Source organism: Pungitius pungitius, unplaced genomic scaffold (genome assembly GCF_949316345.1).
Source record: "Pungitius pungitius unplaced genomic scaffold, fPunPun2.1 scaffold_29, whole genome shotgun sequence".
Taxonomy (NCBI): Eukaryota; Metazoa; Chordata; class Actinopteri; order Perciformes; family Gasterosteidae; genus Pungitius; species Pungitius pungitius.
Window position 1 is genome coordinate 816,876 of NW_026909812.1, and position 71,752 is coordinate 888,627.

Here is a 71,752-nt window from a genome sequence, read left to right on the forward strand (position 1 = left end):
CGATTTATTGCCCGTGTATACCGAGGTGAAGTGAGTGACACTTTTGTGGGGGAAAGGGGACAGCGTTAGAGGTGAGGAGGGGACCCAACGTGGGGTAGCCCCCCAATGAGAGCCTTAAGAGGATAAGAGCTAGAAGGCGGGATGGGGGCGCACAAACTACAACGGATTATGTCTCACAGCCCATCCCCAGTTAAAAACAGGACCAAGATTAGGTTTAAAAGAAGAGGGGGGCGGGGGGTAAGAGAGTAGGGGGAGCAGTCGAGGGCGGGACAAAGTCCACTTGTAGACCGGAGTCTGCCAGTCGGTTAACAAGAGGCCTAAAAATTTAGGGTTAAATAAGGAGGGAGAGTTAACAGGGAGGATGGGGGCGCACAAACTACAACGGATTATGTCTCACAGCCCATCCCCATTAAAAGCAGACCCAGAGACAGGATTACATAAAGCTGGCGGACAAAACCCCAGGGTGAAGAAGAGCGTTAAGTAGCGAGGGCGGGAAATTAGGTTGGTGTAGGGGAGAGTGAGATACATCCCTCCCCCACCCGGAAGGAAGGGGGGAAGGTATGGAGCGGGACGTATGGCAAGCGAGCCAGTTGACGGGGAAGGGAAGGAGGGGGACGCCAAGAGTGCTAACTCCCCAAAGGTTTGGCGACTGCCGTTCAAAACTCAAGCCAAGAATGTCCATTGAGTAAAGCTGGGCCCCCACAAGGGTTGAGATTGGACTGCGGCTGAGTGGGAGCGCTACGTTGGGGTGAGGATAGAATGCAATACCCTATCGCCAGGTGTACAGTCCCAATGTCCATTAGAATTGGCGAGTGCCCTTGAATGAAGCTGGAGATCCGGTGAGGTCCAGGTGGGGGCATAGGCCCAGGAAGGGTTACGTTTAGGCCCAGGGAGGGTTAAGTTTAGGCGTAGGGCCCCAAATGGTTAAGTTTAGGTTAAGGGTCATGGATGGGGCTAGCAAGTAACAATGTAAAAACTGTTATTTGTAGTTGTCAAACTGCCACAGACCTACAGTAAAGCGCTGAATGTTGAACAAGCATCAAAGTACTCACATCTGTAGTTACAAAAGTGCCATAGTCCCAGAGTCCGCATCGGTCCGTGATAACAACACGTCGTGAGAGTAAAGGGCCAGAAGTCAAACCGTAGTGCGACGTGAGAGCGTTACAAACATCGGAGGATTGCAGTTATTAGAGGTAAGTACCGTCTAAATGTGCTTAATTGAGCCTTAGTTTGCATTCTATTAACCAAATTTCGGCGACACATCATCAGTAGTGGTCCACAGGATCATCGAGCGTTTCGGCCAGTTAACACTATACACTCTCACCTGAGGTGGCCCGTCGGGGGTGATCACTCCCCCAACGTGTGTCTAGTTGCGATCAAATCCAGCTAAAGTAAGAAAATCCTAGATTGACAGGTCCTAGTTTAGTAATAAGCGCGGGCGTTAGCACATTAGTTGCAGCCAAGTTGGAGCTGATGTTGAGTTTTTAGCAAACGCAAATCCTAGCTAGTCAAAGGGAACTCCTAGCGTGACCAAAGGAGCTAAAGCCTGTGTCGGAGATAATATGAAGGCTAGTTTGTGGCCCAAAAAGCCTAGAGGGTGCGTAGGAGTTCCCAAGATCAGAGTTAGCAAGGTCTAAGTTGAGCGTGAAGTCACATGAGTCAGGTAGCCATTGTCCGTTTTCCAGTAACCAAGCATAGCATAGCATCATAAACCAAACACTGCAAGGGCATAGCATCATAAACCAAACACTGCAAGATCGTAGCAAGGCATGTCACATTTCACAGCCAGACATCACAGTTCAGATTGAGCTAGCGTGAATGCTACTTGGTCAAAAGATCGTAAGTAGGGCTGAAACTGTCCTTAGAGCATGTTTGGGTGAATTCTGAGTAAAATTAAGCAATGTTAGCAAAATATGCTAATTTAGCTAAAAATGCTAAGCTAGGCTAAATGGTCTAAACGGCCAGCCGAGGCTAGGAAAAGCTGACCGGGAGCTATTTTGTCTAAATAGGCTAATGCTAATTATGCTAAGCTAAGTTAGGCCATGCTAGATAGGCTAGTCGGCTTAGCCGAGGCTAGGAAAAGCCAGCCGGGGGCTATTATAGCCAAAATGGCTAATGCTAAAATGCTAAGCTAAGTTAGGCTAGGCTAATGCTAACGCTAAGGAAGTAGAACATTCCCTGTGCCACATACACCGCAAGACCCCAGGGAGATGTTATCCTAAGTAAGTTTGACATTAACAAGTACTCACCAGTGGGAGATCAAGTAGATGTCCTGTTTTGAATGCAAAAACCCATTGGAAGTCACTAATGGAACTAACACCTTCAGTCATGGTGCAGACTTGTTTTCGCGAGAATTCTGGGTAATGCAGTTCAAAAGCCGTATTAGAAGGAGGCAATTGCCATCACTGGAGGCATGTGGTGATTTTCAAGCATCAGAAGAGGATTTTAATGTAGTTTTAAAGCCAAAAGAAGATAAAACGATCTTTTAGTGAGGATTCTGGGTAAATAGAATCCTAGATAGCAGTAAAAAGTGGAAATGAGACTGTAAATAAGAGTTTAAAAGTGGGAATAAAAGTTAAAAAATAAGGCTAAAAACAAAGGGAAAATTCAAGGAGTCGAGATGATAGATGGATTACCATTAACGTTAAATAAAAGGAAAAGAGGTGAAGGTGGAGCGGTCAGGTCAGCAGTATGGGGAGGGGGGATGTGTCTACATCAGGTCCCTCCCCCGCTTGTCTAAGCATCACTGCGTCCCTTCCCGGCCCCCCACTGAAGAGAGGAGGGGACGGGAGGGAGGGGGTGGCAAGTGAGCCAGGAGGGAAGAGAAAAATAGAAGAGGAGTGGTCAGGTCAGCAGTATGGGGAGGGGGGATGTGTCTACATCAGGTCCCTCCCCCGCTTGTCTAAGCATCACTGCGTCCCTTCCCGGCCCCCCACTGAAGAGAGAGGAGGGGACGGGAGGGAGGGGGTGGCAAGTGAGCCAGAAGAGAAGAGAAAAAGAGAAGAGGAGTGGTCAGGTCAGCAGTATGGGGAGGGGGGATGTGTCTACATCAGGTCCCTCCCCCGCTTGTCTAAGCATCACTGCGTCCCTTCCCAGACCCCTCCCCTGGGGGGCGGAGGAGGGGGTGGGAGGGAGGGGGGGGCAAGTGAGCCCAAAGGTCAGAGGTAAGCGGGAGAAGTAAGTTCAAAGTAAGAGCCAGTTAATCTATTTTTCTGGTTTTAGTATTATAATGAGAATCCATCTTTAAGTAGTCTTCGTCGTTCAAAGATCCGAGTGTAGAGGTCCAAAGAGATATGTTCAAGGTGTCACACAAGAGTGAAATGACAGTTCAAAGGGTCAAGTTGCCGTTGGAAACATGCAATGGCAGTGAATCTTCTTAAAACATGAACTAGGCTAAGAGGTAAGGGCCAGGTCAAAGGCCAATAGGGTTCCAATGCACATCGACTCACATGCTGAAAGCGTTAGCCTAACCCATGTTCGCCCATGTGCACCGAAGGGAAGTGTTAGTCCGAGGCACAGGCAGGTTAGGTGGTAGGAATGTCACATGAATCTCCCTGCGTCGCCCAACGGCTTCGCAGTTTATATAGAGACCCACGGCAAGGCACGGGCCGCACGCATATCATTCCAGAGAATCCCTGGACCCGCTGACCAATGACCCGGTGGAAAGAATGAGTGAGCAAATCCTGGAGCTGAGGGACTGATACCTTGTAGGCAGGTCGTGTACAGGAAAGCTTGCGGGGTACAGGACCGATTTATTGCCCGTGTATACCGAGGTGAAGTGAGTGACACTTTTGTGGGGGAAAGGGGACAGCGTTAGAGGTGAGGAGGGGACCCAACGTGGGGTAGCCCCCCAATGAGAGCCTTAAGAGGATAAGAGCTAGAAGGCGGGATGGGGGCGCACAAACTACAACGGATTATGTCTCACAGCCCATCCCCAGTTAAAAACAGGACCAAGATTAGGTTTAAAAGAAGAGGGGGGCGGGGGGTAAGAGAGTAGGGGGAGCAGTCGAGGGCGGGACAAAGTCCACTTGTAGACCGGAGTCTGCCAGTCGGTTAACAAGAGGCCTAAAAATTTAGGGTTAAATAAGGAGGGAGAGTTAACAGGGAGGATGGGGGCGCACAAACTACAACGGATTATGTCTCACAGCCCATCCCCATTAAAAGCAGACCCAGAGACAGGATTACATAAAGCTGGCGGACAAAACCCCAGGGTGAAGAAGAGCGTTAAGTAGCGAGGGCGGGAAATTAGGTTGGTGTAGGGGAGAGTGAGATACATCCCTCCCCCACCCGGAAGGAAGGGGGGAAGGTATGGAGCGGGACGTATGGCAAGCGAGCCAGTTGACGGGGAAGGGAAGGAGGGGGACGCCAAGAGTGCTAACTCCCCAAAGGTTTGGCGACTGCCGTTCAAAACTCAAGCCAAGAATGTCCATTGAGTAAAGCTGGGCCCCCACAAGGGTTGAGATTGGACTGCGGCTGAGTGGGAGCGCTACGTTGGGGTGAGGATAGAATGCAATACCCTATCGCCAGGTGTACAGTCCCAATGTCCATTAGAATTGGCGAGTGCCCTTGAATGAAGCTGGAGATCCGGTGAGGTCCAGGTGGGGGCATAGGCCCAGGAAGGGTTACGTTTAGGCCCAGGGAGGGTTAAGTTTAGGCGTAGGGCCCCAAATGGTTAAGTTTAGGTTAAGGGTCATGGATGGGGCTAGCAAGTAACAATGTAAAAACTGTTATTTGTAGTTGTCAAACTGCCACAGACCTACAGTAAAGCGCTGAATGTTGAACAAGCATCAAAGTACTCACATCTGTAGTTACAAAAGTGCCATAGTCCCAGAGTCCGCATCGGTCCGTGATAACAACACGTCGTGAGAGTAAAGGGCCAGAAGTCAAACCGTAGTGCGACGTGAGAGCGTTACAAACATCGGAGGATTGCAGTTATTAGAGGTAAGTACCGTCTAAATGTGCTTAATTGAGCCTTAGTTTGCATTCTATTAACCAAATTTCGGCGACACATCATCAGTAGTGGTCCACAGGATCATCGAGCGTTTCGGCCAGTTAACACTATACACTCTCACCTGAGGTGGCCCGTCGGGGGTGATCACTCCCCCAACGTGTGTCTAGTTGCGATCAAATCCAGCTAAAGTAAGAAAATCCTAGATTGACAGGTCCTAGTTTAGTAATAAGCGCGGGCGTTAGCACATTAGTTGCAGCCAAGTTGGAGCTGATGTTGAGTTTTTAGCAAACGCAAATCCTAGCTAGTCAAAGGGAACTCCTAGCGTGACCAAAGGAGCTAAAGCCTGTGTCGGAGATAATATGAAGGCTAGTTTGTGGCCCAAAAAGCCTAGAGGGTGCGTAGGAGTTCCCAAGATCAGAGTTAGCAAGGTCTAAGTTGAGCGTGAAGTCACATGAGTCAGGTAGCCATTGTCCGTTTTCCAGTAACCAAGCATAGCATAGCATCATAAACCAAACACTGCAAGGGCATAGCATCATAAACCAAACACTGCAAGATCGTAGCAAGGCATGTCACATTTCACAGCCAGACATCACAGTTCAGATTGAGCTAGCGTGAATGCTACTTGGTCAAAAGATCGTAAGTAGGGCTGAAACTGTCCTTAGAGCATGTTTGGGTGAATTCTGAGTAAAATTAAGCAATGTTAGCAAAATATGCTAATTTAGCTAAAAATGCTAAGCTAGGCTAAATGGTCTAAACGGCCAGCCGAGGCTAGGAAAAGCTGACCGGGAGCTATTTTGTCTAAATAGGCTAATGCTAATTATGCTAAGCTAAGTTAGGCCATGCTAGATAGGCTAGTCGGCTTAGCCGAGGCTAGGAAAAGCCAGCCGGGGGCTATTATAGCCAAAATGGCTAATGCTAAAATGCTAAGCTAAGTTAGGCTAGGCTAATGCTAACGCTAAGGAAGTAGAACATTCCCTGTGCCACATACACCGCAAGACCCCAGGGAGATGTTATCCTAAGTAAGTTTGACATTAACAAGTACTCACCAGTGGGAGATCAAGTAGATGTCCTGTTTTGAATGCAAAAACCCATTGGAAGTCACTAATGGAACTAACACCTTCAGTCATGGTGCAGACTTGTTTTCGCGAGAATTCTGGGTAATGCAGTTCAAAAGCCGTATTAGAAGGAGGCAATTGCCATCACTGGAGGCATGTGGTGATTTTCAAGCATCAGAAGAGGATTTTAATGTAGTTTTAAAGCCAAAAGAAGATAAAACGATCTTTTAGTGAGGATTCTGGGTAAATAGAATCCTAGATAGCAGTAAAAAGTGGAAATGAGACTGTAAATAAGAGTTTAAAAGTGGGAATAAAAGTTAAAAAATAAGGCTAAAAACAAAGGGAAAATTCAAGGAGTCGAGATGATAGATGGATTACCATTAACGTTAAATAAAAGGAAAAGAGGTGAAGGTGGAGCGGTCAGGTCAGCAGTATGGGGAGGGGGGATGTGTCTACATCAGGTCCCTCCCCCGCTTGTCTAAGCATCACTGCGTCCCTTCCCGGCCCCCCACTGAAGAGAGGAGGGGACGGGAGGGAGGGGGTGGCAAGTGAGCCAGGAGGGAAGAGAAAAATAGAAGAGGAGTGGTCAGGTCAGCAGTATGGGGAGGGGGGATGTGTCTACATCAGGTCCCTCCCCCGCTTGTCTAAGCATCACTGCGTCCCTTCCCGGCCCCCCACTGAAGAGAGAGGAGGGGACGGGAGGGAGGGGGTGGCAAGTGAGCCAGAAGAGAAGAGAAAAAGAGAAGAGGAGTGGTCAGGTCAGCAGTATGGGGAGGGGGGATGTGTCTACATCAGGTCCCTCCCCCGCTTGTCTAAGCATCACTGCGTCCCTTCCCAGACCCCTCCCCTGGGGGGCAGAGGAGGGGGTGGGAGGGAGGGGGGGGCAAGTGAGCCCAAAGGTCAGAGGTAAGCGGGAGAAGTAAGTTCAAAGTAAGAGCCAGTTAATCTATTTTTCTGGTTTTAGTATTATAATGAGAATCCATCTTTAAGTAGTCTTCGTCGTTCAAAGATCCGAGTGTAGAGGTCCAAAGAGATATGTTCAAGGTGTCACACAAGAGTGAAATGACAGTTCAAAGGGTCAAGTTGCCGTTGGAAACATGCAATGGCAGTGAATCTTCTTAAAACATGAACTAGGCTAAGAGGTAAGGGCCAGGTCAAAGGCCAATAGGGTTCCAATGCACATCGACTCACATGCTGAAAGCGTTAGCCTAACCCATGTTCGCCCATGTGCACCGAAGGGAAGTGTTAGTCCGAGGCACAGGCAGGTTAGGTGGTAGGAATGTCACATGAATCTCCCTGCGTCGCCCAACGGCTTCGCAGTTTATATAGAGACCCACGGCAAGGCACGGGCCGCACGCATATCATTCCAGAGAATCCCTGGACCCGCTGACCAATGACCCGGTGGAAAGAATGAGTGAGCAAATCCTGGAGCTGAGGGACTGATACCTTGTAGGCAGGTCGTGTACAGGAAAGCTTGCGGGGTACAGGACCGATTTATTGCCCGTGTATACCGAGGTGAAGTGAGTGACACTTTTGTGGGGGAAAGGGGACAGCGTTAGAGGTGAGGAGGGGACCCAACGTGGGGTAGCCCCCCAATGAGAGCCTTAAGAGGATAAGAGCTAGAAGGCGGGATGGGGGCGCACAAACTACAACGGATTATGTCTCACAGCCCATCCCCAGTTAAAAACAGGACCAAGATTAGGTTTAAAAGAAGAGGGGGGCGGGGGGTAAGAGAGTAGGGGGAGCAGTCGAGGGCGGGACAAAGTCCACTTGTAGACCGGAGTCTGCCAGTCGGTTAACAAGAGGCCTAAAAATTTAGGGTTAAATAAGGAGGGAGAGTTAACAGGGAGGATGGGGGCGCACAAACTACAACGGATTATGTCTCACAGCCCATCCCCATTAAAAGCAGACCCAGAGACAGGATTACATAAAGCTGGCGGACAAAACCCCAGGGTGAAGAAGAGCGTTAAGTAGCGAGGGCGGGAAATTAGGTTGGTGTAGGGGAGAGTGAGATACATCCCTCCCCCACCCGGAAGGAAGGGGGGAAGGTATGGAGCGGGACGTATGGCAAGCGAGCCAGTTGACGGGGAAGGGAAGGAGGGGGACGCCAAGAGTGCTAACTCCCCAAAGGTTTGGCGACTGCCGTTCAAAACTCAAGCCAAGAATGTCCATTGAGTAAAGCTGGGCCCCCACAAGGGTTGAGATTGGACTGCGGCTGAGTGGGAGCGCTACGTTGGGGTGAGGATAGAATGCAATACCCTATCGCCAGGTGTACAGTCCCAATGTCCATTAGAATTGGCGAGTGCCCTTGAATGAAGCTGGAGATCCGGTGAGGTCCAGGTGGGGGCATAGGCCCAGGAAGGGTTACGTTTAGGCCCAGGGAGGGTTAAGTTTAGGCGTAGGGCCCCAAATGGTTAAGTTTAGGTTAAGGGTCATGGATGGGGCTAGCAAGTAACAATGTAAAAACTGTTATTTGTAGTTGTCAAACTGCCACAGACCTACAGTAAAGCGCTGAATGTTGAACAAGCATCAAAGTACTCACATCTGTAGTTACAAAAGTGCCATAGTCCCAGAGTCCGCATCGGTCCGTGATAACAACACGTCGTGAGAGTAAAGGGCCAGAAGTCAAACCGTAGTGCGACGTGAGAGCGTTACAAACATCGGAGGATTGCAGTTATTAGAGGTAAGTACCGTCTAAATGTGCTTAATTGAGCCTTAGTTTGCATTCTATTAACCAAATTTCGGCGACACATCATCAGTAGTGGTCCACAGGATCATCGAGCGTTTCGGCCAGTTAACACTATACACTCTCACCTGAGGTGGCCCGTCGGGGGTGATCACTCCCCCAACGTGTGTCTAGTTGCGATCAAATCCAGCTAAAGTAAGAAAATCCTAGATTGACAGGTCCTAGTTTAGTAATAAGCGCGGGCGTTAGCACATTAGTTGCAGCCAAGTTGGAGCTGATGTTGAGTTTTTAGCAAACGCAAATCCTAGCTAGTCAAAGGGAACTCCTAGCGTGACCAAAGGAGCTAAAGCCTGTGTCGGAGATAATATGAAGGCTAGTTTGTGGCCCAAAAAGCCTAGAGGGTGCGTAGGAGTTCCCAAGATCAGAGTTAGCAAGGTCTAAGTTGAGCGTGAAGTCACATGAGTCAGGTAGCCATTGTCCGTTTTCCAGTAACCAAGCATAGCATAGCATCATAAACCAAACACTGCAAGGGCATAGCATCATAAACCAAACACTGCAAGATCGTAGCAAGGCATGTCACATTTCACAGCCAGACATCACAGTTCAGATTGAGCTAGCGTGAATGCTACTTGGTCAAAAGATCGTAAGTAGGGCTGAAACTGTCCTTAGAGCATGTTTGGGTGAATTCTGAGTAAAATTAAGCAATGTTAGCAAAATATGCTAATTTAGCTAAAAATGCTAAGCTAGGCTAAATGGTCTAAACGGCCAGCCGAGGCTAGGAAAAGCTGACCGGGAGCTATTTTGTCTAAATAGGCTAATGCTAATTATGCTAAGCTAAGTTAGGCCATGCTAGATAGGCTAGTCGGCTTAGCCGAGGCTAGGAAAAGCCAGCCGGGGGCTATTATAGCCAAAATGGCTAATGCTAAAATGCTAAGCTAAGTTAGGCTAGGCTAATGCTAACGCTAAGGAAGTAGAACATTCCCTGTGCCACATACACCGCAAGACCCCAGGGAGATGTTATCCTAAGTAAGTTTGACATTAACAAGTACTCACCAGTGGGAGATCAAGTAGATGTCCTGTTTTGAATGCAAAAACCCATTGGAAGTCACTAATGGAACTAACACCTTCAGTCATGGTGCAGACTTGTTTTCGCGAGAATTCTGGGTAATGCAGTTCAAAAGCCGTATTAGAAGGAGGCAATTGCCATCACTGGAGGCATGTGGTGATTTTCAAGCATCAGAAGAGGATTTTAATGTAGTTTTAAAGCCAAAAGAAGATAAAACGATCTTTTAGTGAGGATTCTGGGTAAATAGAATCCTAGATAGCAGTAAAAAGTGGAAATGAGACTGTAAATAAGAGTTTAAAAGTGGGAATAAAAGTTAAAAAATAAGGCTAAAAACAAAGGGAAAATTCAAGGAGTCGAGATGATAGATGGATTACCATTAACGTTAAATAAAAGGAAAAGAGGTGAAGGTGGAGCGGTCAGGTCAGCAGTATGGGGAGGGGGGATGTGTCTACATCAGGTCCCTCCCCCGCTTGTCTAAGCATCACTGCGTCCCTTCCCGGCCCCCCACTGAAGAGAGGAGGGGACGGGAGGGAGGGGGTGGCAAGTGAGCCAGGAGGGAAGAGAAAAATAGAAGAGGAGTGGTCAGGTCAGCAGTATGGGGAGGGGGGATGTGTCTACATCAGGTCCCTCCCCCGCTTGTCTAAGCATCACTGCGTCCCTTCCCGGCCCCCCACTGAAGAGAGAGGAGGGGACGGGAGGGAGGGGGTGGCAAGTGAGCCAGAAGAGAAGAGAAAAAGAGAAGAGGAGTGGTCAGGTCAGCAGTATGGGGAGGGGGGATGTGTCTACATCAGGTCCCTCCCCCGCTTGTCTAAGCATCACTGCGTCCCTTCCCAGACCCCTCCCCTGGGGGGCGGAGGAGGGGGTGGGAGGGAGGGGGGGGCAAGTGAGCCCAAAGGTCAGAGGTAAGCGGGAGAAGTAAGTTCAAAGTAAGAGCCAGTTAATCTATTTTTCTGGTTTTAGTATTATAATGAGAATCCATCTTTAAGTAGTCTTCGTCGTTCAAAGATCCGAGTGTAGAGGTCCAAAGAGATATGTTCAAGGTGTCACACAAGAGTGAAATGACAGTTCAAAGGGTCAAGTTGCCGTTGGAAACATGCAATGGCAGTGAATCTTCTTAAAACATGAACTAGGCTAAGAGGTAAGGGCCAGGTCAAAGGCCAATAGGGTTCCAATGCACATCGACTCACATGCTGAAAGCGTTAGCCTAACCCATGTTCGCCCATGTGCACCGAAGGGAAGTGTTAGTCCGAGGCACAGGCAGGTTAGGTGGTAGGAATGTCACATGAATCTCCCTGCGTCGCCCAACGGCTTCGCAGTTTATATAGAGACCCACGGCAAGGCACGGGCCGCACGCATATCATTCCAGAGAATCCCTGGACCCGCTGACCAATGACCCGGTGGAAAGAATGAGTGAGCAAATCCTGGAGCTGAGGGACTGATACCTTGTAGGCAGGTCGTGTACAGGAAAGCTTGCGGGGTACAGGACCGATTTATTGCCCGTGTATACCGAGGTGAAGTGAGTGACACTTTTGTGGGGGAAAGGGGACAGCGTTAGAGGTGAGGAGGGGACCCAACGTGGGGTAGCCCCCCAATGAGAGCCTTAAGAGGATAAGAGCTAGAAGGCGGGATGGGGGCGCACAAACTACAACGGATTATGTCTCACAGCCCATCCCCAGTTAAAAACAGGACCAAGATTAGGTTTAAAAGAAGAGGGGGGCGGGGGGTAAGAGAGTAGGGGGAGCAGTCGAGGGCGGGACAAAGTCCACTTGTAGACCGGAGTCTGCCAGTCGGTTAACAAGAGGCCTAAAAATTTAGGGTTAAATAAGGAGGGAGAGTTAACAGGGAGGATGGGGGCGCACAAACTACAACGGATTATGTCTCACAGCCCATCCCCATTAAAAGCAGACCCAGAGACAGGATTACATAAAGCTGGCGGACAAAACCCCAGGGTGAAGAAGAGCGTTAAGTAGCGAGGGCGGGAAATTAGGTTGGTGTAGGGGAGAGTGAGATACATCCCTCCCCCACCCGGAAGGAAGGGGGGAAGGTATGGAGCGGGACGTATGGCAAGCGAGCCAGTTGACGGGGAAGGGAAGGAGGGGGACGCCAAGAGTGCTAACTCCCCAAAGGTTTGGCGACTGCCGTTCAAAACTCAAGCCAAGAATGTCCATTGAGTAAAGCTGGGCCCCCACAAGGGTTGAGATTGGACTGCGGCTGAGTGGGAGCGCTACGTTGGGGTGAGGATAGAATGCAATACCCTATCGCCAGGTGTACAGTCCCAATGTCCATTAGAATTGGCGAGTGCCCTTGAATGAAGCTGGAGATCCGGTGAGGTCCAGGTGGGGGCATAGGCCCAGGAAGGGTTACGTTTAGGCCCAGGGAGGGTTAAGTTTAGGCGTAGGGCCCCAAATGGTTAAGTTTAGGTTAAGGGTCATGGATGGGGCTAGCAAGTAACAATGTAAAAACTGTTATTTGTAGTTGTCAAACTGCCACAGACCTACAGTAAAGCGCTGAATGTTGAACAAGCATCAAAGTACTCACATCTGTAGTTACAAAAGTGCCATAGTCCCAGAGTCCGCATCGGTCCGTGATAACAACACGTCGTGAGAGTAAAGGGCCAGAAGTCAAACCGTAGTGCGACGTGAGAGCGTTACAAACATCGGAGGATTGCAGTTATTAGAGGTAAGTACCGTCTAAATGTGCTTAATTGAGCCTTAGTTTGCATTCTATTAACCAAATTTCGGCGACACATCATCAGTAGTGGTCCACAGGATCATCGAGCGTTTCGGCCAGTTAACACTATACACTCTCACCTGAGGTGGCCCGTCGGGGGTGATCACTCCCCCAACGTGTGTCTAGTTGCGATCAAATCCAGCTAAAGTAAGAAAATCCTAGATTGACAGGTCCTAGTTTAGTAATAAGCGCGGGCGTTAGCACATTAGTTGCAGCCAAGTTGGAGCTGATGTTGAGTTTTTAGCAAACGCAAATCCTAGCTAGTCAAAGGGAACTCCTAGCGTGACCAAAGGAGCTAAAGCCTGTGTCGGAGATAATATGAAGGCTAGTTTGTGGCCCAAAAAGCCTAGAGGGTGCGTAGGAGTTCCCAAGATCAGAGTTAGCAAGGTCTAAGTTGAGCGTGAAGTCACATGAGTCAGGTAGCCATTGTCCGTTTTCCAGTAACCAAGCATAGCATAGCATCATAAACCAAACACTGCAAGGGCATAGCATCATAAACCAAACACTGCAAGATCGTAGCAAGGCATGTCACATTTCACAGCCAGACATCACAGTTCAGATTGAGCTAGCGTGAATGCTACTTGGTCAAAAGATCGTAAGTAGGGCTGAAACTGTCCTTAGAGCATGTTTGGGTGAATTCTGAGTAAAATTAAGCAATGTTAGCAAAATATGCTAATTTAGCTAAAAATGCTAAGCTAGGCTAAATGGTCTAAACGGCCAGCCGAGGCTAGGAAAAGCTGACCGGGAGCTATTTTGTCTAAATAGGCTAATGCTAATTATGCTAAGCTAAGTTAGGCCATGCTAGATAGGCTAGTCGGCTTAGCCGAGGCTAGGAAAAGCCAGCCGGGGGCTATTATAGCCAAAATGGCTAATGCTAAAATGCTAAGCTAAGTTAGGCTAGGCTAATGCTAACGCTAAGGAAGTAGAACATTCCCTGTGCCACATACACCGCAAGACCCCAGGGAGATGTTATCCTAAGTAAGTTTGACATTAACAAGTACTCACCAGTGGGAGATCAAGTAGATGTCCTGTTTTGAATGCAAAAACCCATTGGAAGTCACTAATGGAACTAACACCTTCAGTCATGGTGCAGACTTGTTTTCGCGAGAATTCTGGGTAATGCAGTTCAAAAGCCGTATTAGAAGGAGGCAATTGCCATCACTGGAGGCATGTGGTGATTTTCAAGCATCAGAAGAGGATTTTAATGTAGTTTTAAAGCCAAAAGAAGATAAAACGATCTTTTAGTGAGGATTCTGGGTAAATAGAATCCTAGATAGCAGTAAAAAGTGGAAATGAGACTGTAAATAAGAGTTTAAAAGTGGGAATAAAAGTTAAAAAATAAGGCTAAAAACAAAGGGAAAATTCAAGGAGTCGAGATGATAGATGGATTACCATTAACGTTAAATAAAAGGAAAAGAGGTGAAGGTGGAGCGGTCAGGTCAGCAGTATGGGGAGGGGGGATGTGTCTACATCAGGTCCCTCCCCCGCTTGTCTAAGCATCACTGCGTCCCTTCCCGGCCCCCCACTGAAGAGAGGAGGGGACGGGAGGGAGGGGGTGGCAAGTGAGCCAGGAGGGAAGAGAAAAATAGAAGAGGAGTGGTCAGGTCAGCAGTATGGGGAGGGGGGATGTGTCTACATCAGGTCCCTCCCCCGCTTGTCTAAGCATCACTGCGTCCCTTCCCGGCCCCCCACTGAAGAGAGAGGAGGGGACGGGAGGGAGGGGGTGGCAAGTGAGCCAGAAGAGAAGAGAAAAAGAGAAGAGGAGTGGTCAGGTCAGCAGTATGGGGAGGGGGGATGTGTCTACATCAGGTCCCTCCCCCGCTTGTCTAAGCATCACTGCGTCCCTTCCCAGACCCCTCCCCTGGGGGGCAGAGGAGGGGGTGGGAGGGAGGGGGGGGCAAGTGAGCCCAAAGGTCAGAGGTAAGCGGGAGAAGTAAGTTCAAAGTAAGAGCCAGTTAATCTATTTTTCTGGTTTTAGTATTATAATGAGAATCCATCTTTAAGTAGTCTTCGTCGTTCAAAGATCCGAGTGTAGAGGTCCAAAGAGATATGTTCAAGGTGTCACACAAGAGTGAAATGACAGTTCAAAGGGTCAAGTTGCCGTTGGAAACATGCAATGGCAGTGAATCTTCTTAAAACATGAACTAGGCTAAGAGGTAAGGGCCAGGTCAAAGGCCAATAGGGTTCCAATGCACATCGACTCACATGCTGAAAGCGTTAGCCTAACCCATGTTCGCCCATGTGCACCGAAGGGAAGTGTTAGTCCGAGGCACAGGCAGGTTAGGTGGTAGGAATGTCACATGAATCTCCCTGCGTCGCCCAACGGCTTCGCAGTTTATATAGAGACCCACGGCAAGGCACGGGCCGCACGCATATCATTCCAGAGAATCCCTGGACCCGCTGACCAATGACCCGGTGGAAAGAATGAGTGAGCAAATCCTGGAGCTGAGGGACTGATACCTTGTAGGCAGGTCGTGTACAGGAAAGCTTGCGGGGTACAGGACCGATTTATTGCCCGTGTATACCGAGGTGAAGTGAGTGACACTTTTGTGGGGGAAAGGGGACAGCGTTAGAGGTGAGGAGGGGACCCAACGTGGGGTAGCCCCCCAATGAGAGCCTTAAGAGGATAAGAGCTAGAAGGCGGGATGGGGGCGCACAAACTACAACGGATTATGTCTCACAGCCCATCCCCAGTTAAAAACAGGACCAAGATTAGGTTTAAAAGAAGAGGGGGGCGGGGGGTAAGAGAGTAGGGGGAGCAGTCGAGGGCGGGACAAAGTCCACTTGTAGACCGGAGTCTGCCAGTCGGTTAACAAGAGGCCTAAAAATTTAGGGTTAAATAAGGAGGGAGAGTTAACAGGGAGGATGGGGGCGCACAAACTACAACGGATTATGTCTCACAGCCCATCCCCATTAAAAGCAGACCCAGAGACAGGATTACATAAAGCTGGCGGACAAAACCCCAGGGTGAAGAAGAGCGTTAAGTAGCGAGGGCGGGAAATTAGGTTGGTGTAGGGGAGAGTGAGATACATCCCTCCCCCACCCGGAAGGAAGGGGGGAAGGTATGGAGCGGGACGTATGGCAAGCGAGCCAGTTGACGGGGAAGGGAAGGAGGGGGACGCCAAGAGTGCTAACTCCCCAAAGGTTTGGCGACTGCCGTTCAAAACTCAAGCCAAGAATGTCCATTGAGTAAAGCTGGGCCCCCACAAGGGTTGAGATTGGACTGCGGCTGAGTGGGAGCGCTACGTTGGGGTGAGGATAGAATGCAATACCCTATCGCCAGGTGTACAGTCCCAATGTCCATTAGAATTGGCGAGTGCCCTTGAATGAAGCTGGAGATCCGGTGAGGTCCAGGTGGGGGCATAGGCCCAGGAAGGGTTACGTTTAGGCCCAGGGAGGGTTAAGTTTAGGCGTAGGGCCCCAAATGGTTAAGTTTAGGTTAAGGGTCATGGATGGGGCTAGCAAGTAACAATGTAAAAACTGTTATTTGTAGTTGTCAAACTGCCACAGACCTACAGTAAAGCGCTGAATGTTGAACAAGCATCAAAGTACTCACATCTGTAGTTACAAAAGTGCCATAGTCCCAGAGTCCGCATCGGTCCGTGATAACAACACGTCGTGAGAGTAAAGGGCCAGAAGTCAAACCGTAGTGCGACGTGAGAGCGTTACAAACATCGGAGGATTGCAGTTATTAGAGGTAAGTACCGTCTAAATGTGCTTAATTGAGCCTTAGTTTGCATTCTATTAACCAAATTTCGGCGACACATCATCAGTAGTGGTCCACAGGATCATCGAGCGTTTCGGCCAGTTAACACTATACACTCTCACCTGAGGTGGCCCGTCGGGGGTGATCACTCCCCCAACGTGTGTCTAGTTGCGATCAAATCCAGCTAAAGTAAGAAAATCCTAGATTGACAGGTCCTAGTTTAGTAATAAGCGCGGGCGTTAGCACATTAGTTGCAGCCAAGTTGGAGCTGATGTTGAGTTTTTAGCAAACGCAAATCCTAGCTAGTCAAAGGGAACTCCTAACGTGACCAAAGGAGCTAAAGCCTGTGTCGGAGATAATATGAAGGCTAGTTTGTGGCCCAAAAAGCCTAGAGGGTGCGTAGGAGTTCCCAAGATCAGAGTTAGCAAGGTCTAAGTTGAGCGTGAAGTCACATGAGTCAGGTAGCCATTGTCCGTTTTCCAGTAACCAAGCATAGCATAGCATCATAAACCAAACACTGCAAGGGCATAGCATCATAAACCAAACACTGCAAGATCGTAGCAAGGCATGTCACATTTCACAGCCAGACATCACAGTTCAGATTGAGCTAGCGTGAATGCTACTTGGTCAAAAGATCGTAAGTAGGGCTGAAACTGTCCTTAGAGCATGTTTGGGTGAATTCTGAGTAAAATTAAGCAATGTTAGCAAAATATGCTAATTTAGCTAAAAATGCTAAGCTAGGCTAAATGGTCTAAACGGCCAGCCGAGGCTAGGAAAAGCTGACCGGGAGCTATTTTGTCTAAATAGGCTAATGCTAATTATGCTAAGCTAAGTTAGGCCATGCTAGATAGGCTAGTCGGCTTAGCCGAGGCTAGGAAAAGCCAGCCGGGGGCTATTATAGCCAAAATGGCTAATGCTAAAATGCTAAGCTAAGTTAGGCTAGGCTAATGCTAACGCTAAGGAAGTAGAACATTCCCTGTGCCACATACACCGCAAGACCCCAGGGAGATGTTATCCTAAGTAAGTTTGACATTAACAAGTACTCACCAGTGGGAGATCAAGTAGATGTCCTGTTTTGAATGCAAAAACCCATTGGAAGTCACTAATGGAACTAACACCTTCAGTCATGGTGCAGACTTGTTTTCGCGAGAATTCTGGGTAATGCAGTTCAAAAGCCGTATTAGAAGGAGGCAATTGCCATCACTGGAGGCATGTGGTGATTTTCAAGCATCAGAAGAGGATTTTAATGTAGTTTTAAAGCCAAAAGAAGATAAAACGATCTTTTAGTGAGGATTCTGGGTAAATAGAATCCTAGATAGCAGTAAAAAGTGGAAATGAGACTGTAAATAAGAGTTTAAAAGTGGGAATAAAAGTTAAAAAATAAGGCTAAAAACAAAGGGAAAATTCAAGGAGTCGAGATGATAGATGGATTACCATTAACGTTAAATAAAAGGAAAAGAGGTGAAGGTGGAGCGGTCAGGTCAGCAGTATGGGGAGGGGGGATGTGTCTACATCAGGTCCCTCCCCCGCTTGTCTAAGCATCACTGCGTCCCTTCCCGGCCCCCCACTGAAGAGAGGAGGGGACGGGAGGGAGGGGGTGGCAAGTGAGCCAGGAGGGAAGAGAAAAATAGAAGAGGAGTGGTCAGGTCAGCAGTATGGGGAGGGGGGATGTGTCTACATCAGGTCCCTCCCCCGCTTGTCTAAGCATCACTGCGTCCCTTCCCGGCCCCCCACTGAAGAGAGAGGAGGGGACGGGAGGGAGGGGGTGGCAAGTGAGCCAGAAGAGAAGAGAAAAAGAGAAGAGGAGTGGTCAGGTCAGCAGTATGGGGAGGGGGGATGTGTCTACATCAGGTCCCTCCCCCGCTTGTCTAAGCATCACTGCGTCCCTTCCCAGACCCCTCCCCTGGGGGGCAGAGGAGGGGGTGGGAGGGAGGGGGGGGCAAGTGAGCCCAAAGGTCAGAGGTAAGCGGGAGAAGTAAGTTCAAAGTAAGAGCCAGTTAATCTATTTTTCTGGTTTTAGTATTATAATGAGAATCCATCTTTAAGTAGTCTTCGTCGTTCAAAGATCCGAGTGTAGAGGTCCAAAGAGATATGTTCAAGGTGTCACACAAGAGTGAAATGACAGTTCAAAGGGTCAAGTTGCCGTTGGAAACATGCAATGGCAGTGAATCTTCTTAAAACATGAACTAGGCTAAGAGGTAAGGGCCAGGTCAAAGGCCAATAGGGTTCCAATGCACATCGACTCACATGCTGAAAGCGTTAGCCTAACCCATGTTCGCCCATGTGCACCGAAGGGAAGTGTTAGTCCGAGGCACAGGCAGGTTAGGTGGTAGGAATGTCACATGAATCTCCCTGCGTCGCCCAACGGCTTCGCAGTTTATATAGAGACCCACGGCAAGGCACGGGCCGCACGCATATCATTCCAGAGAATCCCTGGACCCGCTGACCAATGACCCGGTGGAAAGAATGAGTGAGCAAATCCTGGAGCTGAGGGACTGATACCTTGTAGGCAGGTCGTGTACAGGAAAGCTTGCGGGGTACAGGACCGATTTATTGCCCGTGTATACCGAGGTGAAGTGAGTGACACTTTTGTGGGGGAAAGGGGACAGCGTTAGAGGTGAGGAGGGGACCCAACGTGGGGTAGCCCCCCAATGAGAGCCTTAAGAGGATAAGAGCTAGAAGGCGGGATGGGGGCGCACAAACTACAACGGATTATGTCTCACAGCCCATCCCCAGTTAAAAACAGGACCAAGATTAGGTTTAAAAGAAGAGGGGGGCGGGGGGTAAGAGAGTAGGGGGAGCAGTCGAGGGCGGGACAAAGTCCACTTGTAGACCGGAGTCTGCCAGTCGGTTAACAAGAGGCCTAAAAATTTAGGGTTAAATAAGGAGGGAGAGTTAACAGGGAGGATGGGGGCGCACAAACTACAACGGATTATGTCTCACAGCCCATCCCCATTAAAAGCAGACCCAGAGACAGGATTACATAAAGCTGGCGGACAAAACCCCAGGGTGAAGAAGAGCGTTAAGTAGCGAGGGCGGGAAATTAGGTTGGTGTAGGGGAGAGTGAGATACATCCCTCCCCCACCCGGAAGGAAGGGGGGAAGGTATGGAGCGGGACGTATGGCAAGCGAGCCAGTTGACGGGGAAGGGAAGGAGGGGGACGCCAAGAGTGCTAACTCCCCAAAGGTTTGGCGACTGCCGTTCAAAACTCAAGCCAAGAATGTCCATTGAGTAAAGCTGGGCCCCCACAAGGGTTGAGATTGGACTGCGGCTGAGTGGGAGCGCTACGTTGGGGTGAGGATAGAATGCAATACCCTATCGCCAGGTGTACAGTCCCAATGTCCATTAGAATTGGCGAGTGCCCTTGAATGAAGCTGGAGATCCGGTGAGGTCCAGGTGGGGGCATAGGCCCAGGAAGGGTTACGTTTAGGCCCAGGGAGGGTTAAGTTTAGGCGTAGGGCCCCAAATGGTTAAGTTTAGGTTAAGGGTCATGGATGGGGCTAGCAAGTAACAATGTAAAAACTGTTATTTGTAGTTGTCAAACTGCCACAGACCTACAGTAAAGCGCTGAATGTTGAACAAGCATCAAAGTACTCACATCTGTAGTTACAAAAGTGCCATAGTCCCAGAGTCCGCATCGGTCCGTGATAACAACACGTCGTGAGAGTAAAGGGCCAGAAGTCAAACCGTAGTGCGACGTGAGAGCGTTACAAACATCGGAGGATTGCAGTTATTAGAGGTAAGTACCGTCTAAATGTGCTTAATTGAGCCTTAGTTTGCATTCTATTAACCAAATTTCGGCGACACATCATCAGTAGTGGTCCACAGGATCATCGAGCGTTTCGGCCAGTTAACACTATACACTCTCACCTGAGGTGGCCCGTCGGGGGTGATCACTCCCCCAACGTGTGTCTAGTTGCGATCAAATCCAGCTAAAGTAAGAAAATCCTAGATTGACAGGTCCTAGTTTAGTAATAAGCGCGGGCGTTAGCACATTAGTTGCAGCCAAGTTGGAGCTGATGTTGAGTTTTTAGCAAACGCAAATCCTAGCTAGTCAAAGGGAACTCCTAGCGTGACCAAAGGAGCTAAAGCCTGTGTCGGAGATAATATGAAGGCTAGTTTGTGGCCCAAAAAGCCTAGAGGGTGCGTAGGAGTTCCCAAGATCAGAGTTAGCAAGGTCTAAGTTGAGCGTGAAGTCACATGAGTCAGGTAGCCATTGTCCGTTTTCCAGTAACCAAGCATAGCATAGCATCATAAACCAAACACTGCAAGGGCATAGCATCATAAACCAAACACTGCAAGATCGTAGCAAGGCATGTCACATTTCACAGCCAGACATCACAGTTCAGATTGAGCTAGCGTGAATGCTACTTGGTCAAAAGATCGTAAGTAGGGCTGAAACTGTCCTTAGAGCATGTTTGGGTGAATTCTGAGTAAAATTAAGCAATGTTAGCAAAATATGCTAATTTAGCTAAAAATGCTAAGCTAGGCTAAATGGTCTAAACGGCCAGCCGAGGCTAGGAAAAGCTGACCGGGAGCTATTTTGTCTAAATAGGCTAATGCTAATTATGCTAAGCTAAGTTAGGCCATGCTAGATAGGCTAGTCGGCTTAGCCGAGGCTAGGAAAAGCCAGCCGGGGGCTATTATAGCCAAAATGGCTAATGCTAAAATGCTAAGCTAAGTTAGGCTAGGCTAATGCTAACGCTAAGGAAGTAGAACATTCCCTGTGCCACATACACCGCAAGACCCCAGGGAGATGTTATCCTAAGTAAGTTTGACATTAACAAGTACTCACCAGTGGGAGATCAAGTAGATGTCCTGTTTTGAATGCAAAAACCCATTGGAAGTCACTAATGGAACTAACACCTTCAGTCATGGTGCAGACTTGTTTTCGCGAGAATTCTGGGTAATGCAGTTCAAAAGCCGTATTAGAAGGAGGCAATTGCCATCACTGGAGGCATGTGGTGATTTTCAAGCATCAGAAGAGGATTTTAATGTAGTTTTAAAGCCAAAAGAAGATAAAACGATCTTTTAGTGAGGATTCTGGGTAAATAGAATCCTAGATAGCAGTAAAAAGTGGAAATGAGACTGTAAATAAGAGTTTAAAAGTGGGAATAAAAGTTAAAAAATAAGGCTAAAAACAAAGGGAAAATTCAAGGAGTCGAGATGATAGATGGATTACCATTAACGTTAAATAAAAGGAAAAGAGGTGAAGGTGGAGCGGTCAGGTCAGCAGTATGGGGAGGGGGGATGTGTCTACATCAGGTCCCTCCCCCGCTTGTCTAAGCATCACTGCGTCCCTTCCCGGCCCCCCACTGAAGAGAGGAGGGGACGGGAGGGAGGGGGTGGCAAGTGAGCCAGGAGGGAAGAGAAAAATAGAAGAGGAGTGGTCAGGTCAGCAGTATGGGGAGGGGGGATGTGTCTACATCAGGTCCCTCCCCCGCTTGTCTAAGCATCACTGCGTCCCTTCCCGGCCCCCCACTGAAGAGAGAGGAGGGGACGGGAGGGAGGGGGTGGCAAGTGAGCCAGAAGAGAAGAGAAAAAGAGAAGAGGAGTGGTCAGGTCAGCAGTATGGGGAGGGGGGATGTGTCTACATCAGGTCCCTCCCCCGCTTGTCTAAGCATCACTGCGTCCCTTCCCAGACCCCTCCCCTGGGGGGCAGAGGAGGGGGTGGGAGGGAGGGGGGGGCAAGTGAGCCCAAAGGTCAGAGGTAAGCGGGAGAAGTAAGTTCAAAGTAAGAGCCAGTTAATCTATTTTTCTGGTTTTAGTATTATAATGAGAATCCATCTTTAAGTAGTCTTCGTCGTTCAAAGATCCGAGTGTAGAGGTCCAAAGAGATATGTTCAAGGTGTCACACAAGAGTGAAATGACAGTTCAAAGGGTCAAGTTGCCGTTGGAAACATGCAATGGCAGTGAATCTTCTTAAAACATGAACTAGGCTAAGAGGTAAGGGCCAGGTCAAAGGCCAATAGGGTTCCAATGCACATCGACTCACATGCTGAAAGCGTTAGCCTAACCCATGTTCGCCCATGTGCACCGAAGGGAAGTGTTAGTCCGAGGCACAGGCAGGTTAGGTGGTAGGAATGTCACATGAATCTCCCTGCGTCGCCCAACGGCTTCGCAGTTTATATAGAGACCCACGGCAAGGCACGGGCCGCACGCATATCATTCCAGAGAATCCCTGGACCCGCTGACCAATGACCCGGTGGAAAGAATGAGTGAGCAAATCCTGGAGCTGAGGGACTGATACCTTGTAGGCAGGTCGTGTACAGGAAAGCTTGCGGGGTACAGGACCGATTTATTGCCCGTGTATACCGAGGTGAAGTGAGTGACACTTTTGTGGGGGAAAGGGGACAGCGTTAGAGGTGAGGAGGGGACCCAACGTGGGGTAGCCCCCCAATGAGAGCCTTAAGAGGATAAGAGCTAGAAGGCGGGATGGGGGCGCACAAACTACAACGGATTATGTCTCACAGCCCATCCCCAGTTAAAAACAGGACCAAGATTAGGTTTAAAAGAAGAGGGGGGCGGGGGGTAAGAGAGTAGGGGGAGCAGTCGAGGGCGGGACAAAGTCCACTTGTAGACCGGAGTCTGCCAGTCGGTTAACAAGAGGCCTAAAAATTTAGGGTTAAATAAGGAGGGAGAGTTAACAGGGAGGATGGGGGCGCACAAACTACAACGGATTATGTCTCACAGCCCATCCCCATTAAAAGCAGACCCAGAGACAGGATTACATAAAGCTGGCGGACAAAACCCCAGGGTGAAGAAGAGCGTTAAGTAGCGAGGGCGGGAAATTAGGTTGGTGTAGGGGAGAGTGAGATACATCCCTCCCCCACCCGGAAGGAAGGGGGGAAGGTATGGAGCGGGACGTATGGCAAGCGAGCCAGTTGACGGGGAAGGGAAGGAGGGGGACGCCAAGAGTGCTAACTCCCCAAAGGTTTGGCGACTGCCGTTCAAAACTCAAGCCAAGAATGTCCATTGAGTAAAGCTGGGCCCCCACAAGGGTTGAGATTGGACTGCGGCTGAGTGGGAGCGCTACGTTGGGGTGAGGATAGAATGCAATACCCTATCGCCAGGTGTACAGTCCCAATGTCCATTAGAATTGGCGAGTGCCCTTGAATGAAGCTGGAGATCCGGTGAGGTCCAGGTGGGGGCATAGGCCCAGGAAGGGTTACGTTTAGGCCCAGGGAGGGTTAAGTTTAGGCGTAGGGCCCCAAATGGTTAAGTTTAGGTTAAGGGTCATGGATGGGGCTAGCAAGTAACAATGTAAAAACTGTTATTTGTAGTTGTCAAACTGCCACAGACCTACAGTAAAGCGCTGAATGTTGAACAAGCATCAAAGTACTCACATCTGTAGTTACAAAAGTGCCATAGTCCCAGAGTCCGCATCGGTCCGTGATAACAACACGTCGTGAGAGTAAAGGGCCAGAAGTCAAACCGTAGTGCGACGTGAGAGCGTTACAAACATCGGAGGATTGCAGTTATTAGAGGTAAGTACCGTCTAAATGTGCTTAATTGAGCCTTAGTTTGCATTCTATTAACCAAATTTCGGCGACACATCATCAGTAGTGGTCCACAGGATCATCGAGCGTTTCGGCCAGTTAACACTATACACTCTCACCTGAGGTGGCCCGTCGGGGGTGATCACTCCCCCAACGTGTGTCTAGTTGCGATCAAATCCAGCTAAAGTAAGAAAATCCTAGATTGACAGGTCCTAGTTTAGTAATAAGCGCGGGCGTTAGCACATTAGTTGCAGCCAAGTTGGAGCTGATGTTGAGTTTTTAGCAAACGCAAATCCTAGCTAGTCAAAGGGAACTCCTAGCGTGACCAAAGGAGCTAAAGCCTGTGTCGGAGATAATATGAAGGCTAGTTTGTGGCCCAAAAAGCCTAGAGGGTGCGTAGGAGTTCCCAAGATCAGAGTTAGCAAGGTCTAAGTTGAGCGTGAAGTCACATGAGTCAGGTAGCCATTGTCCGTTTTCCAGTAACCAAGCATAGCATAGCATCATAAACCAAACACTGCAAGGGCATAGCATCATAAACCAAACACTGCAAGATCGTAGCAAGGCATGTCACATTTCACAGCCAGACATCACAGTTCAGATTGAGCTAGCGTGAATGCTACTTGGTCAAAAGATCGTAAGTAGGGCTGAAACTGTCCTTAGAGCATGTTTGGGTGAATTCTGAGTAAAATTAAGCAATGTTAGCAAAATATGCTAATTTAGCTAAAAATGCTAAGCTAGGCTAAATGGTCTAAACGGCCAGCCGAGGCTAGGAAAAGCTGACCGGGAGCTATTTTGTCTAAATAGGCTAATGCTAATTATGCTAAGCTAAGTTAGGCCATGCTAGATAGGCTAGTCGGCTTAGCCGAGGCTAGGAAAAGCCAGCCGGGGGCTATTATAGCCAAAATGGCTAATGCTAAAATGCTAAGCTAAGTTAGGCTAGGCTAATGCTAACGCTAAGGAAGTAGAACATTCCCTGTGCCACATACACCGCAAGACCCCAGGGAGATGTTATCCTAAGTAAGTTTGACATTAACAAGTACTCACCAGTGGGAGATCAAGTAGATGTCCTGTTTTGAATGCAAAAACCCATTGGAAGTCACTAATGGAACTAACACCTTCAGTCATGGTGCAGACTTGTTTTCGCGAGAATTCTGGGTAATGCAGTTCAAAAGCCGTATTAGAAGGAGGCAATTGCCATCACTGGAGGCATGTGGTGATTTTCAAGCATCAGAAGAGGATTTTAATGTAGTTTTAAAGCCAAAAGAAGATAAAACGATCTTTTAGTGAGGATTCTGGGTAAATAGAATCCTAGATAGCAGTAAAAAGTGGAAATGAGACTGTAAATAAGAGTTTAAAAGTGGGAATAAAAGTTAAAAAATAAGGCTAAAAACAAAGGGAAAATTCAAGGAGTCGAGATGATAGATGGATTACCATTAACGTTAAATAAAAGGAAAAGAGGTGAAGGTGGAGCGGTCAGGTCAGCAGTATGGGGAGGGGGGATGTGTCTACATCAGGTCCCTCCCCCGCTTGTCTAAGCATCACTGCGTCCCTTCCCGGCCCCCCACTGAAGAGAGGAGGGGACGGGAGGGAGGGGGTGGCAAGTGAGCCAGGAGGGAAGAGAAAAATAGAAGAGGAGTGGTCAGGTCAGCAGTATGGGGAGGGGGGATGTGTCTACATCAGGTCCCTCCCCCGCTTGTCTAAGCATCACTGCGTCCCTTCCCGGCCCCCCACTGAAGAGAGAGGAGGGGACGGGAGGGAGGGGGTGGCAAGTGAGCCAGAAGAGAAGAGAAAAAGAGAAGAGGAGTGGTCAGGTCAGCAGTATGGGGAGGGGGGATGTGTCTACATCAGGTCCCTCCCCCGCTTGTCTAAGCATCACTGCGTCCCTTCCCAGACCCCTCCCCTGGGGGGCAGAGGAGGGGGTGGGAGGGAGGGGGGGGCAAGTGAGCCCAAAGGTCAGAGGTAAGCGGGAGAAGTAAGTTCAAAGTAAGAGCCAGTTAATCTATTTTTCTGGTTTTAGTATTATAATGAGAATCCATCTTTAAGTAGTCTTCGTCGTTCAAAGATCCGAGTGTAGAGGTCCAAAGAGATATGTTCAAGGTGTCACACAAGAGTGAAATGACAGTTCAAAGGGTCAAGTTGCCGTTGGAAACATGCAATGGCAGTGAATCTTCTTAAAACATGAACTAGGCTAAGAGGTAAGGGCCAGGTCAAAGGCCAATAGGGTTCCAATGCACATCGACTCACATGCTGAAAGCGTTAGCCTAACCCATGTTCGCCCATGTGCACCGAAGGGAAGTGTTAGTCCGAGGCACAGGCAGGTTAGGTGGTAGGAATGTCACATGAATCTCCCTGCGTCGCCCAACGGCTTCGCAGTTTATATAGAGACCCACGGCAAGGCACGGGCCGCACGCATATCATTCCAGAGAATCCCTGGACCCGCTGACCAATGACCCGGTGGAAAGAATGAGTGAGCAAATCCTGGAGCTGAGGGACTGATACCTTGTAGGCAGGTCGTGTACAGGAAAGCTTGCGGGGTACAGGACCGATTTATTGCCCGTGTATACCGAGGTGAAGTGAGTGACACTTTTGTGGGGGAAAGGGGACAGCGTTAGAGGTGAGGAGGGGACCCAACGTGGGGTAGCCCCCCAATGAGAGCCTTAAGAGGATAAGAGCTAGAAGGCGGGATGGGGGCGCACAAACTACAACGGATTATGTCTCACAGCCCATCCCCAGTTAAAAACAGGACCAAGATTAGGTTTAAAAGAAGAGGGGGGCGGGGGGTAAGAGAGTAGGGGGAGCAGTCGAGGGCGGGACAAAGTCCACTTGTAGACCGGAGTCTGCCAGTCGGTTAACAAGAGGCCTAAAAATTTAGGGTTAAATAAGGAGGGAGAGTTAACAGGGAGGATGGGGGCGCACAAACTACAACGGATTATGTCTCACAGCCCATCCCCATTAAAAGCAGACCCAGAGACAGGATTACATAAAGCTGGCGGACAAAACCCCAGGGTGAAGAAGAGCGTTAAGTAGCGAGGGCGGGAAATTAGGTTGGTGTAGGGGAGAGTGAGATACATCCCTCCCCCACCCGGAAGGAAGGGGGGAAGGTATGGAGCGGGACGTATGGCAAGCGAGCCAGTTGACGGGGAAGGGAAGGAGGGGGACGCCAAGAGTGCTAACTCCCCAAAGGTTTGGCGACTGCCGTTCAAAACTCAAGCCAAGAATGTCCATTGAGTAAAGCTGGGCCCCCACAAGGGTTGAGATTGGACTGCGGCTGAGTGGGAGCGCTACGTTGGGGTGAGGATAGAATGCAATACCCTATCGCCAGGTGTACAGTCCCAATGTCCATTAGAATTGGCGAGTGCCCTTGAATGAAGCTGGAGATCCGGTGAGGTCCAGGTGGGGGCATAGGCCCAGGAAGGGTTACGTTTAGGCCCAGGGAGGGTTAAGTTTAGGCGTAGGGCCCCAAATGGTTAAGTTTAGGTTAAGGGTCATGGATGGGGCTAGCAAGTAACAATGTAAAAACTGTTATTTGTAGTTGTCAAACTGCCACAGACCTACAGTAAAGCGCTGAATGTTGAACAAGCATCAAAGTACTCACATCTGTAGTTACAAAAGTGCCATAGTCCCAGAGTCCGCATCGGTCCGTGATAACAACACGTCGTGAGAGTAAAGGGCCAGAAGTCAAACCGTAGTGCGACGTGAGAGCGTTACAAACATCGGAGGATTGCAGTTATTAGAGGTAAGTACCGTCTAAATGTGCTTAATTGAGCCTTAGTTTGCATTCTATTAACCAAATTTCGGCGACACATCATCAGTAGTGGTCCACAGGATCATCGAGCGTTTCGGCCAGTTAACACTATACACTCTCACCTGAGGTGGCCCGTCGGGGGTGATCACTCCCCCAACGTGTGTCTAGTTGCGATCAAATCCAGCTAAAGTAAGAAAATCCTAGATTGACAGGTCCTAGTTTAGTAATAAGCGCGGGCGTTAGCACATTAGTTGCAGCCAAGTTGGAGCTGATGTTGAGTTTTTAGCAAACGCAAATCCTAGCTAGTCAAAGGGAACTCCTAGCGTGACCAAAGGAGCTAAAGCCTGTGTCGGAGATAATATGAAGGCTAGTTTGTGGCCCAAAAAGCCTAGAGGGTGCGTAGGAGTTCCCAAGATCAGAGTTAGCAAGGTCTAAGTTGAGCGTGAAGTCACATGAGTCAGGTAGCCATTGTCCGTTTTCCAGTAACCAAGCATAGCATAGCATCATAAACCAAACACTGCAAGGGCATAGCATCATAAACCAAACACTGCAAGATCGTAGCAAGGCATGTCACATTTCACAGCCAGACATCACAGTTCAGATTGAGCTAGCGTGAATGCTACTTGGTCAAAAGATCGTAAGTAGGGCTGAAACTGTCCTTAGAGCATGTTTGGGTGAATTCTGAGTAAAATTAAGCAATGTTAGCAAAATATGCTAATTTAGCTAAAAATGCTAAGCTAGGCTAAATGGTCTAAACGGCCAGCCGAGGCTAGGAAAAGCTGACCGGGAGCTATTTTGTCTAAATAGGCTAATGCTAATTATGCTAAGCTAAGTTAGGCCATGCTAGATAGGCTAGTCGGCTTAGCCGAGGCTAGGAAAAGCCAGCCGGGGGCTATTATAGCCAAAATGGCTAATGCTAAAATGCTAAGCTAAGTTAGGCTAGGCTAATGCTAACGCTAAGGAAGTAGAACATTCCCTGTGCCACATACACCGCAAGACCCCAGGGAGATGTTATCCTAAGTAAGTTTGACATTAACAAGTACTCACCAGTGGGAGATCAAGTAGATGTCCTGTTTTGAATGCAAAAACCCATTGGAAGTCACTAATGGAACTAACACCTTCAGTCATGGTGCAGACTTGTTTTCGCGAGAATTCTGGGTAATGCAGTTCAAAAGCCGTATTAGAAGGAGGCAATTGCCATCACTGGAGGCATGTGGTGATTTTCAAGCATCAGAAGAGGATTTTAATGTAGTTTTAAAGCCAAAAGAAGATAAAACGATCTTTTAGTGAGGATTCTGGGTAAATAGAATCCTAGATAGCAGTAAAAAGTGGAAATGAGACTGTAAATAAGAGTTTAAAAGTGGGAATAAAAGTTAAAAAATAAGGCTAAAAACAAAGGGAAAATTCAAGGAGTCGAGATGATAGATGGATTACCATTAACGTTAAATAAAAGGAAAAGAGGTGAAGGTGGAGCGGTCAGGTCAGCAGTATGGGGAGGGGGGATGTGTCTACATCAGGTCCCTCCCCCGCTTGTCTAAGCATCACTGCGTCCCTTCCCGGCCCCCCACTGAAGAGAGGAGGGGACGGGAGGGAGGGGGTGGCAAGTGAGCCAGGAGGGAAGAGAAAAATAGAAGAGGAGTGGTCAGGTCAGCAGTATGGGGAGGGGGGATGTGTCTACATCAGGTCCCTCCCCCGCTTGTCTAAGCATCACTGCGTCCCTTCCCGGCCCCCCACTGAAGAGAGAGGAGGGGACGGGAGGGAGGGGGTGGCAAGTGAGCCAGAAGAGAAGAGAAAAAGAGAAGAGGAGTGGTCAGGTCAGCAGTATGGGGAGGGGGGATGTGTCTACATCAGGTCCCTCCCCCGCTTGTCTAAGCATCACTGCGTCCCTTCCCAGACCCCTCCCCTGGGGGGCAGAGGAGGGGGTGGGAGGGAGGGGGGGGCAAGTGAGCCCAAAGGTCAGAGGTAAGCGGGAGAAGTAAGTTCAAAGTAAGAGCCAGTTAATCTATTTTTCTGGTTTTAGTATTATAATGAGAATCCATCTTTAAGTAGTCTTCGTCGTTCAAAGATCCGAGTGTAGAGGTCCAAAGAGATATGTTCAAGGTGTCACACAAGAGTGAAATGACAGTTCAAAGGGTCAAGTTGCCGTTGGAAACATGCAATGGCAGTGAATCTTCTTAAAACATGAACTAGGCTAAGAGGTAAGGGCCAGGTCAAAGGCCAATAGGGTTCCAATGCACATCGACTCACATGCTGAAAGCGTTAGCCTAACCCATGTTCGCCCATGTGCACCGAAGGGAAGTGTTAGTCCGAGGCACAGGCAGGTTAGGTGGTAGGAATGTCACATGAATCTCCCTGCGTCGCCCAACGGCTTCGCAGTTTATATAGAGACCCACGGCAAGGCACGGGCCGCACGCATATCATTCCAGAGAATCCCTGGACCCGCTGACCAATGACCCGGTGGAAAGAATGAGTGAGCAAATCCTGGAGCTGAGGGACTGATACCTTGTAGGCAGGTCGTGTACAGGAAAGCTTGCGGGGTACAGGACCGATTTATTGCCCGTGTATACCGAGGTGAAGTGAGTGACACTTTTGTGGGGGAAAGGGGACAGCGTTAGAGGTGAGGAGGGGACCCAACGTGGGGTAGCCCCCCAATGAGAGCCTTAAGAGGATAAGAGCTAGAAGGCGGGATGGGGGCGCACAAACTACAACGGATTATGTCTCACAGCCCATCCCCAGTTAAAAACAGGACCAAGATTAGGTTTAAAAGAAGAGGGGGGCGGGGGGTAAGAGAGTAGGGGGAGCAGTCGAGGGCGGGACAAAGTCCACTTGTAGACCGGAGTCTGCCAGTCGGTTAACAAGAGGCCTAAAAATTTAGGGTTAAATAAGGAGGGAGAGTTAACAGGGAGGATGGGGGCGCACAAACTACAACGGATTATGTCTCACAGCCCATCCCCATTAAAAGCAGACCCAGAGACAGGATTACATAAAGCTGGCGGACAAAACCCCAGGGTGAAGAAGAGCGTTAAGTAGCGAGGGCGGGAAATTAGGTTGGTGTAGGGGAGAGTGAGATACATCCCTCCCCCACCCGGAAGGAAGGGGGGAAGGTATGGAGCGGGACGTATGGCAAGCGAGCCAGTTGACGGGGAAGGGAAGGAGGGGGACGCCAAGAGTGCTAACTCCCCAAAGGTTTGGCGACTGCCGTTCAAAACTCAAGCCAAGAATGTCCATTGAGTAAAGCTGGGCCCCCACAAGGGTTGAGATTGGACTGCGGCTGAGTGGGAGCGCTACGTTGGGGTGAGGATAGAATGCAATACCCTATCGCCAGGTGTACAGTCCCAATGTCCATTAGAATTGGCGAGTGCCCTTGAATGAAGCTGGAGATCCGGTGAGGTCCAGGTGGGGGCATAGGCCCAGGAAGGGTTACGTTTAGGCCCAGGGAGGGTTAAGTTTAGGCGTAGGGCCCCAAATGGTTAAGTTTAGGTTAAGGGTCATGGATGGGGCTAGCAAGTAACAATGTAAAAACTGTTATTTGTAGTTGTCAAACTGCCACAGGGTTAGGGTTAGGGTTAGGGTTAGGGGGTTAGGTGAGGGGGAAATGGAATGCCTAGGCCTAGGCATTCCGGCATGGGTCCCGAGGGAATCCCGGAGGCACGGGCACATCCAAAAGCTTACGGTCTCCTTTGTCGTCCATGAGCTTGGATATCATTCATAAAATCGGAATAAAACGATGGGAGGTCCCTTCTGCAGATAAAAAGAGTGGTTTTAAAAGTTTTACATTAAAAAAGGTTCTCGATCGAGTCTCACCTTAATTAAAAACTTTACTAAAAAACCATAAAAACACCCATTTGTAGGCCCCATCTTCCCGTCTCATCGTGAGTTGCCCATACCCTGGACCCTTTTCTTTCTTTTGCAGGTAAGTCTCTTTTTTTCCTTCCTTTTGCAGGGTTTTTTTCTCAGGTAAGTGTGGGATTTTTTATAGGACAACTCGTATCAGGTAAGTGGGGGTATGTGGGAGCTCATCCTGACCTGTTCACGGTGGAACCCTTTCCTCTTTTCTACCGTTAAAAGGCCTAGAGGTTGTGTTTAGGGTTCCACCTAGGTCAGGTGAGTATGGTTTTTATTGTGGGGGGTGTTTTCAGGGATAAGAAAAGTTATTTAAAAAAAGGTCCTGCTGCGAGGTTTGCCTTAATTAAAAACTTTACTAAAATCCCATAAAAACCCATGATAAAAATGGTTTTCTTCCAGTTTTTCTTCCCTCCGGTGGTGAACCTCTCCCAGCCCCTCTTCTACCTTTTATAGGTTGGGGGTTAAGTTTAGGGTTAACACCACCGGAGAGGTAAGTATATTTTTGAGGGTATTTTATGGTTAAAAATAGTTCCGCTCTTCATTTAGGCAGGTAAGTATCTCCGCCCTGTTCTTCCATTCCTCTTGATATAGGGTCTCCGCCGAGAACACCTTTGACCCCTGGCTCCCCCCCAGCCGGGGTGGAGCATGGAGAAGGGGTCACTGAGGATGATGGCAAGTAAAAATGGAAGATTTAAAAGCTGGAGATAAAATACCCGTAGGCCAAGACAAACAAGGGGAAGGGGGGATAAATTGTTTTCTAAAAACCGACAGCCTCGCTGTAATTTCTGATCGGCTGACTCTAGCCGGCAAGGTGGTTTAAAAAGAGTCAGCCGAATAAATTAAAAAGATATGGGCTTCAAGCCACAAATCTAAATGGGAGTGATTAAAATCAACTTCTCTTAAAAACCAAAGGGATTCGGATGTATAAAATCCCTTTGTCTATGCGGAGGGCCCTAGATACTATAGTGTATAAAAGTACACTGATAAAAACACCATATATTAGGACGAGGTGTAGATAAAAGCACTGGCCAGTTTCAATGTTTTTTGTATTTTTCTTGTGTTTTTCTATAAATTTTTGTATTTTTTGTTTTTTATTAAAACCACACAAAAACATGCACACTCGTAAAATTCATAAAAAACACGCTGGATAAAAGAGCCACCCCACACTCCCAAGGTGGCTCAGTGCTTAAAACCCCAGTTTCCTATTAAAAATATGATGTAAAATCTGTACTAAAACACAGATGTTTAGAATAGTAATAAAATCGGGCTCTCAGAGAAATTGATTAAAATAAAAAGACCATAAGTTAAAAACCATATGTTAAAAGCAGCGAGGCTGTAGGTTCTTTAAAACAAAATAAAAACTCCTAACGTTTCGGCCAACTCGACCTTCTTCAGAGGAGACATGGAGTGGAAGTGACAGACAGACAGGTAAGTAGAGGAAGTGCTCAGGGGGAGGGGCTTAAAAGCAGCGTCCTGATTGGGTAATCTTTAATGGTCCCACCTGAGCAGGTACACACATGTGTCTTCAATTATCTCCTAACGACCGTAACAAGTCTCGGAGTTCGTTCCCTACAAAAATCTTACAAAAGAGACCTCTCCAGTAAAACCAATAAAATGAATAAATATCTTTAAAATCACATAAAAAGGCCCTTTGAGAAGGGTATTCCTAAAAAATGTGATAAGCTCATGGAACAGGAGACCTGGCTTTGATGGCGCTGGCAGGTTAGGTGAGGGGGAAATGGAATGCCTAGGCCTAGGCATTCCGGCATGGGTCCCGAGGGAATCCCGGAGGCACGGGCACATCCAAAAGCTTACGGTCTCCTTTGTCGTCCATGAGCTTGGATATCATTCATAAAATCGGAATAAAACGATGGGAGGTCCCTTCTGCAGATAAAAAGAGTGGTTTTAAAAGTTTTACATTAAAAAAGGTTCTCGATCGAGTCTCACCTTAATTAAAAACTTTACTAAAAAACCATAAAAACACCCATTTGTAGGCCCCATCTTCCCGTCTCATCGTGAGTTGCCCATACCCTGGACCCTTTTCTTTCTTTTGCAGGTAAGTCTCTTTTTTTCCTTCCTTTTGCAGGGTTTTTTTCTCAGGTAAGTGTGGGATTTTTTATAGGACAACTCGTATCAGGTAAGTGGGGGTATGTGGGAGCTCATCCTGACCTGTTCACGGTGGAACCCTTTCCTCTTTTCTACCGTTAAAAGGCCTAGAGGTTGTGTTTAGGGTTCCACCTAGGTCAGGTGAGTATGGTTTTTATTGTGGGGGGTGTTTTCAGGGATAAGAAAAGTTATTTAAAAAAAGGTCCTGCTGCGAGGTTTGCCTTAATTAAAAACTTTACTAAAATCCCATAAAAACCCATGATAAAAATGGTTTTCTTCCAGTTTTTCTTCCCTCCGGTGGTGAACCTCTCCCAGCCCCTCTTCTACCTTTTATAGGTTGGGGGTTAAGTTTAGGGTTAACACCACCGGAGAGGTAAGTATATTTTTGAGGGTATTTTATGGTTAAAAATAGTTCCGCTCTTCATTTAGGCAGGTAAGTATCTCCGCCCTGTTCTTCCATTCCTCTTGATATAGGGTCTCCGCCGAGAACACCTTTGACCCCTGGCTCCCCCCCAGCCGGGGTGGAGCATGGAGAAGGGGTCACTGAGGATGATGGCAAGTAAAAATGGAAGATTTAAAAGCTGGAGATAAAATACCCGTAGGCCAAGACAAACAAGGGGAAGGGGGGATAAATTGTTTTCTAAAAACCGACAGCCTCGCTGTAATTTCTGATCGGCTGACTCTAGCCGGCAAGGTGGTTTAAAAAGAGTCAGCCGAATAAATTAAAAAGATATGGGCTTCAAGCCACAAATCTAAATGGGAGTGATTAAAATCAACTTCTCTTAAAAACCAAAGGGATTCGGATGTATAAAATCCCTTTGTCTATGCGGAGGGCCCTAGATACTATAGTGTATAAAAGTACACTGATAAAAACACCATATATTAGGACGAGGTGTAGATAAAAGCACTGGCCAGTTTCAATGTTTTTTGTATTTTTCTTGTGTTTTTCTATAAATTTTTGTATTTTTTGTTTTTTATTAAAACCACACAAAAACATGCACACTCGTAAAATTCATAAAAAACACGCTGGATAAAAGAGCCACCCCACACTCCCAAGGTGGCTCAGTGCTTAAAACCCCAGTTTCCTATTAAAAATATGATGTAAAATCTGTACTAAAACACAGATGTTTAGAATAGTAATAAAATCGGGCTCTCAGAGAAATTGATTAAAATAAAAAGACCATAAGTTAAAAACCATATGTTAAAAGCAGCGAGGCTGTAGGTTCTTTAAAACAAAATAAAAACTCCTAACGTTTCGGCCAACTCGACCTTCTTCAGAGGAGACATGGAGTGGAAGTGACAGACAGACAGGTAAGTAGAGGAAGTGCTCAGGGGGAGGGGCTTAAAAGCAGCGTCCTGATTGGGTAATCTTTAATGGTCCCACCTGAGCAGGTACACACATGTGTCTTCAATTATCTCCTAACGACCGTAACAAGTCTCGGAGTTCGTTCCCTACAAAAATCTTACAAAAGAGACCTCTCCAGTAAAACCAATAAAATGAATAAATATCTTTAAAATCACATAAAAAGGCCCTTTGAGAAGGGTATTCCTAAAAAATGTGATAAGCTCATGGAACAGGAGACCTGGCTTTGATGGCGCTGGCAGGTTAGGTGAGGGGGAAATGGAATGCCTAGGCCTAGGCATTCCGGCATGGGTCCCGAGGGAATCCCGGAGGCACGGGCACATCCAAAAGCTTACGGTCTCCTTTGTCGTCCATGAGCTTGGATATCATTCATAAAATCGGAATAAAACGATGGGAGGTCCCTTCTGCAGATAAAAAGAGTGGTTTTAAAAGTTTTACATTAAAAAAGGTTCTCGATCGAGTCTCACCTTAATTAAAAACTTTACTAAAAAACCATAAAAACACCCATTTGTAGGCCCCATCTTCCCGTCTCATCGTGAGTTGCCCATACCCTGGACCCTTTTCTTTCTTTTGCAGGTAAGTCTCTTTTTTTCCTTCCTTTTGCAGGGTTTTTTTCTCAGGTAAGTGTGGGATTTTTTATAGGACAACTCGTATCAGGTAAGTGGGGGTATGTGGGAGCTCATCCTGACCTGTTCACGGTGGAACCCTTTCCTCTTTTCTACCGTTAAAAGGCCTAGAGGTTGTGTTTAGGGTTCCACCTAGGTCAGGTGAGTATGGTTTTTATTGTGGGGGGTGTTTTCAGGGATAAGAAAAGTTATTTAAAAAAAGGTCCTGCTGCGAGGTTTGCCTTAATTAAAAACTTTACTAAAATCCCATAAAAACCCATGATAAAAATGGTTTTCTTCCAGTTTTTCTTCCCTCCGGTGGTGAACCTCTCCCAGCCCCTCTTCTACCTTTTATAGGTTGGGGGTTAAGTTTAGGGTTAACACCACCGGAGAGGTAAGTATATTTTTGAGGGTATTTTATGGTTAAAAATAGTTCCGCTCTTCATTTAGGCAGGTAAGTATCTCCGCCCTGTTCTTCCATTCCTCTTGATATAGGGTCTCCGCCGAGAACACCTTTGACCCCTGGCTCCCCCCCAGCCGGGGTGGAGCATGGAGAAGGGGTCACTGAGGATGATGGCAAGTAAAAATGGAAGATTTAAAAGCTGGAGATAAAATACCCGTAGGCCAAGACAAACAAGGGGAAGGGGGGATAAATTGTTTTCTAAAAACCGACAGCCTCGCTGTAATTTCTGATCGGCTGACTCTAGCCGGCAAGGTGGTTTAAAAAGAGTCAGCCGAATAAATTAAAAAGATATGGGCTTCAAGCCACAAATCTAAATGGGAGTGATTAAAATCAACTTCTCTTAAAAACCAAAGGGATTCGGATGTATAAAATCCCTTTGTCTATGCGGAGGGCCCTAGATACTATAGTGTATAAAAGTACACTGATAAAAACACCATATATTAGGACGAGGTGTAGATAAAAGCACTGGCCAGTTTCAATGTTTTTTGTATTTTTCTTGTGTTTTTCTATAAATTTTTGTATTTTTTGTTTTTTATTAAAACCACACAAAAACATGCACACTCGTAAAATTCATAAAAAACACGCTGGATAAAAGAGCCACCCCACACTCCCAAGGTGGCTCAGTGCTTAAAACCCCAGTTTCCTATTAAAAATATGATGTAAAATCTGTACTAAAACACAGATGTTTAGAATAGTAATAAAATCGGGCTCTCAGAGAAATTGATTAAAATAAAAAGACCATAAGTTAAAAACCATATGTTAAAAGCAGCGAGGCTGTAGGTTCTTTAAAACAAAATAAAAACTCCTAACGTTTCGGCCAACTCGACCTTCTTCAGAGGAGACATGGAGTGGAAGTGACAGACAGACAGGTAAGTAGAGGAAGTGCTCAGGGGGAGGGGCTTAAAAGCAGCGTCCTGATTGGGTAATCTTTAATGGTCCCACCTGAGCAGGTACACACATGTGTCTTCAATTATCTCCTAACGACCGTAACAAGTCTCGGAGTTCGTTCCCTACAAAAATCTTACAAAAGAGACCTCTCCAGTAAAACCAATAAAATGAATAAATATCTTTAAAATCACATAAAAAGGCCCTTTGAGAAGGGTATTCCTAAAAAATGTGATAAGCTCATGGAACAGGAGACCTGGCTTTGATGGCGCTGGCAGGTTAGGTGAGGGGGAAATGGAATGCCTAGGCCTAGGCATTCCGGCATGGGTCCCGAGGGAATCCCGGAGGCACGGGCACATCCAAAAGCTTACGGTCTCCTTTGTCGTCCATGAGCTTGGATATCATTCATAAAATCGGAATAAAACGATGGGAGGTCCCTTCTGCAGATAAAAAGAGTGGTTTTAAAAGTTTTACATTAAAAAAGGTTCTCGATCGAGTCTCACCTTAATTAAAAACTTTACTAAAAAACCATAAAAACACCCATTTGTAGGCCCCATCTTCCCGTCTCATCGTGAGTTGCCCATACCCTGGACCCTTTTCTTTCTTTTGCAGGTAAGTCTCTTTTTTTCCTTCCTTTTGCAGGGTTTTTTTCTCAGGTAAGTGTGGGATTTTTTATAGGACAACTCGTATCAGGTAAGTGGGGGTATGTGGGAGCTCATCCTGACCTGTTCACGGTGGAACCCTTTCCTCTTTTCTACCGTTAAAAGGCCTAGAGGTTGTGTTTAGGGTTCCACCTAGGTCAGGTGAGTATGGTTTTTATTGTGGGGGGTGTTTTCAGGGATAAGAAAAGTTATTTAAAAAAAGGTCCTGCTGCGAGGTTTGCCTTAATTAAAAACTTTACTAAAATCCCATAAAAACCCATGATAAAAATGGTTTTCTTCCAGTTTTTCTTCCCTCCGGTGGTGAACCTCTCCCAGCCCCTCTTCTACCTTTTATAGGTTGGGGGTTAAGTTTAGGGTTAACACCACCGGAGAGGTAAGTATATTTTTGAGGGTATTTTATGGTTAAAAATAGTTCCGCTCTTCATTTAGGCAGGTAAGTATCTCCGCCCTGTTCTTCCATTCCTCTTGATATAGGGTCTCCGCCGAGAACACCTTTGACCCCTGGCTCCCCCCCAGCCGGGGTGGAGCATGGAGAAGGGGTCACTGAGGATGATGGCAAGTAAAAATGGAAGATTTAAAAGCTGGAGATAAAATACCCGTAGGCCAAGACAAACAAGGGGAAGGGGGGATAAATTGTTTTCTAAAAACCGACAGCCTCGCTGTAATTTCTGATCGGCTGACTCTAGCCGGCAAGGTGGTTTAAAAAGAGTCAGCCGAATAAATTAAAAAGATATGGGCTTCAAGCCACAAATCTAAATGGGAGTGATTAAAATCAACTTCTCTTAAAAACCAAAGGGATTCGGATGTATAAAATCCCTTTGTCTATGCGGAGGGCCCTAGATACTATAGTGTATAAAAGTACACTGATAAAAACACCATATATTAGGACGAGGTGTAGATAAAAGCACTGGCCAGTTTCAATGTTTTTTGTATTTTTCTTGTGTTTTTCTATAAATTTTTGTATTTTTTGTTTTTTATTAAAACCACACAAAAACATGCACACTCGTAAAATTCATAAAAAACACGCTGGATAAAAGAGCCACCCCACACTCCCAAGGTGGCTCAGTGCTTAAAACCCCAGTTTCCTATTAAAAATATGATGTAAAATCTGTACTAAAACACAGATGTTTAGAATAGTAATAAAATCGGGCTCTCAGAGAAATTGATTAAAATAAAAAGACCATAAGTTAAAAACCATATGTTAAAAGCAGCGAGGCTGTAGGTTCTTTAAAACAAAATAAAAACTCCTAACGTTTCGGCCAACTCGACCTTCTTCAGAGGAGACATGGAGTGGAAGTGACAGACAGACAGGTAAGTAGAGGAAGTGCTCAGGGGGAGGGGCTTAAAAGCAGCGTCCTGATTGGGTAATCTTTAATGGTCCCACCTGAGCAGGTACACACATGTGTCTTCAATTATCTCCTAACGACCGTAACAAGTCTCGGAGTTCGTTCCCTACAAAAATCTTACAAAAGAGACCTCTCCAGTAAAACCAATAAAATGAATAAATATCTTTAAAATCACATAAAAAGGCCCTTTGAGAAGGGTATTCCTAAAAAATGTGATAAGCTCATGGAACAGGAGACCTGGCTTTGATGGCGCTGGCAGGTTAGGTGAGGGGGAAATGGAATGCCTAGGCCTAGGCATTCCGGCATGGGTCCCGAGGGAATCCCGGAGGCACGGGCACATCCAAAAGCTTACGGTCTCCTTTGTCGTCCATGAGCTTGGATATCATTCATAAAATCGGAATAAAACGATGGGAGGTCCCTTCTGCAGATAAAAAGAGTGGTTTTAAAAGTTTTACATTAAAAAAGGTTCTCGATCGAGTCTCACCTTAATTAAAAACTTTACTAAAAAACCATAAAAACACCCATTTGTAGGCCCCATCTTCCCGTCTCATCGTGAGTTGCCCATACCCTGGACCCTTTTCTTTCTTTTGCAGGTAAGTCTCTTTTTTTCCTTCCTTTTGCAGGGTTTTTTTCTCAGGTAAGTGTGGGATTTTTTATAGGACAACTCGTATCAGGTAAGTGGGGGTATGTGGGAGCTCATCCTGACCTGTTCACGGTGGAACCCTTTCCTCTTTTCTACCGTTAAAAGGCCTAGAGGTTGTGTTTAGGGTTCCACCTAGGTCAGGTGAGTATGGTTTTTATTGTGGGGGGTGTTTTCAGGGATAAGAAAAGTTATTTAAAAAAAGGTCCTGCTGCGAGGTTTGCCTTAATTAAAAACTTTACTAAAATCCCATAAAAACCCATGATAAAAATGGTTTTCTTCCAGTTTTTCTTCCCTCCGGTGGTGAACCTCTCCCAGCCCCTCTTCTACCTTTTATAGGTTGGGGGTTAAGTTTAGGGTTAACACCACCGGAGAGGTAAGTATATTTTTGAGGGTATTTTATGGTTAAAAATAGTTCCGCTCTTCATTTAGGCAGGTAAGTATCTCCGCCCTGTTCTTCCATTCCTCTTGATATAGGGTCTCCGCCGAGAACACCTTTGACCCCTGGCTCCCCCCCAGCCGGGGTGGAGCATGGAGAAGGGGTCACTGAGGATGATGGCAAGTAAAAATGGAAGATTTAAAAGCTGGAGATAAAATACCCGTAGGCCAAGACAAACAAGGGGAAGGGGGGATAAATTGTTTTCTAAAAACCGACAGCCTCGCTGTAATTTCTGATCGGCTGACTCTAGCCGGCAAGGTGGTTTAAAAAGAGTCAGCCGAATAAATTAAAAAGATATGGGCTTCAAGCCACAAATCTAAATGGGAGTGATTAAAATCAACTTCTCTTAAAAACCAAAGGGATTCGGATGTATAAAATCCCTTTGTCTATGCGGAGGGCCCTAGATACTATAGTGTATAAAAGTACACTGATAAAAACACCATATATTAGGACGAGGTGTAGATAAAAGCACTGGCCAGTTTCAATGTTTTTTGTATTTTTCTTGTGTTTTTCTATAAATTTTTGTATTTTTTGTTTTTTATTAAAACCACACAAAAACATGCACACTCGTAAAATTCATAAAAAACACGCTGGATAAAAGAGCCACCCCACACTCCCAAGGTGGCTCAGTGCTTAAAACCCCAGTTTCCTATTAAAAATATGATGTAAAATCTGTACTAAAACACAGATGTTTAGAATAGTAATAAAATCGGGCTCTCAGAGAAATTGATTAAAATAAAAAGACCATAAGTTAAAAACCATATGTTAAAAGCAGCGAGGCTGTAGGTTCTTTAAAACAAAATAAAAACTCCTAACGTTTCGGCCAACTCGACCTTCTTCAGAGGAGACATGGAGTGGAAGTGACAGACAGACAGGTAAGTAGAGGAAGTGCTCAGGGGGAGGGGCTTAAAAGCAGCGTCCTGATTGGGTAATCTTTAATGGTCCCACCTGAGCAGGTACACACATGTGTCTTCAATTATCTCCTAACGACCGTAACAAGTCTCGGAGTTCGTTCCCTACAAAAATCTTACAAAAGAGACCTCTCCAGTAAAACCAATAAAATGAATAAATATCTTTAAAATCACATAAAAAGGCCCTTTGAGAAGGGTATTCCTAAAAAATGTGATAAGCTCATGGAACAGGAGACCTGGCTTTGATGGCGCTGGCAGGTTAGGTGAGGGGGAAATGGAATGCCTAGGCCTAGGCATTCCGGCATGGGTCCCGAGGGAATCCCGGAGGCACGGGCACATCCAAAAGCTTACGGTCTCCTTTGTCGTCCATGAGCTTGGATATCATTCATAAAATCGGAATAAAACGATGGGAGGTCCCTTCTGCAGATAAAAAGAGTGGTTTTAAAAGTTTTACATTAAAAAAGGTTCTCGATCGAGTCTCACCTTAATTAAAAACTTTACTAAAAAACCATAAAAACACCCATTTGTAGGCCCCATCTTCCCGTCTCATCGTGAGTTGCCCATACCCTGGACCCTTTTCTTTCTTTTGCAGGTAAGTCTCTTTTTTTCCTTCCTTTTGCAGGGTTTTTTTCTCAGGTAAGTGTGGGATTTTTTATAGGACAACTCGTATCAGGTAAGTGGGGGTATGTGGGAGCTCATCCTGACCTGTTCACGGTGGAACCCTTTCCTCTTTTCTACCGTTAAAAGGCCTAGAGGTTGTGTTTAGGGTTCCACCTAGGTCAGGTGAGTATGGTTTTTATTGTGGGGGGTGTTTTCAGGGATAAGAAAAGTTATTTAAAAAAAGGTCCTGCTGCGAGGTTTGCCTTAATTAAAAACTTTACTAAAATCCCATAAAAACCCATGATAAAAATGGTTTTCTTCCAGTTTTTCTTCCCTCCGGTGGTGAACCTCTCCCAGCCCCTCTTCTACCTTTTATAGGTTGGGGGTTAAGTTTAGGGTTAACACCACCGGAGAGGTAAGTATATTTTTGAGGGTATTTTATGGTTAAAAATAGTTCCGCTCTTCATTTAGGCAGGTAAGTATCTCCGCCCTGTTCTTCCATTCCTCTTGATATAGGGTCTCCGCCGAGAACACCTTTGACCCCTGGCTCCCCCCCAGCCGGGGTGGAGCATGGAGAAGGGGTCACTGAGGATGATGGCAAGTAAAAATGGAAGATTTAAAAGCTGGAGATAAAATACCCGTAGGCCAAGACAAACAAGGGGAAGGGGGGATAAATTGTTTTCTAAAAACCGACAGCCTCGCTGTAATTTCTGATCGGCTGACTCTAGCCGGCAAGGTGGTTTAAAAAGAGTCAGCCGAATAAATTAAAAAGATATGGGCTTCAAGCCACAAATCTAAATGGGAGTGATTAAAATCAACTTCTCTTAAAAACCAAAGGGATTCGGATGTATAAAATCCCTTTGTCTATGCGGAGGGCCCTAGATACTATAGTGTATAAAAGTACACTGATAAAAACACCATATATTAGGACGAGGTGTAGATAAAAGCACTGGCCAGTTTCAATGTTTTTTGTATTTTTCTTGTGTTTTTCTATAAATTTTTGTATTTTTTGTTTTTTATTAAAACCACACAAAAACATGCACACTCGTAAAATTCATAAAAAACACGCTGGATAAAAGAGCCACCCCACACTCCCAAGGTGGCTCAGTGCTTAAAACCCCAGTTTCCTATTAAAAATATGATGTAAAATCTGTACTAAAACACAGATGTTTAGAATAGTAATAAAATCGGGCTCTCAGAGAAATTGATTAAAATAAAAAGACCATAAGTTAAAAACCATATGTTAAAAGCAGCGAGGCTGTAGGTTCTTTAAAACAAAATAAAAACTCCTAACGTTTCGGCCAACTCGACCTTCTTCAGAGGAGACATGGAGTGGAAGTGACAGACAGACAGGTAAGTAGAGGAAGTGCTCAGGGGGAGGGGCTTAAAAGCAGCGTCCTGATTGGGTAATCTTTAATGGTCCCACCTGAGCAGGTACACACATGTGTCTTCAATTATCTCCTAACGACCGTAACAAGTCTCGGAGTTCGTTCCCTACAAAAATCTTACAAAAGAGACCTCTCCAGTAAAACCAATAAAATGAATAAATATCTTTAAAATCACATAAAAAGGCCCTTTGAGAAGGGTATTCCTAAAAAATGTGATAAGCTCATGGAACAGGAGACCTGGCTTTGATGGCGCTGGCAGGTTAGGTGAGGGGGAAATGGAATGCCTAGGCCTAGGCATTCCGGCATGGGTCCCGAGGGAATCCCGGAGGCACGGGCACATCCAAAAGCTTACGGTCTCCTTTGTCGTCCATGAGCTTGGATATCATTCATAAAATCGGAATAAAACGATGGGAGGTCCCTTCTGCAGATAAAAAGAGTGGTTTTAAAAGTTTTACATTAAAAAAGGTTCTCGATCGAGTCTCACCTTAATTAAAAACTTTACTAAAAAACCATAAAAACACCCATTTGTAGGCCCCATCTTCCCGTCTCATCGTGAGTTGCCCATACCCTGGACCCTTTTCTTTCTTTTGCAGGTAAGTCTCTTTTTTTCCTTCCTTTTGCAGGGTTTTTTTCTCAGGTAAGTGTGGGATTTTTTATAGGACAACTCGTATCAGGTAAGTGGGGGTATGTGGGAGCTCATCCTGACCTGTTCACGGTGGAACCCTTTCCTCTTTTCTACCGTTAAAAGGCCTAGAGGTTGTGTTTAGGGTTCCACCTAGGTCAGGTGAGTATGGTTTTTATTGTGGGGGGTGTTTTCAGGGATAAGAAAAGTTATTTAAAAAAAGGTCCTGCTGCGAGGTTTGCCTTAATTAAAAACTTTACTAAAATCCCATAAAAACCCATGATAAAAATGGTTTTCTTCCAGTTTTTCTTCCCTCCGGTGGTGAACCTCTCCCAGCCCCTCTTCTACCTTTTATAGGTTGGGGGTTAAGTTTAGGGTTAACACCACCGGAGAGGTAAGTATATTTTTGAGGGTATTTTATGGTTAAAAATAGTTCCGCTCTTCATTTAGGCAGGTAAGTATCTCCGCCCTGTTCTTCCATTCCTCTTGATATAGGGTCTCCGCCGAGAACACCTTTGACCCCTGGCTCCCCCCCAGCCGGGGTGGAGCATGGAGAAGGGGTCACTGAGGATGATGGCAAGTAAAAATGGAAGATTTAAAAGCTGGAGATAAAATACCCGTAGGCCAAGACAAACAAGGGGAAGGGGGGATAAATTGTTTTCTAAAAACCGACAGCCTCGCTGTAATTTCTGATCGGCTGACTCTAGCCGGCAAGGTGGTTTAAAAAGAGTCAGCCGAATAAATTAAAAAGATATGGGCTTCAAGCCACAAATCTAAATGGGAGTGATTAAAATCAACTTCTCTTAAAAACCAAAGGGATTCGGATGTATAAAATCCCTTTGTCTATGCGGAGGGCCCTAGATACTATAGTGTATAAAAGTACACTGATAAAAACACCATATATTAGGACGAGGTGTAGATAAAAGCACTGGCCAGTTTCAATGTTTTTTGTATTTTTCTTGTGTTTTTCTATAAATTTTTGTATTTTTTGTTTTTTATTAAAACCACACAAAAACATGCACACTCGTAAAATTCATAAAAAACACGCTGGATAAAAGAGCCACCCCACACTCCCAAGGTGGCTCAGTGCTTAAAACCCCAGTTTCCTATTAAAAATATGATGTAAAATCTGTACTAAAACACAGATGTTTAGAATAGTAATAAAATCGGGCTCTCAGAGAAATTGATTAAAATAAAAAGACCATAAGTTAAAAACCATATGTTAAAAGCAGCGAGGCTGTAGGTTCTTTAAAACAAAATAAAAACTCCTAACGTTTCGGCCAACTCGACCTTCTTCAGAGGAGACATGGAGTGGAAGTGACAGACAGACAGGTAAGTAGAGGAAGTGCTCAGGGGGAGGGGCTTAAAAGCAGCGTCCTGATTGGGTAATCTTTAATGGTCCCACCTGAGCAGGTACACACATGTGTCTTCAATTATCTCCTAACGACCGTAACAAGTCTCGGAGTTCGTTCCCTACAAAAATCTTACAAAAGAGACCTCTCCAGTAAAACCAATAAAATGAATAAATATCTTTAAAATCACATAAAAAGGCCCTTTGAGAAGGGTATTCCTAAAAAATGTGATAAGCTCATGGAACAGGAGACCTGGCTTTGATGGCGCTGGCAGGTTAGGTGAGGGGGAAATGGAATGCCTAGGCCTAGGCATTCCGGCATGGGTCCCGAGGGAATCCCGGAGGCACGGGCACATCCAAAAGCTTACGGTCTCCTTTGTCGTCCATGAGCTTGGATATCATTCATAAAATCGGAATAAAACGATGGGAGGTCCCTTCTGCAGATAAAAAGAGTGGTTTTAAAAGTTTTACATTAAAAAAGGTTCTCGATCGAGTCTCACCTTAATTAAAAACTTTACTAAAAAACCATAAAAACACCCATTTGTAGGCCCCATCTTCCCGTCTCATCGTGAGTTGCCCATACCCTGGACCCTTTTCTTTCTTTTGCAGGTAAGTCTCTTTTTTTCCTTCCTTTTGCAGGGTTTTTTTCTCAGGTAAGTGTGGGATTTTTTATAGGACAACTCGTATCAGGTAAGTGGGGGTATGTGGGAGCTCATCCTGACCTGTTCACGGTGGAACCCTTTCCTCTTTTCTACCGTTAAAAGGCCTAGAGGTTGTGTTTAGGGTTCCACCTAGGTCAGGTGAGTATGGTTTTTATTGTGGGGGGTGTTTTCAGGGATAAGAAAAGTTATTTAAAAAAAGGTCCTGCTGCGAGGTTTGCCTTAATTAAAAACTTTACTAAAATCCCATAAAAACCCATGATAAAAATGGTTTTCTTCCAGTTTTTCTTCCCTCCGGTGGTGAACCTCTCCCAGCCCCTCTTCTACCTTTTATAGGTTGGGGGTTAAGTTTAGGGTTAACACCACCGGAGAGGTAAGTATATTTTTGAGGGTATTTTATGGTTAAAAATAGTTCCGCTCTTCATTTAGGCAGGTAAGTATCTCCGCCCTGTTCTTCCATTCCTCTTGATATAGGGTCTCCGCCGAGAACACCTTTGACCCCTGGCTCCCCCCCAGCCGGGGTGGAGCATGGAGAAGGGGTCACTGAGGATGATGGCAAGTAAAAATGGAAGATTTAAAAGCTGGAGATAAAATACCCGTAGGCCAAGACAAACAAGGGGAAGGGGGGATAAATTGTTTTCTAAAAACCGACAGCCTCGCTGTAATTTCTGATCGGCTGACTCTAGCCGGCAAGGTGGTTTAAAAAGAGTCAGCCGAATAAATTAAAAAGATATGGGCTTCAAGCCACAAATCTAAATGGGAGTGATTAAAATCAACTTCTCTTAAAAACCAAAGGGATTCGGATGTATAAAATCCCTTTGTCTATGCGGAGGGCCCTAGATACTATAGTGTATAAAAGTACACTGATAAAAACACCATATATTAGGACGAGGTGTAGATAAAAGCACTGGCCAGTTTCAATGTTTTTTGTATTTTTCTTGTGTTTTTCTATAAATTTTTGTATTTTTTGTTTTTTATTAAAACCACACAAAAACATGCACACTCGTAAAATTCATAAAAAACACGCTGGATAAAAGAGCCACCCCACACTCCCAAGGTGGCTCAGTGCTTAAAACCCCAGTTTCCTATTAAAAATATGATGTAAAATCTGTACTAAAACACAGATGTTTAGAATAGTAATAAAATCGGGCTCTCAGAGAAATTGATTAAAATAAAAAGACCATAAGTTAAAAACCATATGTTAAAAGCAGCGAGGCTGTAGGTTCTTTAAAACAAAATAAAAACTCCTAACGTTTCGGCCAACTCGACCTTCTTCAGAGGAGACATGGAGTGGAAGTGACAGACAGACAGGTAAGTAGAGGAAGTGCTCAGGGGGAGGGGCTTAAAAGCAGCGTCCTGATTGGGTAATCTTTAATGGTCCCACCTGAGCAGGTACACACATGTGTCTTCAATTATCTCCTAACGACCGTAACAAGTCTCGGAGTTCGTTCCCTACAAAAATCTTACAAAAGAGACCTCTCCAGTAAAACCAATAAAATGAATAAATATCTTTAAAATCACATAAAAAGGCCCTTTGAGAAGGGTATTCCTAAAAAATGTGATAAGCTCATGGAACAGGAGACCTGGCTTTGATGGCGCTGGCAGGTTAGGTGAGGGGGAAATGGAATGCCTAGGCCTAGGCATTCCGGCATGGGTCCCGAGGGAATCCCGGAGGCACGGGCACATCCAAAAGCTTACGGTCTCCTTTGTCGTCCATGAGCTTGGATATCATTCATAAAATCGGAATAAAACGATGGGAGGTCCCTTCTGCAGATAAAAAGAGTGGTTTTAAAAGTTTTACATTAAAAAAGGTTCTCGATCGAGTCTCACCTTAATTAAAAACTTTACTAAAAAACCATAAAAACACCCATTTGTAGGCCCCATCTTCCCGTCTCATCGTGAGTTGCCCATACCCTGGACCCTTTTCTTTCTTTTGCAGGTAAGTCTCTTTTTTTCCTTCCTTTTGCAGGGTTTTTTTCTCAGGTAAGTGTGGGATTTTTTATAGGACAACTCGTATCAGGTAAGTGGGGGTATGTGGGAGCTCATCCTGACCTGTTCACGGTGGAACCCTTTCCTCTTTTCTACCGTTAAAAGGCCTAGAGGTTGTGTTTAGGGTTCCACCTAGGTCAGGTGAGTATGGTTTTTATTGTGGGGGGTGTTTTCAGGGATAAGAAAAGTTATTTAAAAAAAGGTCCTGCTGCGAGGTTTGCCTTAATTAAAAACTTTACTAAAATCCCATAAAAACCCATGATAAAAATGGTTTTCTTCCAGTTTTTCTTCCCTCCGGTGGTGAACCTCTCCCAGCCCCTCTTCTACCTTTTATAGGTTGGGGGTTAAGTTTAGGGTTAACACCACCGGAGAGGTAAGTATATTTTTGAGGGTATTTTATGGTTAAAAATAGTTCCGCTCTTCATTTAGGCAGGTAAGTATCTCCGCCCTGTTCTTCCATTCCTCTTGATATAGGGTCTCCGCCGAGAACACCTTTGACCCCTGGCTCCCCCCCAGCCGGGGTGGAGCATGGAGAAGGGGTCACTGAGGATGATGGCAAGTAAAAATGGAAGATTTAAAAGCTGGAGATAAAATACCCGTAGGCCAAGACAAACAAGGGGAAGGGGGGATAAATTGTTTTCTAAAAACCGACAGCCTCGCTGTAATTTCTGATCGGCTGACTCTAGCCGGCAAGGTGGTTTAAAAAGAGTCAGCCGAATAAATTAAAAAGATATGGGCTTCAAGCCACAAATCTAAATGGGAGTGATTAAAATCAACTTCTCTTAAAAACCAAAGGGATTCGGATGTATAAAATCCCTTTGTCTATGCGGAGGGCCCTAGATACTATAGTGTATAAAAGTACACTGATAAAAACACCATATATTAGGACGAGGTGTAGATAAAAGCACTGGCCAGTTTCAATGTTTTTTGTATTTTTCTTGTGTTTTTCTATAAATTTTTGTATTTTTTGTTTTTTATTAAAACCACACAAAAACATGCACACTCGTAAAATTCATAAAAAACACGCTGGATAAAAGAGCCACCCCACACTCCCAAGGTGGCTCAGTGCTTAAAACCCCAGTTTCCTATTAAAAATATGATGTAAAATCTGTACTAAAACACAGATGTTTAGAATAGTAATAAAATCGGGCTCTCAGAGAAATTGATTAAAATAAAAAGACCATAAGTTAAAAACCATATGTTAAAAGCAGCGAGGCTGTAGGTTCTTTAAAACAAAATAAAAACTCCTAACGTTTCGGCCAACTCGACCTTCTTCAGAGGAGACATGGAGTGGAAGTGACAGACAGACAGGTAAGTAGAGGAAGTGCTCAGGGGGAGGGGCTTAAAAGCAGCGTCCTGATTGGGTAATCTTTAATGGTCCCACCTGAGCAGGTACACACATGTGTCTTCAATTATCTCCTAACGACCGTAACAAGTCTCGGAGTTCGTTCCCTACAAAAATCTTACAAAAGAGACCTCTCCAGTAAAACCAATAAAATGAATAAATATCTTTAAAATCACATAAAAAGGCCCTTTGAGAAGGGTATTCCTAAAAAATGTGATAAGCTCATGGAACAGGAGACCTGGCTTTGATGGCGCTGGCAGGTTAGGTGAGGGGGAAATGGAATGCCTAGGCCTAGGCATTCCGGCATGGGTCCCGAGGGAATCCCGGAGGCACGGGCACATCCAAAAGCTTACGGTCTCCTTTGTCGTCCATGAGCTTGGATATCATTCATAAAATCGGAATAAAACGATGGGAGGTCCCTTCTGCAGATAAAAAGAGTGGTTTTAAAAGTTTTACATTAAAAAAGGTTCTCGATCGAGTCTCACCTTAATTAAAAACTTTACTAAAAAACCATAAAAACACCCATTTGTAGGCCCCATCTTCCCGTCTCATCGTGAGTTGCCCATACCCTGGACCCTTTTCTTTCTTTTGCAGGTAAGTCTCTTTTTTTCCTTCCTTTTGCAGGGTTTTTTTCTCAGGTAAGTGTGGGATTTTTTATAGGACAACTCGTATCAGGTAAGTGGGGGTATGTGGGAGCTCATCCTGACCTGTTCACGGTGGAACCCTTTCCTCTTTTCTACCGTTAAAAGGCCTAGAGGTTGTGTTTAGGGTTCCACCTAGGTCAGGTGAGTATGGTTTTTATTGTGGGGGGTGTTTTCAGGGATAAGAAAAGTTATTTAAAAAAAGGTCCTGCTGCGAGGTTTGCCTTAATTAAAAACTTTACTAAAATCCCATAAAAACCCATGATAAAAATGGTTTTCTTCCAGTTTTTCTTCCCTCCGGTGGTGAACCTCTCCCAGCCCCTCTTCTACCTTTTATAGGTTGGGGGTTAAGTTTAGGGTTAACACCACCGGAGAGGTAAGTATATTTTTGAGGGTATTTTATGGTTAAAAATAGTTCCGCTCTTCATTTAGGCAGGTAAGTATCTCCGCCCTGTTCTTCCATTCCTCTTGATATAGGGTCTCCGCCGAGAACACCTTTGACCCCTGGCTCCCCCCCAGCCGGGGTGGAGCATGGAGAAGGGGTCACTGAGGATGATGGCAAGTAAAAATGGAAGATTTAAAAGCTGGAGATAAAATACCCGTAGGCCAAGACAAACAAGGGGAAGGGGGGATAAATTGTTTTCTAAAAACCGACAGCCTCGCTGTAATTTCTGATCGGCTGACTCTAGCCGGCAAGGTGGTTTAAAAAGAGTCAGCCGAATAAATTAAAAAGATATGGGCTTCAAGCCACAAATCTAAATGGGAGTGATTAAAATCAACTTCTCTTAAAAACCAAAGGGATTCGGATGTATAAAATCCCTTTGTCTATGCGGAGGGCCCTAGATACTATAGTGTATAAAAGTACACTGATAAAAACACCATATATTAGGACGAGGTGTAGATAAAAGCACTGGCCAGTTTCAATGTTTTTTGTATTTTTCTTGTGTTTTTCTATAAATTTTTGTATTTTTTGTTTTTTATTAAAACCACACAAAAACATGCACACTCGTAAAATTCATAAAAAACACGCTGGATAAAAGAGCCACCCCACACTCCCAAGGTGGCTCAGTGCTTAAAACCCCAGTTTCCTATTAAAAATATGATGTAAAATCTGTACTAAAACACAGATGTTTAGAATAGTAATAAAATCGGGCTCTCAGAGAAATTGATTAAAATAAAAAGACCATAAGTTAAAAACCATATGTTAAAAGCAGCGAGGCTGTAGGTTCTTTAAAACAAAATAAAAACTCCTAACGTTTCGGCCAACTCGACCTTCTTCAGAGGAGACATGGAGTGGAAGTGACAGACAGACAGGTAAGTAGAGGAAGTGCTCAGGGGGAGGGGCTTAAAAGCAGCGTCCTGATTGGGTAATCTTTAATGGTCCCACCTGAGCAGGTACACACATGTGTCTTCAATTATCTCCTAACGACCGTAACAAGTCTCGGAGTTCGTTCCCTACAAAAATCTTACAAAAGAGACCTCTCCAGTAAAACCAATAAAATGAATAAATATCTTTAAAATCACATAAAAAGGCCCTTTGAGAAGGGTATTCCTAAAAAATGTGATAAGCTCATGGAACAGGAGACCTGGCTTTGATGGCGCTGGCAGGTTAGGTGAGGGGGAAATGGAATGCCTAGGCCTAGGCATTCCGGCATGGGTCCCGAGGGAATCCCGGAGGCACGGGCACATCCAAAAGCTTACGGTCTCCTTTGTCGTCCATGAGCTTGGATATCATTCATAAAATCGGAATAAAACGATGGGAGGTCCCTTCTGCAGATAAAAAGAGTGGTTTTAAAAGTTTTACATTAAAAAAGGTTCTCGATCGAGTCTCACCTTAATTAAAAACTTTACTAAAAAACCATAAAAACACCCATTTGTAGGCCCCATCTTCCCGTCTCATCGTGAGTTGCCCATACCCTGGACCCTTTTCTTTCTTTTGCAGGTAAGTCTCTTTTTTTCCTTCCTTTTGCAGGGTTTTTTTCTCAGGTAAGTGTGGGATTTTTTATAGGACAACTCGTATCAGGTAAGTGGGGGTATGTGGGAGCTCATCCTGACCTGTTCACGGTGGAACCCTTTCCTCTTTTCTACCGTTAAAAGGCCTAGAGGTTGTGTTTAGGGTTCCACCTAGGTCAGGTGAGTATGGTTTTTATTGTGGGGGGTGTTTTCAGGGATAAGAAAAGTTATTTAAAAAAAGGTCCTGCTGCGAGGTTTGCCTTAATTAAAAACTTTACTAAAATCCCATAAAAACCCATGATAAAAATGGTTTTCTTCCAGTTTTTCTTCCCTCCGGTGGTGAACCTCTCCCAGCCCCTCTTCTACCTTTTATAGGTTGGGGGTTAAGTTTAGGGTTAACACCACCGGAGAGGTAAGTATATTTTTGAGGGTATTTTATGGTTAAAAATAGTTCCGCTCTTCATTTAGGCAGGTAAGTATCTCCGCCCTGTTCTTCCATTCCTCTTGATATAGGGTCTCCGCCGAGAACACCTTTGACCCCTGGCTCCCCCCCAGCCGGGGTGGAGCATGGAGAAGGGGTCACTGAGGATGATGGCAAGTAAAAATGGAAGATTTAAAAGCTGGAGATAAAATACCCGTAGGCCAAGACAAACAAGGGGAAGGGGGGATAAATTGTTTTCTAAAAACCGACAGCCTCGCTGTAATTTCTGATCGGCTGACTCTAGCCGGCAAGGTGGTTTAAAAAGAGTCAGCCGAATAAATTAAAAAGATATGGGCTTCAAGCCACAAATCTAAATGGGAGTGATTAAAATCAACTTCTCTTAAAAACCAAAGGGATTCGGATGTATAAAATCCCTTTGTCTATGCGGAGGGCCCTAGATACTATAGTGTATAAAAGTACACTGATAAAAACACCATATATTAGGACGAGGTGTAGATAAAAGCACTGGCCAGTTTCAATGTTTTTTGTATTTTTCTTGTGTTTTTCTATAAATTTTTGTATTTTTTGTTTTTTATTAAAACCACACAAAAACATGCACACTCGTAAAATTCATAAAAAACACGCTGGATAAAAGAGCCACCCCACACTCCCAAGGTGGCTCAGTGCTTAAAACCCCAGTTTCCTATTAAAAATATGATGTAAAATCTGTACTAAAACACAGATGTTTAGAATAGTAATAAAATCGGGCTCTCAGAGAAATTGATTAAAATAAAAAGACCATAAGTTAAAAACCATATGTTAAAAGCAGCGAGGCTGTAGGTTCTTTAAAACAAAATAAAAACTCCTAACGTTTCGGCCAACTCGACCTTCTTCAGAGGAGACATGGAGTGGAAGTGACAGACAGACAGGTAAGTAGAGGAAGTGCTCAGGGGGAGGGGCTTAAAAGCAGCGTCCTGATTGGGTAATCTTTAATGGTCCCACCTGAGCAGGTACACACATGTGTCTTCAATTATCTCCTAACGACCGTAACAAGTCTCGGAGTTCGTTCCCTACAAAAATCTTACAAAAGAGACCTCTCCAGTAAAACCAATAAAATGAATAAATATCTTTAAAATCACATAAAAAGGCCCTTTGAGAAGGGTATTCCTAAAAAATGTGATAAGCTCATGGAACAGGAGACCTGGCTTTGATGGCGCTGGCAGGTTAGGTGAGGGGGAAATGGAATGCCTAGGCCTAGGCATTCCGGCATGGGTCCCGAGGGAATCCCGGAGGCACGGGCACATCCAAAAGCTTACGGTCTCCTTTGTCGTCCATGAGCTTGGATATCATTCATAAAATCGGAATAAAACGATGGGAGGTCCCTTCTGCAGATAAAAAGAGTGGTTTTAAAAGTTTTACATTAAAAAAGGTTCTCGATCGAGTCTCACCTTAATTAAAAACTTTACTAAAAAACCATAAAAACACCCATTTGTAGGCCCCATCTTCCCGTCTCATCGTGAGTTGCCCATACCCTGGACCCTTTTCTTTCTTTTGCAGGTAAGTCTCTTTTTTTCCTTCCTTTTGCAGGGTTTTTTTCTCAGGTAAGTGTGGGATTTTTTATAGGACAACTCGTATCAGGTAAGTGGGGGTATGTGGGAGCTCATCCTGACCTGTTCACGGTGGAACCCTTTCCTCTTTTCTACCGTTAAAAGGCCTAGAGGTTGTGTTTAGGGTTCCACCTAGGTCAGGTGAGTATGGTTTTTATTGTGGGGGGTGTTTTCAGGGATAAGAAAAGTTATTTAAAAAAAGGTCCTGCTGCGAGGTTTGCCTTAATTAAAAACTTTACTAAAATCCCATAAAAACCCATGATAAAAATGGTTTTCTTCCAGTTTTTCTTCCCTCCGGTGGTGAACCTCTCCCAGCCCCTCTTCTACCTTTTATAGGTTGGGGGTTAAGTTTAGGGTTAACACCACCGGAGAGGTAAGTATATTTTTGAGGGTATTTTATGGTTAAAAATAGTTCCGCTCTTCATTTAGGCAGGTAAGTATCTCCGCCCTGTTCTTCCATTCCTCTTGATATAGGGTCTCCGCCGAGAACACCTTTGACCCCTGGCTCCCCCCCAGCCGGGGTGGAGCATGGAGAAGGGGTCACTGAGGATGATGGCAAGTAAAAATGGAAGATTTAAAAGCTGGAGATAAAATACCCGTAGGCCAAGACAAACAAGGGGAAGGGGGGATAAATTGTTTTCTAAAAACCGACAGCCTCGCTGTAATTTCTGATCGGCTGACTCTAGCCGGCAAGGTGGTTTAAAAAGAGTCAGCCGAATAAATTAAAAAGATATGGGCTTCAAGCCACAAATCTAAATGGGAGTGATTAAAATCAACTTCTCTTAAAAACCAAAGGGATTCGGATGTATAAAATCCCTTTGTCTATGCGGAGGGCCCTAGATACTATAGTGTATAAAAGTACACTGATAAAAACACCATATATTAGGACGAGGTGTAGATAAAAGCACTGGCCAGTTTCAATGTTTTTTGTATTTTTCTTGTGTTTTTCTATAAATTTTTGTATTTTTTGTTTTTTATTAAAACCACACAAAAACATGCACACTCGTAAAATTCATAAAAAACACGCTGGATAAAAGAGCCACCCCACACTCCCAAGGTGGCTCAGTGCTTAAAACCCCAGTTTCCTATTAAAAATATGATGTAAAATCTGTACTAAAACACAGATGTTTAGAATAGTAATAAAATCGGGCTCTCAGAGAAATTGATTAAAATAAAAAGACCATAAGTTAAAAACCATATGTTAAAAGCAGCGAGGCTGTAGGTTCTTTAAAACAAAATAAAAACTCCTAACGTTTCGGCCAACTCGACCTTCTTCAGAGGAGACATGGAGTGGAAGTGACAGACAGACAGGTAAGTAGAGGAAGTGCTCAGGGGGAGGGGCTTAAAAGCAGCGTCCTGATTGGGTAATCTTTAATGGTCCCACCTGAGCAGGTACACACATGTGTCTTCAATTATCTCCTAACGACCGTAACAAGTCTCGGAGTTCGTTCCCTACAAAAATCTTACAAAAGAGACCTCTCCAGTAAAACCAATAAAATGAATAAATATCTTTAAAATCACATAAAAAGGCCCTTTGAGAAGGGTATTCCTAAAAAATGTGATAAGCTCATGGAACAGGAGACCTGGCTTTGATGGCGCTGGCAGGTTAGGTGAGGGGGAAATGGAATGCCTAGGCCTAGGCATTCCGGCATGGGTCCCGAGGGAATCCCGGAGGCACGGGCACATCCAAAAGCTTACGGTCTCCTTTGTCGTCCATGAGCTTGGATATCATTCATAAAATCGGAATAAAACGATGGGAGGTCCCTTCTGCAGATAAAAAGAGTGGTTTTAAAAGTTTTACATTAAAAAAGGTTCTCGATCGAGTCTCACCTTAATTAAAAACTTTACTAAAAAACCATAAAAACACCCATTTGTAGGCCCCATCTTCCCGTCTCATCGTGAGTTGCCCATACCCTGGACCCTTTTCTTTCTTTTGCAGGTAAGTCTCTTTTTTTCCTTCCTTTTGCAGGGTTTTTTTCTCAGGTAAGTGTGGGATTTTTTATAGGACAACTCGTATCAGGTAAGTGGGGGTATGTGGGAGCTCATCCTGACCTGTTCACGGTGGAACCCTTTCCTCTTTTCTACCGTTAAAAGGCCTAGAGGTTGTGTTTAGGGTTCCACCTAGGTCAGGTGAGTATGGTTTTTATTGTGGGGGGTGTTTTCAGGGATAAGAAAAGTTATTTAAAAAAAGGTCCTGCTGCGAGGTTTGCCTTAATTAAAAACTTTACTAAAATCCCATAAAAACCCATGATAAAAATGGTTTTCTTCCAGTTTTTCTTCCCTCCGGTGGTGAACCTCTCCCAGCCCCTCTTCTACCTTTTATAGGTTGGGGGTTAAGTTTAGGGTTAACACCACCGGAGAGGTAAGTATATTTTTGAGGGTATTTTATGGTTAAAAATAGTTCCGCTCTTCATTTAGGCAGGTAAGTATCTCCGCCCTGTTCTTCCATTCCTCTTGATATAGGGTCTCCGCCGAGAACACCTTTGACCCCTGGCTCCCCCCCAGCCGGGGTGGAGCATGGAGAAGGGGTCACTGAGGATGATGGCAAGTAAAAATGGAAGATTTAAAAGCTGGAGATAAAATACCCGTAGGCCAAGACAAACAAGGGGAAGGGGGGATAAATTGTTTTCTAAAAACCGACAGCCTCGCTGTAATTTCTGATCGGCTGACTCTAGCCGGCAAGGTGGTTTAAAAAGAGTCAGCCGAATAAATTAAAAAGATATGGGCTTCAAGCCACAAATCTAAATGGGAGTGATTAAAATCAACTTCTCTTAAAAACCAAAGGGATTCGGATGTATAAAATCCCTTTGTCTATGCGGAGGGCCCTAGATACTATAGTGTATAAAAGTACACTGATAAAAACACCATATATTAGGACGAGGTGTAGATAAAAGCACTGGCCAGTTTCAATGTTTTTTGTATTTTTCTTGTGTTTTTCTATAAATTTTTGTATTTTTTGTTTTTTATTAAAACCACACAAAAACATGCACACTCGTAAAATTCATAAAAAACACGCTGGATAAAAGAGCCACCCCACACTCCCAAGGTGGCTCAGTGCTTAAAACCCCAGTTTCCTATTAAAAATATGATGTAAAATCTGTACTAAAACACAGATGTTTAGAATAGTAATAAAATCGGGCTCTCAGAGAAATTGATTAAAATAAAAAGACCATAAGTTAAAAACCATATGTTAAAAGCAGCGAGGCTGTAGGTTCTTTAAAACAAAATAAAAACTCCTAACGTTTCGGCCAACTCGACCTTCTTCAGAGGAGACATGGAGTGGAAGTGACAGACAGACAGGTAAGTAGAGGAAGTGCTCAGGGGGAGGGGCTTAAAAGCAGCGTCCTGATTGGGTAATCTTTAATGGTCCCACCTGAGCAGGTACACACATGTGTCTTCAATTATCTCCTAACGACCGTAACAAGTCTCGGAGTTCGTTCCCTACAAAAATCTTACAAAAGAGACCTCTCCAGTAAAACCAATAAAATGAATAAATATCTTTAAAATCACATAAAAAGGCCCTTTGAGAAGGGTATTCCTAAAAAATGTGATAAGCTCATGGAACAGGAGACCTGGCTTTGATGGCGCTGGCAGGTTAGGTGAGGGGGAAATGGAATGCCTAGGCCTAGGCATTCCGGCATGGGTCCCGAGGGAATCCCGGAGGCACGGGCACATCCAAAAGCTTACGGTCTCCTTTGTCGTCCATGAGCTTGGATATCATTCATAAAATCGGAATAAAACGATGGGAGGTCCCTTCTGCAGATAAAAAGAGTGGTTTTAAAAGTTTTACATTAAAAAAGGTTCTCGATCGAGTCTCACCTTAATTAAAAACTTTACTAAAAAACCATAAAAACACCCATTTGTAGGCCCCATCTTCCCGTCTCATCGTGAGTTGCCCATACCCTGGACCCTTTTCTTTCTTTTGCAGGTAAGTCTCTTTTTTTCCTTCCTTTTGCAGGGTTTTTTTCTCAGGTAAGTGTGGGATTTTTTATAGGACAACTCGTATCAGGTAAGTGGGGGTATGTGGGAGCTCATCCTGACCTGTTCACGGTGGAACCCTTTCCTCTTTTCTACCGTTAAAAGGCCTAGAGGTTGTGTTTAGGGTTCCACCTAGGTCAGGTGAGTATGGTTTTTATTGTGGGGGGTGTTTTCAGGGATAAGAAAAGTTATTTAAAAAAAGGTCCTGCTGCGAGGTTTGCCTTAATTAAAAACTTTACTAAAATCCCATAAAAACCCATGATAAAAATGGTTTTCTTCCAGTTTTTCTTCCCTCCGGTGGTGAACCTCTCCCAGCCCCTCTTCTACCTTTTATAGGTTGGGGGTTAAGTTTAGGGTTAACACCACCGGAGAGGTAAGTATATTTTTGAGGGTATTTTATGGTTAAAAATAGTTCCGCTCTTCATTTAGGCAGGTAAGTATCTCCGCCCTGTTCTTCCATTCCTCTTGATATAGGGTCTCCGCCGAGAACACCTTTGACCCCTGGCTCCCCCCCAGCCGGGGTGGAGCATGGAGAAGGGGTCACTGAGGATGATGGCAAGTAAAAATGGAAGATTTAAAAGCTGGAGATAAAATACCCGTAGGCCAAGACAAACAAGGGGAAGGGGGGATAAATTGTTTTCTAAAAACCGACAGCCTCGCTGTAATTTCTGATCGGCTGACTCTAGCCGGCAAGGTGGTTTAAAAAGAGTCAGCCGAATAAATTAAAAAGATATGGGCTTCAAGCCACAAATCTAAATGGGAGTGATTAAAATCAACTTCTCTTAAAAACCAAAGGGATTCGGATGTATAAAATCCCTTTGTCTATGCGGAGGGCCCTAGATACTATAGTGTATAAAAGTACACTGATAAAAACACCATATATTAGGACGAGGTGTAGATAAAAGCACTGGCCAGTTTCAATGTTTTTTGTATTTTTCTTGTGTTTTTCTATAAATTTTTGTATTTTTTGTTTTTTATTAAAACCACACAAAAACATGCACACTCGTAAAATTCATAAAAAACACGCTGGATAAAAGAGCCACCCCACACTCCCAAGGTGGCTCAGTGCTTAAAACCCCAGTTTCCTATTAAAAATATGATGTAAAATCTGTACTAAAACACAGATGTTTAGAATAGTAATAAAATCGGGCTCTCAGAGAAATTGATTAAAATAAAAAGACCATAAGTTAAAAACCATATGTTAAAAGCAGCGAGGCTGTAGGTTCTTTAAAACAAAATAAAAACTCCTAACGTTTCGGCCAACTCGACCTTCTTCAGAGGAGACATGGAGTGGAAGTGACAGACAGACAGGTAAGTAGAGGAAGTGCTCAGGGGGAGGGGCTTAAAAGCAGCGTCCTGATTGGGTAATCTTTAATGGTCCCACCTGAGCAGGTACACACATGTGTCTTCAATTATCTCCTAACGACCGTAACAAGTCTCGGAGTTCGTTCCCTACAAAAATCTTACAAAAGAGACCTCTCCAGTAAAACCAATAAAATGAATAAATATCTTTAAAATCACATAAAAAGGCCCTTTGAGAAGGGTATTCCTAAAAAATGTGATAAGCTCATGGAACAGGAGACCTGGCTTTGATGGCGCTGGCAGGTTAGGTGAGGGGGAAATGGAATGCCTAGGCCTAGGCATTCCGGCATGGGTCCCGAGGGAATCCCGGAGGCACGGGCACATCCAAAAGCTTACGGTCTCCTTTGTCGTCCATGAGCTTGGATATCATTCATAAAATCGGAATAAAACGATGGGAGGTCCCTTCTGCAGATAAAAAGAGTGGTTTTAAAAGTTTTACATTAAAAAAGGTTCTCGATCGAGTCTCACCTTAATTAAAAACTTTACTAAAAAACCATAAAAACACCCATTTGTAGGCCCCATCTTCCCGTCTCATCGTGAGTTGCCCATACCCTGGACCCTTTTCTTTCTTTTGCAGGTAAGTCTCTTTTTTTCCTTCCTTTTGCAGGGTTTTTTTCTCAGGTAAGTGTGGGATTTTTTATAGGACAACTCGTATCAGGTAAGTGGGGGTATGTGGGAGCTCATCCTGACCTGTTCACGGTGGAACCCTTTCCTCTTTTCTACCGTTAAAAGGCCTAGAGGTTGTGTTTAGGGTTCCACCTAGGTCAGGTGAGTATGGTTTTTATTGTGGGGGGTGTTTTCAGGGATAAGAAAAGTTATTTAAAAAAAGGTCCTGCTGCGAGGTTTGCCTTAATTAAAAACTTTACTAAAATCCCATAAAAACCCATGATAAAAATGGTTTTCTTCCAGTTTTTCTTCCCTCCGGTGGTGAACCTCTCCCAGCCCCTCTTCTACCTTTTATAGGTTGGGGGTTAAGTTTAGGGTTAACACCACCGGAGAGGTAAGTATATTTTTGAGGGTATTTTATGGTTAAAAATAGTTCCGCTCTTCATTTAGGCAGGTAAGTATCTCCGCCCTGTTCTTCCATTCCTCTTGATATAGGGTCTCCGCCGAGAACACCTTTGACCCCTGGCTCCCCCCCAGCCGGGGTGGAGCATGGAGAAGGGGTCACTGAGGATGATGGCAAGTAAAAATGGAAGATTTAAAAGCTGGAGATAAAATACCCGTAGGCCAAGACAAACAAGGGGAAGGGGGGATAAATTGTTTTCTAAAAACCGACAGCCTCGCTGTAATTTCTGATCGGCTGACTCTAGCCGGCAAGGTGGTTTAAAAAGAGTCAGCCGAATAAATTAAAAAGATATGGGCTTCAAGCCACAAATCTAAATGGGAGTGATTAAAATCAACTTCTCTTAAAAACCAAAGGGATTCGGATGTATAAAATCCCTTTGTCTATGCGGAGGGCCCTAGATACTATAGTGTATAAAAGTACACTGATAAAAACACCATATATTAGGACGAGGTGTAGATAAAAGCACTGGCCAGTTTCAATGTTTTTTGTATTTTTCTTGTGTTTTTCTATAAATTTTTGTATTTTTTGTTTTTTATTAAAACCACACAAAAACATGCACACTCGTAAAATTCATAAAAAACACGCTGGATAAAAGAGCCACCCCACACTCCCAAGGTGGCTCAGTGCTTAAAACCCCAGTTTCCTATTAAAAATATGATGTAAAATCTGTACTAAAACACAGATGTTTAGAATAGTAATAAAATCGGGCTCTCAGAGAAATTGATTAAAATAAAAAGACCATAAGTTAAAAACCATATGTTAAAAGCAGCGAGGCTGTAGGTTCTTTAAAACAAAATAAAAACTCCTAACGTTTCGGCCAACTCGACCTTCTTCAGAGGAGACATGGAGTGGAAGTGACAGACAGACAGGTAAGTAGAGGAAGTGCTCAGGGGGAGGGGCTTAAAAGCAGCGTCCTGATTGGGTAATCTTTAATGGTCCCACCTGAGCAGGTACACACATGTGTCTTCAATTATCTCCTAACGACCGTAACAAGTCTCGGAGTTCGTTCCCTACAAAAATCTTACAAAAGAGACCTCTCCAGTAAAACCAATAAAATGAATAAATATCTTTAAAATCACATAAAAAGGCCCTTTGAGAAGGGTATTCCTAAAAAATGTGATAAGCTCATGGAACAGGAGACCTGGCTTTGATGGCGCTGGCAGGTTAGGTGAGGGGGAAATGGAATGCCTAGGCCTAGGCATTCCGGCATGGGTCCCGAGGGAATCCCGGAGGCACGGGCACATCCAAAAGCTTACGGTCTCCTTTGTCGTCCATGAGCTTGGATATCATTCATAAAATCGGAATAAAACGATGGGAGGTCCCTTCTGCAGATAAAAAGAGTGGTTTTAAAAGTTTTACATTAAAAAAGGTTCTCGATCGAGTCTCACCTTAATTAAAAACTTTACTAAAAAACCATAAAAACACCCATTTGTAGGCCCCATCTTCCCGTCTCATCGTGAGTTGCCCATACCCTGGACCCTTTTCTTTCTTTTGCAGGTAAGTCTCTTTTTTTCCTTCCTTTTGCAGGGTTTTTTTCTCAGGTAAGTGTGGGATTTTTTATAGGACAACTCGTATCAGGTAAGTGGGGGTATGTGGGAGCTCATCCTGACCTGTTCACGGTGGAACCCTTTCCTCTTTTCTACCGTTAAAAGGCCTAGAGGTTGTGTTTAGGGTTCCACCTAGGTCAGGTGAGTATGGTTTTTATTGTGGGGGGTGTTTTCAGGGATAAGAAAAGTTATTTAAAAAAAGGTCCTGCTGCGAGGTTTGCCTTAATTAAAAACTTTACTAAAATCCCATAAAAACCCATGATAAAAATGGTTTTCTTCCAGTTTTTCTTCCCTCCGGTGGTGAACCTCTCCCAGCCCCTCTTCTACCTTTTATAGGTTGGGGGTTAAGTTTAGGGTTAACACCACCGGAGAGGTAAGTATATTTTTGAGGGTATTTTATGGTTAAAAATAGTTCCGCTCTTCATTTAGGCAGGTAAGTATCTCCGCCCTGTTCTTCCATTCCTCTTGATATAGGGTCTCCGCCGAGAACACCTTTGACCCCTGGCTCCCCCCCAGCCGGGGTGGAGCATGGAGAAGGGGTCACTGAGGATGATGGCAAGTAAAAATGGAAGATTTAAAAGCTGGAGATAAAATACCCGTAGGCCAAGACAAACAAGGGGAAGGGGGGATAAATTGTTTTCTAAAAACCGACAGCCTCGCTGTAATTTCTGATCGGCTGACTCTAGCCGGCAAGGTGGTTTAAAAAGAGTCAGCCGAATAAATTAAAAAGATATGGGCTTCAAGCCACAAATCTAAATGGGAGTGATTAAAATCAACTTCTCTTAAAAACCAAAGGGATTCGGATGTATAAAATCCCTTTGTCTATGCGGAGGGCCCTAGATACTATAGTGTATAAAAGTACACTGATAAAAACACCATATATTAGGACGAGGTGTAGATAAAAGCACTGGCCAGTTTCAATGTTTTTTGTATTTTTCTTGTGTTTTTCTATAAATTTTTGTATTTTTTGTTTTTTATTAAAACCACACAAAAACATGCACACTCGTAAAATTCATAAAAAACACGCTGGATAAAAGAGCCACCCCACACTCCCAAGGTGGCTCAGTGCTTAAAACCCCAGTTTCCTATTAAAAATATGATGTAAAATCTGTACTAAAACACAGATGTTTAGAATAGTAATAAAATCGGGCTCTCAGAGAAATTGATTAAAATAAAAAGACCATAAGTTAAAAACCATATGTTAAAAGCAGCGAGGCTGTAGGTTCTTTAAAACAAAATAAAAACTCCTAACGTTTCGGCCAACTCGACCTTCTTCAGAGGAGACATGGAGTGGAAGTGACAGACAGACAGGTAAGTAGAGGAAGTGCTCAGGGGGAGGGGCTTAAAAGCAGCGTCCTGATTGGGTAATCTTTAATGGTCCCACCTGAGCAGGTACACACATGTGTCTTCAATTATCTCCTAACGACCGTAACAAGTCTCGGAGTTCGTTCCCTACAAAAATCTTACAAAAGAGACCTCTCCAGTAAAACCAATAAAATGAATAAATATCTTTAAAATCACATAAAAAGGCCCTTTGAGAAGGGTATTCCTAAAAAATGTGATAAGCTCATGGAACAGGAGACCTGGCTTTGATGGCGCTGGCAGGTTAGGTGAGGGGGAAATGGAATGCCTAGGCCTAGGCATTCCGGCATGGGTCCCGAGGGAATCCCGGAGGCACGGGCACATCCAAAAGCTTACGGTCTCCTTTGTCGTCCATGAGCTTGGATATCATTCATAAAATCGGAATAAAACGATGGGAGGTCCCTTCTGCAGATAAAAAGAGTGGTTTTAAAAGTTTTACATTAAAAAAGGTTCTCGATCGAGTCTCACCTTAATTAAAAACTTTACTAAAAAACCATAAAAACACCCATTTGTAGGCCCCATCTTCCCGTCTCATCGTGAGTTGCCCATACCCTGGACCCTTTTCTTTCTTTTGCAGGTAAGTCTCTTTTTTTCCTTCCTTTTGCAGGGTTTTTTTCTCAGGTAAGTGTGGGATTTTTTATAGGACAACTCGTATCAGGTAAGTGGGGGTATGTGGGAGCTCATCCTGACCTGTTCACGGTGGAACCCTTTCCTCTTTTCTACCGTTAAAAGGCCTAGAGGTTGTGTTTAGGGTTCCACCTAGGTCAGGTGAGTATGGTTTTTATTGTGGGGGGTGTTTTCAGGGATAAGAAAAGTTATTTAAAAAAAGGTCCTGCTGCGAGGTTTGCCTTAATTAAAAACTTTACTAAAATCCCATAAAAACCCATGATAAAAATGGTTTTCTTCCAGTTTTTCTTCCCTCCGGTGGTGAACCTCTCCCAGCCCCTCTTCTACCTTTTATAGGTTGGGGGTTAAGTTTAGGGTTAACACCACCGGAGAGGTAAGTATATTTTTGAGGGTATTTTATGGTTAAAAATAGTTCCGCTCTTCATTTAGGCAGGTAAGTATCTCCGCCCTGTTCTTCCATTCCTCTTGATATAGGGTCTCCGCCGAGAACACCTTTGACCCCTGGCTCCCCCCCAGCCGGGGTGGAGCATGGAGAAGGGGTCACTGAGGATGATGGCAAGTAAAAATGGAAGATTTAAAAGCTGGAGATAAAATACCCGTAGGCCAAGACAAACAAGGGGAAGGGGGGATAAATTGTTTTCTAAAAACCGACAGCCTCGCTGTAATTTCTGATCGGCTGACTCTAGCCGGCAAGGTGGTTTAAAAAGAGTCAGCCGAATAAATTAAAAAGATATGGGCTTCAAGCCACAAATCTAAATGGGAGTGATTAAAATCAACTTCTCTTAAAAACCAAAGGGATTCGGATGTATAAAATCCCTTTGTCTATGCGGAGGGCCCTAGATACTATAGTGTATAAAAGTACACTGATAAAAACACCATATATTAGGACGAGGTGTAGATAAAAGCACTGGCCAGTTTCAATGTTTTTTGTATTTTTCTTGTGTTTTTCTATAAATTTTTGTATTTTTTGTTTTTTATTAAAACCACACAAAAACATGCACACTCGTAAAATTCATAAAAAACACGCTGGATAAAAGAGCCACCCCACACTCCCAAGGTGGCTCAGTGCTTAAAACCCCAGTTTCCTATTAAAAATATGATGTAAAATCTGTACTAAAACACAGATGTTTAGAATAGTAATAAAATCGGGCTCTCAGAGAAATTGATTAAAATAAAAAGACCATAAGTTAAAAACCATATGTTAAAAGCAGCGAGGCTGTAGGTTCTTTAAAACAAAATAAAAACTCCTAACGTTTCGGCCAACTCGACCTTCTTCAGAGGAGACATGGAGTGGAAGTGACAGACAGACAGGTAAGTAGAGGAAGTGCTCAGGGGGAGGGGCTTAAAAGCAGCGTCCTGATTGGGTAATCTTTAATGGTCCCACCTGAGCAGGTACACACATGTGTCTTCAATTATCTCCTAACGACCGTAACAAGTCTCGGAGTTCGTTCCCTACAAAAATCTTACAAAAGAGACCTCTCCAGTAAAACCAATAAAATGAATAAATATCTTTAAAATCACATAAAAAGGCCCTTTGAGAAGGGTATTCCTAAAAAATGTGATAAGCTCATGGAACAGGAGACCTGGCTTTGATGGCGCTGGCAGGTTAGGTGAGGGGGAAATGGAATGCCTAGGCCTAGGCATTCCGGCATGGGTCCCGAGGGAATCCCGGAGGCACGGGCACATCCAAAAGCTTACGGTCTCCTTTGTCGTCCATGAGCTTGGATATCATTCATAAAATCGGAATAAAACGATGGGAGGTCCCTTCTGCAGATAAAAAGAGTGGTTTTAAAAGTTTTACATTAAAAAAGGTTCTCGATCGAGTCTCACCTTAATTAAAAACTTTACTAAAAAACCATAAAAACACCCATTTGTAGGCCCCATCTTCCCGTCTCATCGTGAGTTGCCCATACCCTGGACCCTTTTCTTTCTTTTGCAGGTAAGTCTCTTTTTTTCCTTCCTTTTGCAGGGTTTTTTTCTCAGGTAAGTGTGGGATTTTTTATAGGACAACTCGTATCAGGTAAGTGGGGGTATGTGGGAGCTCATCCTGACCTGTTCACGGTGGAACCCTTTCCTCTTTTCTACCGTTAAAAGGCCTAGAGGTTGTGTTTAGGGTTCCACCTAGGTCAGGTGAGTATGGTTTTTATTGTGGGGGGTGTTTTCAGGGATAAGAAAAGTTATTTAAAAAAAGGTCCTGCTGCGAGGTTTGCCTTAATTAAAAACTTTACTAAAATCCCATAAAAACCCATGATAAAAATGGTTTTCTTCCAGTTTTTCTTCCCTCCGGTGGTGAACCTCTCCCAGCCCCTCTTCTACCTTTTATAGGTTGGGGGTTAAGTTTAGGGTTAACACCACCGGAGAGGTAAGTATATTTTTGAGGGTATTTTATGGTTAAAAATAGTTCCGCTCTTCATTTAGGCAGGTAAGTATCTCCGCCCTGTTCTTCCATTCCTCTTGATATAGGGTCTCCGCCGAGAACACCTTTGACCCCTGGCTCCCCCCCAGCCGGGGTGGAGCATGGAGAAGGGGTCACTGAGGATGATGGCAAGTAAAAATGGAAGATTTAAAAGCTGGAGATAAAATACCCGTAGGCCAAGACAAACAAGGGGAAGGGGGGATAAATTGTTTTCTAAAAACCGACAGCCTCGCTGTAATTTCTGATCGGCTGACTCTAGCCGGCAAGGTGGTTTAAAAAGAGTCAGCCGAATAAATTAAAAAGATATGGGCTTCAAGCCACAAATCTAAATGGGAGTGATTAAAATCAACTTCTCTTAAAAACCAAAGGGATTCGGATGTATAAAATCCCTTTGTCTATGCGGAGGGCCCTAGATACTATAGTGTATAAAAGTACACTGATAAAAACACCATATATTAGGACGAGGTGTAGATAAAAGCACTGGCCAGTTTCAATGTTTTTTGTATTTTTCTTGTGTTTTTCTATAAATTTTTGTATTTTTTGTTTTTTATTAAAACCACACAAAAACATGCACACTCGTAAAATTCATAAAAAACACGCTGGATAAAAGAGCCACCCCACACTCCCAAGGTGGCTCAGTGCTTAAAACCCCAGTTTCCTATTAAAAATATGATGTAAAATCTGTACTAAAACACAGATGTTTAGAATAGTAATAAAATCGGGCTCTCAGAGAAATTGATTAAAATAAAAAGACCATAAGTTAAAAACCATATGTTAAAAGCAGCGAGGCTGTAGGTTCTTTAAAACAAAATAAAAACTCCTAACGTTTCGGCCAACTCGACCTTCTTCAGAGGAGACATGGAGTGGAAGTGACAGACAGACAGGTAAGTAGAGGAAGTGCTCAGGGGGAGGGGCTTAAAAGCAGCGTCCTGATTGGGTAATCTTTAATGGTCCCACCTGAGCAGGTACACACATGTGTCTTCAATTATCTCCTAACGACCGTAACAAGTCTCGGAGTTCGTTCCCTACAAAAATCTTACAAAAGAGACCTCTCCAGTAAAACCAATAAAATGAATAAATATCTTTAAAATCACATAAAAAGGCCCTTTGAGAAGGGTATTCCTAAAAAATGTGATAAGCTCATGGAACAGGAGACCTGGCTTTGATGGCGCTGGCAGGTTAGGTGAGGGGGAAATGGAATGCCTAGGCCTAGGCATTCCGGCATGGGTCCCGAGGGAATCCCGGAGGCACGGGCACATCCAAAAGCTTACGGTCTCCTTTGTCGTCCATGAGCTTGGATATCATTCATAAAATCGGAATAAAACGATGGGAGGTCCCTTCTGCAGATAAAAAGAGTGGTTTTAAAAGTTTTACATTAAAAAAGGTTCTCGATCGAGTCTCACCTTAATTAAAAACTTTACTAAAAAACCATAAAAACACCCATTTGTAGGCCCCATCTTCCCGTCTCATCGTGAGTTGCCCATACCCTGGACCCTTTTCTTTCTTTTGCAGGTAAGTCTCTTTTTTTCCTTCCTTTTGCAGGGTTTTTTTCTCAGGTAAGTGTGGGATTTTTTATAGGACAACTCGTATCAGGTAAGTGGGGGTATGTGGGAGCTCATCCTGACCTGTTCACGGTGGAACCCTTTCCTCTTTTCTACCGTTAAAAGGCCTAGAGGTTGTGTTTAGGGTTCCACCTAGGTCAGGTGAGTATGGTTTTTATTGTGGGGGGTGTTTTCAGGGATAAGAAAAGTTATTTAAAAAAAGGTCCTGCTGCGAGGTTTGCCTTAATTAAAAACTTTACTAAAATCCCATAAAAACCCATGATAAAAATGGTTTTCTTCCAGTTTTTCTTCCCTCCGGTGGTGAACCTCTCCCAGCCCCTCTTCTACCTTTTATAGGTTGGGGGTTAAGTTTAGGGTTAACACCACCGGAGAGGTAAGTATATTTTTGAGGGTATTTTATGGTTAAAAATAGTTCCGCTCTTCATTTAGGCAGGTAAGTATCTCCGCCCTGTTCTTCCATTCCTCTTGATATAGGGTCTCCGCCGAGAACACCTTTGACCCCTGGCTCCCCCCCAGCCGGGGTGGAGCATGGAGAAGGGGTCACTGAGGATGATGGCAAGTAAAAATGGAAGATTTAAAAGCTGGAGATAAAATACCCGTAGGCCAAGACAAACAAGGGGAAGGGGGGATAAATTGTTTTCTAAAAACCGACAGCCTCGCTGTAATTTCTGATCGGCTGACTCTAGCCGGCAAGGTGGTTTAAAAAGAGTCAGCCGAATAAATTAAAAAGATATGGGCTTCAAGCCACAAATCTAAATGGGAGTGATTAAAATCAACTTCTCTTAAAAACCAAAGGGATTCGGATGTATAAAATCCCTTTGTCTATGCGGAGGGCCCTAGATACTATAGTGTATAAAAGTACACTGATAAAAACACCATATATTAGGACGAGGTGTAGATAAAAGCACTGGCCAGTTTCAATGTTTTTTGTATTTTTCTTGTGTTTTTCTATAAATTTTTGTATTTTTTGTTTTTTATTAAAACCACACAAAAACATGCACACTCGTAAAATTCATAAAAAACACGCTGGATAAAAGAGCCACCCCACACTCCCAAGGTGGCTCAGTGCTTAAAACCCCAGTTTCCTATTAAAAATATGATGTAAAATCTGTACTAAAACACAGATGTTTAGAATAGTAATAAAATCGGGCTCTCAGAGAAATTGATTAAAATAAAAAGACCATAAGTTAAAAACCATATGTTAAAAGCAGCGAGGCTGTAGGTTCTTTAAAACAAAATAAAAACTCCTAACGTTTCGGCCAACTCGACCTTCTTCAGAGGAGACATGGAGTGGAAGTGACAGACAGACAGGTAAGTAGAGGAAGTGCTCAGGGGGAGGGGCTTAAAAGCAGCGTCCTGATTGGGTAATCTTTAATGGTCCCACCTGAGCAGGTACACACATGTGTCTTCAATTATCTCCTAACGACCGTAACAAGTCTCGGAGTTCGTTCCCTACAAAAATCTTACAAAAGAGACCTCTCCAGTAAAACCAATAAAATGAATAAATATCTTTAAAATCACATAAAAAGGCCCTTTGAGAAGGGTATTCCTAAAAAATGTGATAAGCTCATGGAACAGGAGACCTGGCTTTGATGGCGCTGGCAGGTTAGGTGAGGGGGAAATGGAATGCCTAGGCCTAGGCATTCCGGCATGGGTCCCGAGGGAATCCCGGAGGCACGGGCACATCCAAAAGCTTACGGTCTCCTTTGTCGTCCATGAGCTTGGATATCATTCATAAAATCGGAATAAAACGATGGGAGGTCCCTTCTGCAGATAAAAAGAGTGGTTTTAAAAGTTTTACATTAAAAAAGGTTCTCGATCGAGTCTCACCTTAATTAAAAACTTTACTAAAAAACCATAAAAACACCCATTTGTAGGCCCCATCTTCCCGTCTCATCGTGAGTTGCCCATACCCTGGACCCTTTTCTTTCTTTTGCAGGTAAGTCTCTTTTTTTCCTTCCTTTTGCAGGGTTTTTTTCTCAGGTAAGTGTGGGATTTTTTATAGGACAACTCGTATCAGGTAAGTGGGGGTATGTGGGAGCTCATCCTGACCTGTTCACGGTGGAACCCTTTCCTCTTTTCTACCGTTAAAAGGCCTAGAGGTTGTGTTTAGGGTTCCACCTAGGTCAGGTGAGTATGGTTTTTATTGTGGGGGGTGTTTTCAGGGATAAGAAAAGTTATTTAAAAAAAGGTCCTGCTGCGAGGTTTGCCTTAATTAAAAACTTTACTAAAATCCCATAAAAACCCATGATAAAAATGGTTTTCTTCCAGTTTTTCTTCCCTCCGGTGGTGAACCTCTCCCAGCCCCTCTTCTACCTTTTATAGGTTGGGGGTTAAGTTTAGGGTTAACACCACCGGAGAGGTAAGTATATTTTTGAGGGTATTTTATGGTTAAAAATAGTTCCGCTCTTCATTTAGGCAGGTAAGTATCTCCGCCCTGTTCTTCCATTCCTCTTGATATAGGGTCTCCGCCGAGAACACCTTTGACCCCTGGCTCCCCCCCAGCCGGGGTGGAGCATGGAGAAGGGGTCACTGAGGATGATGGCAAGTAAAAATGGAAGATTTAAAAGCTGGAGATAAAATACCCGTAGGCCAAGACAAACAAGGGGAAGGGGGGATAAATTGTTTTCTAAAAACCGACAGCCTCGCTGTAATTTCTGATCGGCTGACTCTAGCCGGCAAGGTGGTTTAAAAAGAGTCAGCCGAATAAATTAAAAAGATATGGGCTTCAAGCCACAAATCTAAATGGGAGTGATTAAAATCAACTTCTCTTAAAAACCAAAGGGATTCGGATGTATAAAATCCCTTTGTCTATGCGGAGGGCCCTAGATACTATAGTGTATAAAAGTACACTGATAAAAACACCATATATTAGGACGAGGTGTAGATAAAAGCACTGGCCAGTTTCAATGTTTTTTGTATTTTTCTTGTGTTTTTCTATAAATTTTTGTATTTTTTGTTTTTTATTAAAACCACACAAAAACATGCACACTCGTAAAATTCATAAAAAACACGCTGGATAAAAGAGCCACCCCACACTCCCAAGGTGGCTCAGTGCTTAAAACCCCAGTTTCCTATTAAAAATATGATGTAAAATCTGTACTAAAACACAGATGTTTAGAATAGTAATAAAATCGGGCTCTCAGAGAAATTGATTAAAATAAAAAGACCATAAGTTAAAAACCATATGTTAAAAGCAGCGAGGCTGTAGGTTCTTTAAAACAAAATAAAAACTCCTAACGTTTCGGCCAACTCGACCTTCTTCAGAGGAGACATGGAGTGGAAGTGACAGACAGACAGGTAAGTAGAGGAAGTGCTCAGGGGGAGGGGCTTAAAAGCAGCGTCCTGATTGGGTAATCTTTAATGGTCCCACCTGAGCAGGTACACACATGTGTCTTCAATTATCTCCTAACGACCGTAACAAGTCTCGGAGTTCGTTCCCTACAAAAATCTTACAAAAGAGACCTCTCCAGTAAAACCAATAAAATGAATAAATATCTTTAAAATCACATAAAAAGGCCCTTTGAGAAGGGTATTCCTAAAAAATGTGATAAGCTCATGGAACAGGAGACCTGGCTTTGATGGCGCTGGCAGGTTAGGTGAGGGGGAAATGGAATGCCTAGGCCTAGGCATTCCGGCATGGGTCCCGAGGGAATCCCGGAGGCACGGGCACATCCAAAAGCTTACGGTCTCCTTTGTCGTCCATGAGCTTGGATATCATTCATAAAATCGGAATAAAACGATGGGAGGTCCCTTCTGCAGATAAAAAGAGTGGTTTTAAAAGTTTTACATTAAAAAAGGTTCTCGATCGAGTCTCACCTTAATTAAAAACTTTACTAAAAAACCATAAAAACACCCATTTGTAGGCCCCATCTTCCCGTCTCATCGTGAGTTGCCCATACCCTGGACCCTTTTCTTTCTTTTGCAGGTAAGTCTCTTTTTTTCCTTCCTTTTGCAGGGTTTTTTTCTCAGGTAAGTGTGGGATTTTTTATAGGACAACTCGTATCAGGTAAGTGGGGGTATGTGGGAGCTCATCCTGACCTGTTCACGGTGGAACCCTTTCCTCTTTTCTACCGTTAAAAGGCCTAGAGGTTGTGTTTAGGGTTCCACCTAGGTCAGGTGAGTATGGTTTTTATTGTGGGGGGTGTTTTCAGGGATAAGAAAAGTTATTTAAAAAAAGGTCCTGCTGCGAGGTTTGCCTTAATTAAAAACTTTACTAAAATCCCATAAAAACCCATGATAAAAATGGTTTTCTTCCAGTTTTTCTTCCCTCCGGTGGTGAACCTCTCCCAGCCCCTCTTCTACCTTTTATAGGTTGGGGGTTAAGTTTAGGGTTAACACCACCGGAGAGGTAAGTATATTTTTGAGGGTATTTTATGGTTAAAAATAGTTCCGCTCTTCATTTAGGCAGGTAAGTATCTCCGCCCTGTTCTTCCATTCCTCTTGATATAGGGTCTCCGCCGAGAACACCTTTGACCCCTGGCTCCCCCCCAGCCGGGGTGGAGCATGGAGAAGGGGTCACTGAGGATGATGGCAAGTAAAAATGGAA